The 67886-nt window shown below is 40.5% G+C and overlaps 12 protein-coding genes across 12 annotated transcripts; 5 read left to right on the top strand and 7 right to left on the bottom strand.

Moving 5' to 3' along the window:
- The first annotated feature begins 2221 nt into the window (after positions 1-2221).
- LOC121763243 (expansin-A4-like) lies at positions 2222-4090 on the top strand. Its single transcript, XM_042159198.1, has 3 exons — positions 2222-2483; positions 2683-2998; positions 3367-4090. The coding sequence occupies exons 1-3, from the start codon at positions 2333-2335 to the stop codon at positions 3668-3670; spliced, it is 771 nt and encodes a 256-aa protein (XP_042015132.1). The 5' UTR covers positions 2222-2332; the 3' UTR covers positions 3671-4090.
- An 817-nt stretch (positions 4091-4907) lies between these two features.
- LOC121766157 (macro domain-containing protein VPA0103-like) lies at positions 4908-7799 on the top strand. Its single transcript, XM_042162508.1, has 7 exons — positions 4908-5289; positions 5681-5729; positions 5838-5940; positions 6025-6120; positions 6220-6294; positions 7055-7124; positions 7538-7799. The coding sequence occupies exons 1-7, from the start codon at positions 4954-4956 to the stop codon at positions 7610-7612; spliced, it is 804 nt and encodes a 267-aa protein (XP_042018442.1). The 5' UTR covers positions 4908-4953; the 3' UTR covers positions 7613-7799.
- Positions 7800-8840: 1041 nt separating this feature from the next.
- Positions 8841-11588, top strand: LOC121765740 (superoxide dismutase [Mn], mitochondrial-like). The gene is made up of 6 exons (XM_042161951.1): positions 8841-9186; positions 9726-9772; positions 9852-9977; positions 10099-10155; positions 10668-10745; positions 11313-11588. Exons 1-6 carry the CDS (start codon positions 8907-8909, stop codon positions 11403-11405), a joined length of 681 nt encoding a protein of 226 aa, XP_042017885.1. The 5' UTR covers positions 8841-8906; the 3' UTR covers positions 11406-11588.
- Positions 11589-11631: 43 nt separating this feature from the next.
- On the bottom strand, positions 11632-14041 carry LOC121765739 (tRNA (guanine(26)-N(2))-dimethyltransferase). Its single transcript, XM_042161950.1, has 6 exons — positions 13470-14041; positions 12934-13134; positions 12761-12854; positions 12488-12688; positions 12314-12376; positions 11632-12109 (listed from the first exon to the last, which is right to left on the bottom strand). Exons 1-6 carry the CDS (start codon positions 14036-14038, stop codon positions 11972-11974), a joined length of 1266 nt encoding a protein of 421 aa, XP_042017884.1. The 5' UTR covers positions 14039-14041; the 3' UTR covers positions 11632-11971.
- A 1991-nt stretch (positions 14042-16032) lies between these two features.
- On the top strand, positions 16033-18768 carry LOC121764847 (NPL4-like protein 1). The gene is made up of 2 exons (XM_042160873.1): positions 16033-17254; positions 18394-18768. Exons 1-2 carry the CDS (start codon positions 16274-16276, stop codon positions 18646-18648), a joined length of 1236 nt encoding a protein of 411 aa, XP_042016807.1. The 5' UTR covers positions 16033-16273; the 3' UTR covers positions 18649-18768.
- Positions 18769-18871: 103 nt separating this feature from the next.
- On the bottom strand, positions 18872-23024 carry LOC121764846 (alpha-galactosidase 3-like). Its single transcript, XM_042160872.1, has 15 exons — positions 22695-23024; positions 22274-22332; positions 21584-21640; positions 21465-21499; positions 21258-21361; positions 21068-21140; positions 20868-20926; positions 20731-20796; positions 20563-20646; positions 20290-20354; positions 20115-20197; positions 19839-19929; positions 19693-19751; positions 19426-19566; positions 18872-19281 (listed from the first exon to the last, which is right to left on the bottom strand). Exons 1-15 carry the CDS (start codon positions 22904-22906, stop codon positions 19174-19176), a joined length of 1296 nt encoding a protein of 431 aa, XP_042016806.1. The 5' UTR covers positions 22907-23024; the 3' UTR covers positions 18872-19173.
- A 3422-nt stretch (positions 23025-26446) lies between these two features.
- Positions 26447-28469, bottom strand: LOC121763725 (phosphoglucan phosphatase LSF2, chloroplastic-like). The gene is made up of 4 exons (XM_042159790.1): positions 28183-28469; positions 27230-27435; positions 26964-27134; positions 26447-26876 (listed from the first exon to the last, which is right to left on the bottom strand). The coding sequence occupies exons 1-4, from the start codon at positions 28226-28228 to the stop codon at positions 26673-26675; spliced, it is 627 nt and encodes a 208-aa protein (XP_042015724.1). The 5' UTR covers positions 28229-28469; the 3' UTR covers positions 26447-26672.
- Positions 28470-31034: 2565 nt separating this feature from the next.
- LOC121764982 (adenine/guanine permease AZG1-like) lies at positions 31035-33261 on the top strand. The gene has a single exon (XM_042161012.1). It carries the CDS (start codon positions 31076-31078, stop codon positions 32684-32686), a length of 1611 nt encoding a protein of 536 aa, XP_042016946.1. The 5' UTR covers positions 31035-31075; the 3' UTR covers positions 32687-33261.
- A 119-nt stretch (positions 33262-33380) lies between these two features.
- On the bottom strand, positions 33381-36001 carry LOC121764981 (pentatricopeptide repeat-containing protein At1g10270-like). The gene has a single exon (XM_042161011.1). The coding sequence runs from the start codon at positions 35905-35907 to the stop codon at positions 33622-33624; it is 2286 nt and encodes a 761-aa protein (XP_042016945.1). The 5' UTR covers positions 35908-36001; the 3' UTR covers positions 33381-33621.
- A 38-nt stretch (positions 36002-36039) lies between these two features.
- On the bottom strand, positions 36040-38178 carry LOC121764983 (CBL-interacting protein kinase 18-like). The gene is made up of 2 exons (XM_042161013.1): positions 38008-38178; positions 36040-37697 (listed from the first exon to the last, which is right to left on the bottom strand). Exon 2 carries the CDS (start codon positions 37500-37502, stop codon positions 36213-36215), a length of 1290 nt encoding a protein of 429 aa, XP_042016947.1. The 5' UTR covers positions 37503-37697; positions 38008-38178; the 3' UTR covers positions 36040-36212.
- A 492-nt stretch (positions 38179-38670) lies between these two features.
- LOC121765747 (5-amino-6-(5-phospho-D-ribitylamino)uracil phosphatase, chloroplastic-like) lies at positions 38671-43026 on the bottom strand. The gene is made up of 11 exons (XM_042161958.1): positions 42883-43026; positions 42656-42793; positions 42264-42332; positions 42038-42139; positions 41857-41911; positions 40964-41037; positions 40268-40351; positions 40049-40189; positions 39462-39527; positions 39218-39327; positions 38671-39089 (listed from the first exon to the last, which is right to left on the bottom strand). Exons 1-11 carry the CDS (start codon positions 42976-42978, stop codon positions 38921-38923), a joined length of 1104 nt encoding a protein of 367 aa, XP_042017892.1. The 5' UTR covers positions 42979-43026; the 3' UTR covers positions 38671-38920.
- A 221-nt stretch (positions 43027-43247) lies between these two features.
- LOC121765927 (WEB family protein At3g51720-like) lies at positions 43248-45803 on the bottom strand. The gene is made up of 3 exons (XM_042162223.1): positions 45518-45803; positions 44569-45023; positions 43248-44021 (listed from the first exon to the last, which is right to left on the bottom strand). Exons 1-3 carry the CDS (start codon positions 45665-45667, stop codon positions 43484-43486), a joined length of 1143 nt encoding a protein of 380 aa, XP_042018157.1. The 5' UTR covers positions 45668-45803; the 3' UTR covers positions 43248-43483.
- Positions 45804-67886: the final 22083 nt, after the last annotated feature.

The raw sequence follows: 67886 nt of genomic DNA on the forward strand, positions 1-67886 counted from the left end.
GGGTTTAAAATTTCTAGCCCGATAAAATTACAACCCGATTAGCCCGCACCCGATTAACCCGCAACCCGTTAGGGTCAGACCCGAAAACCCGATGGGCTGACCCGAAAACCCGATAAAATTTCTATTGTTCTATTTGTTTGACTCCTAATTGGACAATTTCATTGATTATTTTTATAATATAGATAACTAAAAAAATAACATTCAATTTTATATTAAACATATAAATTTTATATTAAATTTTTATTAATATAATAATAAATAAATAAATTAGAAACTTCTAATTCATTAATTAATATTTAAATTTGTAAAACATGTTTTAAAACATGCTTTAAAATATTTAAATTTATGTTTTATTTTACACAAATCTCAAATATTAGTATTTGATCATGTTTGTGTTTGAGTTTAAGTACATATCTCAAATTTATCAAAATTAAATATTTATATTTTATAAATATAATTAATTTTCGTCATTATTTATTGGATTGATAATTTTATCGGTAGCAACCCGATTAACCCGCTGGGCCAGCCCGAAACCCGAGCGTTTAGGGTTAGGGTTGAACTTTTATAACCCGAAAAAATCTCAACCCGATTAGCCCGCACCCGATTGACCCGCAACCCGAGTAGGGTTGGCCCTAAACCCGGTGGGCCGGCCCGATTGACATCCCTACATATAATAGTATTTTCTGACGTTCGAATTAGGTAGCACATCAAATTACAGATATTAAATTCTCCAATCAAGTAATGTTTAATTTACTTTAGTTAAAAAGATTTCTTAATTAAGCGATTAAGATGGTACACAGTTGGGCACAACAGTATTATAGATGTCATCGATTCATATAATTAAAAGGGGTTTAACTGAAACAAGTTTTCGTAAAATAGAAAAACCCTAAAAGGTACAAATGCAATAAACTAAAACTTGGATAATATAAAAAATAATATGAAGGGACAAAAAATGCATATTCTAAAAGGGTCATTTATCAAAAGAGTGACTGAAGCGAGAGTTTACCAAGAGATTTTATAATATAGAGAAATAAAATACTTATAGTATTCGTCCTTTAAAATTATGATAATTAGGTAATTAATTACGAAATTAAATTACATGTAATAGTTGAATATCAAAGTTTACAAATGATGCACCCATAAAATAGAAAAAAATACTTATAGTATTCTTCCTATAATATTATGATAATTAGGTGATTAATTATGAAATTAAATTACATGTAATAGTTGAATAACAAAGTTTACAAATGATGCACCCCCACAAATTATGGTCCTAAAATCTCATATGCTCATCGTTTTCCACATTTTATTCCACTGCCTTCTAGGATTGACTTTAAAACAACATTTGACCTTCTTTAAATAATTGATTACTGGTACTTTTTATTCTAGTAATTTTCATAATTAATTACACACACATACCCAATCCAACATAATATCTTCCCTAATACTATCAACAATATTTGGGGACTCACAATGTAAATTGACAATTAAAATTGCATGTGGGGCTGCCATTAGTCGCAACATCTAAGTAAATTACAAATTAACAGAATCAATTAACGGTATAAATGTAGAAGTAATACTAGACCTATTATGAGAGTATTTATATAATAAATCATGTAGTATTAATTTAATTGGTGTGACTATAGAAAAATGTACAGCACTAATCAAGTTTGACTTCTGCTAGATATATACACAATTTCTTCAACTCTCCAAATTTTAAATAAAAGTCTACCTAATTAATTGAAAATTATCTGAAAAGGTAATGGACTGATTATACAACTATTTATCGGTCACTGGTTATCTTAAATAAAATAATATAGCTAATTAACACCCATAAATCAATGAAGGAAAATTGACATTTGCAATCTCAATATTTATGAAGACAAATAATACTGCCTATATACTCACTCACAGGCCGATGAGGCGTAATTTCTGGCCAATTTAAGCAAACTGAATTAAATGCGACAACAAATTTTCTAGTGTCACCCCCCAAAAAATAATGAAATAAAAATTGAATGAATTGATATAAAAGGAAAAATAAAAACAGTTAGAACTGCATGTGGTTGTAGGGTCAATGAGATTAGCAGTTGGTAGTTCAAGTTGGAACAAATGCATGTGCAATATTTCTCCCAAAATATACATAGATTGGATTTGATTGTGGCTCTCAAATTTCATTGTCATTTTCTACATTATAATATAGGAGTACTCACCATTTCTTATCTGCATTTTCCTCTGTATAAATAAGCGCCTCTCTCACTCCTTATTTTGTATCAATCTCTCCATCTTCTCTTCCTCTTTCCCTCTAAAGAAAGTTACAATCGGTTTCTTCTCGATGGAATCCCAACGCCCAATTGCCTCTCTCCCTCTCCTAGTCCTCTCGTTCGCCGCCTTTTGCTTACGTGGCGCTTTCTCCGACTATGGCGGCGGTTGGGACAGCGCCCACGCCACTTTCTACGGTGGCGGTGATGCTTCCGGCACCATGGGTGAGTTTAATTTTTTTTAACTCACTATAAACACACTGTTTCTTTTGTTACTATGCATGAGCATTGCCCTACATTTTGGACCACGTTAATATGTCATATGACATGTTCAAATCAAGGTCCTACTTTTTTATTTAATTAATTATTCATGAAGCGAAATTATTTGGAGAAGTTGAGTTTTTTAATAATTTGTTTATTGTAGGGGGTGCTTGTGGTTATGGTAACTTGTATAGTCAAGGATATGGAACAAACACAGCTGCGTTGAGTACTGCTCTTTTCAATAACGGGCTGACATGTGGGGCCTGCTACGAGCTGACATGCGCCAGCGGCGACCGCAAATATTGCCTGCCCGGCACCCTCACCGTCACCGCCACTAACTTCTGCCCGCCCAACCCGTCGCTACCCAACGACAACGGCGGGTGGTGCAATCCTCCTCGCCAGCATTTCGACCTGGCGGAGCCCGCTTACCTGCAAATCGCCCAGTACAGAGCCGGAATCGTCCCCGTCTCTTTCCGAAGGTACCTTACCATTTCTTAAAATAAAATAAAATACGAAATTAGACCATGATATATACTCCCTCCGTCCCACATAATTTGGGACACTTTGAGCGGGCACGAGTTTTAAGAAATATAATGAAAAATGAGTTGAAAAAGTTAGTGGAATGTGGGTCCCACTTTTATATATTAGTTTTATAATTAAATGTGAATAGGAATGAGTTAGTGGAATGTGTGGTCCACTACTAAAAATGGTAAAAGTGAAATGTGTCAAATTATGTGGGACGACCCAAAATGGAAAACTGGGTCAAATTATGTGGGACGGAGAGAGTATATATATAAGAAGGAATAATTAAGTTACTAATATCGATATGTGTAATGGTATGTGACAGGGTGCCCTGCCAAAAGAAGGGAGGGATAAGGTTCACAATCAACGGGCACTCGTTCTTCAACCTAGTCCTGGTCACGAACGTGGGCGGGGCTGGGGACGTCCACTCCGTCTCAATTAAAGGATCCAGGACGGGGTGGCAAGCGATGTCGAGGAATTGGGGCCAGAACTGGCAAAGCAACGCCAACCTCAATGGCCAAGCCCTCTCCTTCCAAGTCACCACTAGCGACGGAAGGACCCTTGTTAGCAACAACGCTGCGCCGGCCGGTTGGCAATTCGGACAAACATTTTCGGGGGAACAGTTTTAATTACATAAACTCAAATTACAGCAAGTATTTCAAAATGTCATTTCTTTGTCTTATAAAAAAAATTAAACTATTAGATTAGAAAAAAAAGAACTGAAAGTGAAATTGAGATAAATTATTAGTGTATATTGGCATAAAGGGGGTGAGATATCTGGGAGAGGCTCAAGTGCTGTGGTGGTAGGTTTGCACCCGCTTAGGCCGATATGTGTGCACTAAATATCAAATAGGTGCATACTTTATTTTATTTTATTTTTCAATTTGGTTTGAAAATGATATTTAGATGGTGACTGTAGTTTGATGCTGCCATTGAGGGTATCTAATATGCATAAGTTTCTAGATTTAATCCTTGATTCAGTGAAAATACTGAAAGAGATTGATGAGATGAGATGAGATTTATAATACTATCATATTTATGTTTCATTACTTTTTATTGGTCTTTTGCTTTTATAGCATTGAAGAATGAGTTGGTATTTCATTGGAGTTGTGAATTGAATAACAATTTTGAAATATGTTAATCTAAAAAGAACTCTAACAAACTAATAAAAATGAACAAACTATACTAATTTGTGACAGAAAACTAGAGTTGTAACTAATTAAAAGTTTCACAATTTTGAAACTTGTTTCTGTTTATTCCGAAAATAACTATAAATATAAAAAAAAATTAAAGTAGTAGTATAAGAAAAACTAAGTTTTGGAGTGAGAAAAGAAATAAATGGAAGTCTTATACTAAGTTTTGGAGTATAAAAAAAATAAATGCAAGCTTCAATGCATATGAAAGAAAATGGTAAAAAAATATGGAAGAAAATCATTTTTCAAAAAATAAGAAAATGGTAAAAATTATTTTTTTAAAAAACATAAGAGCCAGTTTTCGATTTGGGACCTGTGGGTTATGGGCTCACTACGCTTCCGGTGCACCACTCTGATTTGTTGATTAAATTATTACTCCTCCCGTCCCACATAATTTGACCCAGTTTTCCATTTTGGGTCGTCCCACATAATTTGACCCATTTCACTTTTACCATTTTTGGTAGTGGACCCCACATTCTACTAACTCATTCTTACTCACATTTAATTATAAAACTAATATATAAAAATGGGACCTACATTCCACTAACTTTTTCAACTCACTTTTCATTACATTTCTTAAAACTCGTGTCCGGTCAAAGTGTCCCAAATTATGTGGGACGGAGGGAGTAATATTTTAAAATATATTGATAATAACAATAAGGTTTATCTCGAAACTCACCAAAAAGGAATTCAATTATTAAATAATTATTTTCAAGCAAATGACGCAGGCAGCTGCTTCTTCACTCTACTCCAGAATCATCCGCTTTTTCTCTGCTCCAAATTCTCCCAAAACCCTACGCAATCCGTTCCGCCCTTTCCGCAAGAGCGATTCTCACCGGATTCTCACCGTCCGCCCCCTGCTGCGGCGCCCCTCCGTCGTTGCGACCCCTCGCCACTCGCTAAGCGGCGGAACCACCGTCACAGTTGCATTTTCGAGGATGTCGAGCTCCGCCGCCGCCGATTCTGTGGCGTTTCAGCTGTCTCCATCGAGTGTTCTGAAGATTCAGATGGGCGACATTACTCGGTGGTCTGTCGACGGCTCCTCCGATGCTATTGTAAGGCTTCCCCCTCTCATTCGTATTGTGTGTGTGAATGTGTGAATTTATGTACAGATGAATGAGTTTTTATAGGAAATGTAGAAGATCGGTGAATTTGTGTTGGCAATTTTGGGGCTTGCTGTTGATTTTGTTGATCACATTGCTTGTATTAATATGTTACAGAAATGTCTATGCTTTTTTAAGTTTCATGTTTATGTAATTTTTGTTTCTAGTCATTCTAAATTAATTATTGTTTTAGGATTATATTTGTTTTTTTAGTACTGTTATGGCAAGATTGCAAATGATCATTTCCATGTTCTTTTTTGCTTAATTTAGCCTTTAAGATTGTTTACTAGTATAACCTTTGGACTTAACATTCTCCAACATTGAAATTAGTCTCTCCTTACAGGTCAATCCAGCAAATGAACGGATGCTTGGTGGTGGTGGTGCTGATGGAGGTGAGATTCTATTACTTATTTACTTTGTTTATGACTTTTTTTTCTAGTGAACTACATGATATTTGGCTATCTTTATCTTATCTTTTGTCTGAATCCATATATTTCAAGCCATACATCGAGCTGCTGGTCCAGAACTACGGGAAGCATGCTATGAGGTCCCAGAAGTGAGGCCAGGAGTTCGTTGCCCCACAGGAGAAGCAAGGATTACCCCGTATGTGTTGCCGAAAACAATATTCTTCTCTCTTTCGTTTCATTGGTAATGCGATGGATTAAGCTAATGTTTTCAAATGAATAGGGGCTTTCGGTTGCCTGCTTCTCATGTTATTCATACAGTTGGACCAATTTATCATTCAGATAAGAACCCTGAAGCTGCTTTGAGAAATGCATACAGGTACTTAGTTGAGCTCTGTCAATATCCACTTATTATGATTTACAAGTTGAATTTCTGAAATGCTGAATTTGTATTTGTTTTGTGTAAAACTTGTTACAGAAACAGTCTACGTGTGGCGAAAGAGCACAACATTCAATACATTGCATTTACAGCTATATCTTGCGGGGTCTATGGGTATGTTGTCATTGACTCAGGCTATGAGTATTAACATCTCAATAAAACTTTAAATTCTTGTATTACATCTAGATCACCTTTTATTATTATCTATTTAAACATAATTTTTTTGCTAAGTTTGCCACCTATACTTACCAGCTATCATGAACTAGGTCATTTGCTCTGTGATTCTTCATGTCAACCTTTTCCTTACTAATTTTACTAACTTATTGGTTCTTGAAGATATGTTGCACTTGTTATTCTGCCGATAAAAAAATGGGATTTTTTATTTTTAATTTTTTATGTCAGGCATGTTAATGTCAACCTTTCTCTAATTTAAAACTTCTTTTATTTAAAAATGTAACTAGGATATCAAGCTTCAGTTAGATACATATTGTCATCTGAATAGGAGTATCCTACATGCTGGTTTTTTGACGTTTTGGATTCCCTCCATCCACAAATGGTTTAAATAAAGTGGTTGTAGATGTGTTTTTAGTGGATATACCCATATAGGGTATGACTAAGAGTCCCATCATGTAGAAATAAGAGCGGTTTTTGGTACAAAAGGTAGTGTGTATAAGGTTGAAATATGAAGTAGATTGTGGGGCATGTCTAAAAAGAATTGTGGTACTCTTTGTGGGTGCCAAAATACAAATAAAGCAAATGTTGTATACTTTATGGGCGGAGGGAGTATTGTCTACTTCCCCGTGATATATCTTTCTTAAGTTCATGTAGTTGTTAAAGTGGTCTTCTGCTAGTCTCTTATACTCTTCATTTGCAGCTATCCTTTTGATGAGGCTGCCAAAGTGGCCATATCTACAGTGAATGCATCTGCTGGTGACTTTAAGGAGGTACTTTCTTTTTCACCAAGATGCCATAAATTACTTCTTACCCTCTCCTAGTGCTTCTTATCGTCTAAAAGATTGTGTGCCTATATGCAATTAGTTTGATAAAGTAGGAGCCTTATATTGATTAAATTAGCTTATTTTCTTGTCCAGCTTCTTGTGAATTAACTCTTTACTCTTGCAGCAATCTTGAAGTACAAGATTTTCACGTAATTGTGACTATAGGCTACCCTCATTTTTCTCCCATTTGAAACATGCTTAAGAATACACATAGAAACTAGTGGGTGAATTAGTGTCAACATGATTTATTTTGTGCTTTCTCCGTTTTCTGAATTTAATAACTGATCTGTTCGATAATCATCTTCCTTTAGTAGAAGTTTTATTGAAGTGATTATATTGCCATTTCATATGCTTTTCAGGTGCATTTCGTTCTCTTCTCAGACGAGATATGCAATGTTTGGGTGAAAACTGCCAATCAATTGCTTAAAAATTGATGAATCCGGCACCGTGGCTATCCCGAATGGAGATATTAGACAGGCATGAGCTGCTTGTTCATGAAGTTGCTAAACTTGTGATGAAAAAATACTTTCAGATCTATAAGACATATCCTTTGATACATGGTAATTTAGTGAGATTGTATTTTGTGCTGCTATTTATAGGCTAATAAATCTTTTTTTTTAAGTATGGGTGATATTCGAACTATTTTTAAAAGGAAAGTATCTGTTTTTAACATAGATAGTTTGCTAGTACTTAGACACTTGGTATAATCATCTCATTCCTAATCGAAACCTTTTCATATTGACATGTCTTTGTGGTATGAAAAATTGACAAAAGAAAATAAAGCCACATAAGCACAACATTCTCTCTTGCTCATGCCGGCTTCTTTTCTTAGACTGCCGAACTGCCACTGTAGGACCTGCCGTCGTTTCCATCGCCTCTCTTCCACCCTCTTCGCTCTTCTTCTCATTCCTCACTCGCGTCCCCCTTGAACAACTGCTGTGGCCTCGCCTTCGTCCAGGTTGTTGAAGACGTCAGGGTCACCTTCGGTTGGAAAAGCAACTTGTACAATCACTTGGTGAAGCTCAGAAAAGAAAAAATAACAATATTCTCATACATCTCTTCATCTCTCTTAGCTAAATCACACATTCTTTTATTTGATTACTTTTAGGAGCATATTGGAAAAACCTACTTATGCAAATTCAAGATGATAACCATTTAGTGAAGGATAAAAAGATGATCACATATTTATAAATCTAGTGAGGTCATCAAGGTAGTTATTGATGTCTCTTCTAACAAGTAATGATCATCTTGATTTCTCTTCCAACAAGTGATTATCATTCTATATTCGTCGCTTACCAAATGGTTATACAAGTTGACTTTTTCAACAAATGATGCTCCGAGGCCTTCTCCGACCATATACCGTCTTCTCCGACTCGGCCCTTCTCCGCCCCACCTCCAACCTCGCCGCCAATCTCCGAGCCAATCGCAAACATAGTAAACCGAATGCACTTTTTGTTACAGTAATTTTTGGAAATTCAGTAAAATTGTTAGGTTGAATCATTTTTGGAAAATCCTAAAAAAACGAGCAGAAACAGATATTTAACTCTTACAAAATAGCTCTCTCAAAATGAAGTAAAAACGGTTACAGTAATTTTTGGAAATTCAGTAAACCGAATACACCTTTTTAACCTATTCAAGACTCAAGCTTTGGAGTGTAAGGTTGAAAAGTGAAATCAAATATATATCTCTCTCTCTACATTTCTCCAGAAGAGCGAGTGAGATACTCTAATGGCGCTCCGAACCCTAATCGCTAGAAATCCCCTGAGGGCGGCGGCTCCCGTCGCCTCTCGCGGCATCCAGACATTCTCGCTGCCCGATCTGCCCTACGATTACGGCGAGCTGGAGCCCGCCATCAGCGCCGAGATCATGCAGCTCCACCACCAGAAGCACCACCAAACTTACATCACCAATTACAACAAGGCTCTTGAGCAGCTCGACGCCGCTGCAGCCAAGGGCGACGCCTCCACCGTCGTCAAGCTTCAGAGCGCTATCAAATTCAACGGAGGAGGTGTGTTTATCTCATTTCCAATTCCTCCCATTTCTCAATTTTCAATATTGATGTTCGGTTGCTTGAGTTGAGTTGAACCTTTTGCTTAGGGTTTCGCATTTATGTGTTTTGATGCTTACATTTCTTTGGTGCCAGTTCATTTTAATCTGTTCTTTTCAATCCGTGAGTCATATTTTTAGGGATATCATTCAAAATCCAAAAGAAAAATTCAAGAGAAGTCACAAATTTGCTGATTGTTAGCCTAAGCAAAATTCTTAATTTCAGGAGTTATGGTAGTTACCAGTAATTTGAGCAACTAATTATGTACTAATACTATATGTTCTTTCTTTTTGCACGGATTGGATACAAATTTTAATTATTTCAATTCTCAGTTCCATTCTCTAACACCTAGACACATGTATACCTCGTTTTTGTTTAGTTTGGCACGGAACGTAATGCCTTCTTTATCTACTTATGCTAGATATGTGGTTGTGGCCAAGCTAATCTTCTTGATGCATGTTTTTCCTAGCTCTAAAACTTTTTTTCTATTTTTTTGATAGGTCATGTTAATCACTCAATTTTCTGGAAGAATCTCGCTCCTATTCGTGTAAGTACACCATCTAATGTTTGATGGTTGCATATCTATTCTATTTTTGATTTTTTTTACTAGGTAATCTCTCTTTCAGGCTGGTGGTGGTGAGCCTCCTCATGGTTCTTTGCATAAGGCCATCGACAGCAACTTTGGATCTTTTGAAGCTCTAATTCAGAAGATGAATGCAGAAGGTGCTGCTGTACAGGGTTCTGGATGGGTGGTATGAATTTCTCTTTTCTATAGCCATCATGTTTCAACTAAATTGATTTCTGAGATGCTTCTGAATGGTGTATTCTCCTGCTAATTTTATTTTCCTTGAACTACTTAATTGGTATTTCTAGTGGCTTGGTTTGGACAAAGAATTCAAGCGCCTGGTAGTTGAGACCACTGGAAATCAGGCAAGTGGTTTTTGATTTTATACTAAATTCCTTAAGTTTCCTTAAGTTGTCAAGATTATTGAGTTGTTGATAAACGTTACCTAGAACTTGAAATTAACATGCTTCCCTGTCAGAACTTTGTTGGTTTGAAATATAAGTCTGGTGATTTATTCTTTACATTCATAGTTTGTGAGCGGATGACTTTAGGCCCTTGGTTACTTGGTTTTAGAACTATTATGAATTTGTGTTATGGGAATATTGCTATTTCTAGTTATTTTCCCTCAGTTGATATTGAATAATGCTACGATTTTGAGATTCCTAGTCTTAAGTTGCCATCTTTTCATGTAGTGAAGGTGTGATACAGAATCATATGATCTCTTAAGGTTTTCTGACAAACTCTTAAATTAGATTTTGAAAGATGTCCCGGTGACAATTTACTAGTAAAAGCTAGAAATCATGAATAAATTACTAAGTTATGACTTCTGACATGACAAAACTTGCTGTACTGCCTTGCCTACCTTCTTCTGTTGCAGGATCCACTGGTTACGAAAGGAGCTAGTTTGGTCCCTCTGCTTGGAATTGACGTTTGGGAACATGCATATTATTTGCAGGTGCTTACTCATCTGAATCGCTATTTGTAATCTCACATGCTGACTAGCAGAATCTTAATGTGCAAAACTCCACTGCTTATCCAGAGCTTCTAATCGAAAATTATCACACAGTATCAAGGCTTCTCTTTTCTGATCTTCCATTATTATTCTTTTTACTAGTACTCCCTCCATCCCTGAAAATTTGCCATATATTTCCATTTCCGTCTGTATGACAAAATTTGTCATATTTCACATTCCACTATTACTCATTCTCACTCACATTTTATTAGAACACTAATATTTAAAAATAGGACCAACATTCGACTAGCTTTTCCAACCCACTTTTCAATACATTTCTTAAAACCCGTGCCTCGTCAAAATGTAACAAAATTTAAGGGACGGAGTAAGTAATTCTTAGTTAATTCTTGTGCTCAACATGTTCCTCTCCTATGGGCTTGGAGGCATACACCCTTATGCATTCATCCCTTGCCATGCACATCTTTCTTGGTTTCTAGTCTAGGTCTCTTATGTCACAGGCTATGCATATCGTAGCACTGATCTCGGTCCCCATTGCTTTGCGTTTTGCAGTACAAGAACGTGAGGCCCGACTACTTGAAGAATATATGGAAAGTTATCAACTGGAAATATGCTTCAGAAGTTTTCGATAAAGAGAGTGCATGAGTAATGATGTTGTTGCACTGTTGAGTTTGAGAGGAATAAATTTAGTCTTGCTGCTGAGGTGATACTTTTTTTCGATAGTATGATGTTCACTTGTTCCAGCATACTTTGCGACTGTATATTTAAGTTTCAGCAATAATGTCTATACTCTCACTTTCTGTTACTAAGTATCACGGTTTGTTTTCACTTTTCTGTCAATTAAGTCTCGTTTTGAATGACAACAGATAACTAGCAGGAAAAATGGATCAATATGCAATTCATGGCAGTATTTGTACATATAGGAAACTTGCATCAAAATTCAATTTTACAATTCACCTCCCTGCCACCCCAAAAAATTAATGGAACATAACAAGATTATATGTGCTCTGCTGCTCCCTTCAAGATCACCACTCCAACTAATACCATCTCTGAGGCCATATAATGCTCAGGCAATAGAGTCGAGGGTGTCGATGCCAGATTGGTGCGTGGTTGAATGCTACATTCTTGAGCCATCTTTAGCTAAGCCAACATGTGGTTTTTTCATAACCATGGGATCCAGAAAAATACCTTTCCCAGGAGGGTTACTGTTCCTACGCTTCAATGCAACTATGCATCATTTCATCAGCAGCCTCTCTAAGTCCCTTAGCAAGCCTTACACAATCAACCATAGAGCAGTTTGTCTTAATCGCGTTGGTGGCTATATGAGACTTACTAGCGGCATAACCTTCCTATAGCACTCAAAATCAAAGGTGTCAGTTGTGAAAGTTGGTAGGGGAAGATAAAAACTAATATCCATGTTGATTGACTACAGTGACAAAATATTCTTGTTCTCATATTTGAATTTCTATGATATGGTTCTCCCTAAGAAAAACAAATATATCTGGAGGAACTAGAACAGTGATGAAAGTAGCATATCAGGAGTCTAGTACTACCTTGTGCAATGCATTCAAAATAGTGTCCAATCGAGAGGAGTTCATCTTTGCTCGTCTTGATACCTGTTGCAGTTACAGTCAACAGAATGTTATCTAAGAGACATACAAGTCGCATAGCATATACTCTTGAGAGGCAAAGATCCACAACAACTAGTTAGAAATTTCATGAAATACCTCATCTAGTTTGATGTACCCAAATGGCAATAAGGGGTCACTTTCATCAATCATAACCTTTAGCAAAGTTTCCATACGTTTTCCTGTTCCATTGCCTATCCAGCCCCACTTTTCAGCCAAGTTTACCATTTCAGTAAGAAAAGAAGTTTTGTGAAGAGGCCCAGTCCAAAGGGGCCCTGAAACAACAAGTGAGCCAGGAATCTGAAAAAAACGAAGCAAGGCTGAAATTCAAGGCTTACAAAACCAAACTAGAGGAAATTTATAACTGCATACATCATCGCAGGTGCATCTCATTTGACCGAGTTTATCCCATGAGATAGACTGAGAATTCCCACATTGAGTACAGTAGCTGATGAAACCATAATGCCTGCAAAAGTAGCTGGAGATAACATATCACATTGAAAGAAAAGAACTAACTAATAAACAAGATTGACAAAACTCAAGACCTCTTAAAGGGAAACTTGCCACGCCTAAGTTGGAGCATTGCTCGAAACACAGGGCCATGGTATGAGTAGCAGGAGAAAAGTGGAACCACATGATAGCCCAACACAGAAGCTTCACGCAAAGCACCACCTATAAGCATTCTCAATCCAATCTCATTTGCATATGGCATTGGCTTCACATAAGCTCCATAAGCAGCCAAGGTACTGTATGATAAAAGATTATCTTTGTAAGTTGAGATTTCATGATCCAGCAGAAATACAATGCCACTTGCATAATTCATAAGCATTTATCATAAACAAACACAATGCGCACAAGACGGGAGACCAATTATCACTATTCCAGTACAGAAAGATACAGCATTGCCATGTAAATCGACCCTTCACCCCAAAAATAACCCGAAACACCCTAAACTTATTTTCCTTGATCAGCCATCAATTATACAACCTATACAACTTCACCTACAAAACTCTAAACCATTCAACCAACAACCAGCCATTGGATTAACAATATAAAGAAACAATTGAAACACCAAACTTACTGCTGAGGACGGTGCCCACCAGAGGAGTATCCATCCGTGCAAGTGAGATACAAAAGCCCATCCAGCTTGACAGAACACATGGCAGACCTCAAGAAAGAGGAGTCGCTTCCAAAAGAATCCACGTCAATCAAGTCAAAATAATCCCTTTCCAAATAACGTTCCGTCAGAAGCCGATTCGCGTCCAGGTGCTTCACCTCCCACCTCTCATTTCCGACGCCGGCCTTCCCCAAATTGGCCGAAATAAGCTCTCCGTAGTCCGGATTCGCGTCGTTGGCCAGCACGAAGTCGGCGTCAGCTTCCGCCAGGTAGCGCAGGGAGCGGATTCCGCAGCCGCACATTGCGTCGAGCACCCGGAGGGCATTGTGGTCCTTCTTGTAAACGGCGGCGGCAAGCACGCCGAGGTCGCGGCCGGTGGCGCTCTCGTGGCGGAAGAAGGTGCCGCCGGTGTCGAAAGTGTGGCCCCTCTCGGTTTGGACTTCGGATTTGCAGCATTTGATTTTTGGAGGGTTTAGGGTTTTGAAATTGAGAGGGATGAAAATAATTGGGGATTTTAGCTGAAGAGATAACATGGCGAGATAATTGGGAAAAATTGGAATTGCATATTATTTCAAGCATTATTTTAGGATTTTATTTTTATTTTTCCATCAAAAAAGCATTTTTTTTTTGTATTTTAGAGCATCTCCTATAGAGATAGACAGCCATAACTCAACCATAGCCTAGCCACAAACTCCACCTGCCACATCATCAACACTAAAAATTCCTCTTGTCATATCATCAGGACAAACAACTGGACAAGCAATAGACCAGTCAGAGCCTAGCCACAATAAAAGAAATTATAAAAAATAAATAATTAACCATCACACAAAATACAGAATTAAATTTACGACACATATACGGGAAAATTCAATAATAATATTAAAATTTTAAAAAGTACATTAATTAAAAAAATTATATTAATTTAAAAAAAAAAACTCCTCCTCCACACACGAGCCCCCCGCCTCCGCCTCAATTCGCCGTCGTCGCCGCTATCCGGGACCCCCAAATCTGCGGCATCTGAGCCCGCGTCTAAGCCCCCCCCCCCAACTGTGCCGCGGCGGCATTCAAATCGGCCCGCATACTCACGAGCATTGAGTGAAGAAAACTCTTCTCCTCGGGGTCAGTTGCCGCTTTCCAGTCAGCTAAGATCATGTACATTTGAGCCCGCGTTTGTTGACGCGCGAAGAAGGCGAGCTCGGCTGTCGACCTGCCAACAGGGGGGATGCCGACTGGACCTCCTGGGACCCCTGGTGAGCCCGTTGCGCCCGCCTTTGACCAACCGGGCGAGTGCGGCGAGTAAACGCGAGAGGGGACGGGAACTCCTGAACATCCTCGGGGTGGTCGTGGGAACCGCCGCTGCTGCCGCTGCTGTAATCACCGGTATAGTTCAGTCGCTGCTTCTTCGGCCAGCCAGCATCGACACCTGCCCGAAACTTCTCGGAGTCCATCAGCACCTCATAGCAGTTCCAGTAGATGAACTCCTTATAAAGCCTGGGCACGGGGAAGGCTTTCTCCGCTATCCTCCTGCAGTCCTCGTCAGTTTGACCACTGGTCTGCATGCGGAGGGTGTTGGTGTACAAGCCCGAAATCGGGAGACCGCAGCCCTGATTCGGTCCCATCCCTTCCGGCACTCCTCCCTGCTACGTGGCCTCCCCTCCGGGCAAAATGCCTTGTAGGCTGCTGCTATTTTAGCCCACAAGTTGACGATCCTCTGATTGTTCGACGCAAGGGGATCATCGCAAACACTCACCAACGCCTTGAACAGCGCGACGTTCTCTGCATCCGTCCACCTCCTCCGTGGCCGGCTCTCGTCATCAGCCGGCTGCGACGACTCCCTCTTGCCCTTGCCCTTCTTCTTATTTGGCGCGCCCCGACCCCGCCCTACTCCCCCGTTTGAACGGAAGTGCCCGCATCCCCGAGATTTATCCCCAACTCCTCTAAGGAGAAAGTATCACACCTAGTGAACTGCATCTCCGATGGGGTCGGTGTGTGCGAAGAAGCAGTTAAAAAATTAAAATTGGGGCGATAGACGTTGTCCCCCTGGCGTCCCCTGCATCCCCGGCTGCCACCCCGGCATCATCTGCATCCCGGGTACCTCCTGCCCGCCCGGCATCGCCGGTCCGCCCTGCATCCCCTGTCATCCCAGCATACTACCCCCGGATGCCATCCCGGGCATCATCTGCTGCCAAGAGTACATGTTGTAGTACCCGGCCATCGGACCCCATCCACTTCCCACGGGTACCGTGGGAGTTTGAGACCCTCTCGTCACTGGAGTAGACTCGTTGTGTTCCATTTCGCGTTGTTACTTTTGTACAAAAATTAAGATAAAGAGAAAACTCGTTAAAACAAGTAGTGCGAATGAAAATGACGTGCAAATCGCGTATATATAGTGTTTCGAAAATTTAAAAAAATAAAAAATCGGCTGACCGATAGGGAGCCTGCAATGGCGGCCAACCGATCGACGAGTGCATCGGTCAGCTCCGGGAATCGGCTAGCCAATTTATAAAAATATAAACATAAAATCATAGAAAATTCGAGAAGGAAAAGGAAAAAGAAGAAATCTTTCCTAAATCTCGTCTCCTTCTTCTTCCCTACTCCAAACTCTTTCCTTCCTCTCCAATTATTCAATTCCCCAAATTCACTGCTTGGTATCCTATATAAACATATACTTCTTGCCGAAGAGGATACTAATTTATTGCACCAGCGCAACGCACACCAACTGTCTGTGAAAATTCCCAAACCGCTTCTCCCCAAACAGGTCAGCAAAGATGATGATCAGAATCCGGAGCCGCGACGGTCTTGAGCGGGTCTCAATCGACAACCCTCGCGCCACCGTCGCCGCGCTCAAGTCCGGGATCGAATCCCAGCTCCGGGTTCCCTTGCAAGCCCAGATTCTCTCCACCAATCAAAATTTGCTTCTTGCGAAATCCCAAACCGATCTGACCCGGTTCACCGACATGATCGACCCGAACACCGCGCTGGCCGCTCTCAACATCGGCCACGGCTCCATCGTGTATCTCGCCTACGAGGGCGAGCGGACGGTGGCCGGGCCGGCCTTCCACCCTTCGGGGTCGTTCGGGAAGAAGATGACGATGGACGATTTAATTGCCAAGCAGATGAGGATCACGCACCAGGAGAACCCCCATTGCGAGCTCGTCTCGTTCGATCGCGATGCCGCGAATGCTTTCCAGCAATACGTGAACGAAAGCCTGGCTTTTGCGGTGAAGCGCGGTGGTTTTATGTATGGGACGGTGTCGGAGGAGGGGAAGGTGGAGGTGAATTTCATCTACGAGCCGCCGCAGCAGGGGACGGAGGAGAATTTGATCCTTTTGAGGGACCCTGATGAGGAGAAGCTGGTTGAGGCCATAGCTTTGGGGCTGGGGATGAGGAAGGTGGGGTTTATATTCACGCAGACGGTTAGTCAAGATAAGAAGGACTACACGATGTCGAATTCGGAGGTTTTGCAGGCGGTGGAGCTGCAGGCGGAGGGGGATTTGAAGGAGTGGGTGACTGCTGTGGTGAAGCTGGAGGTGAGTGAGGATGGGTCAGCAGCTGTGCATTTTGAGGCTTTTCAGATGAGTGATATGTGCGTGAGGTTGTTTAAAGAGGGTTGGTTTGAGCGGGACCTCAAAGAGGAGATTGATCCCAAGTTGTCGAGGATGACGAAGGACGTTGTTGTTGGAGGGAAGGACACCAAGGATGTGGATAATGACTTCTTCATGGTGGTTGTCAAGATTGCTGATCACCAGGTTAGCCTCTTCTTTATTCATTTATTGATATTACATTGCGCCAGTTTCTCGATATTAAACTTTGTTTTAGCTAAAGATTGGTTTGCTGATGTGAATTGTATGTTAATGGTCTTGGGGTTTCATACACGTGAGTTTCTCGTGTAGCTTAAACAATGTGACTGACTGTCAGTTAAGATAGCTAGCTTATTTGATCGAATACTTGAGTATGTTTACTTATTTGGTTTGAACTAGATAGGTGGACTAAATCCTATGGATGAGTCTTCTTACTGATCCTTAGAGATCATATTTTTAGAATATTTTCCAAAAGAAAGAATACTGTTTTTAGTGAAATTCAGCCCTACAATAACATGATAAATAACCCTTAAACATGAATCTGTTTTTGTTTTTCGTCTCACTTGTGCTTCAAGCCTTCAACCAAAATGTATGTTATTTTCTTTCTTGCGCCAATACGCTTTTCAATCTAGTGAATTTTTTTACATTACAATTGGAAGATTGGTGTTGTGGTTTATTCTCTTTGACCAAAAGGATTTTCTTTCACTGGAGCACAATTTTCCACTCTGACACATTATCATTCTTGCAATACTTACAAATCATCACTACAAGTTTTTTTTATTCACCCACTAGCTATGTGAAAATAATGTTGACATGCTGCCCACTAACTACTTAGCAAATTATGCTAAGTAGCTTGTTGTTTCTAGCTCTTTTTGGCTGTTGGTTTGTAATTTTGTTTCACAGAATGCTGTTGTGTTATCTTGTCAGCTGCTTTTGCATACTTGCTACACATATTAGCTTGTTACTTTGTGCAAGGATTCTGGTATAGGGTATTTGAGACATTGTTTTATTTCTTTAACTTACAAGTTTGGTATATCAAATCTTGATATGACATATTCTCACCTTGGTTGCTGCTAACTGCATATTTCTGGATAATGCTCTTTACATTTTATATCTTCTGATGCATGTGAAATTAGCAATAGATCCAAATTTAGGGTCTAACAATTGAAAACTATGAACAGAAATGAATCATGATAATTCAGTTGTATATTGTGACACTGTAGGGAAAATCTTTGTGAAAATACTCTAGTATTTATGACATATATTCTTGATTTATGATCACTGATGAAAACTCGTGTTAATCTCAGGGCCCACTTTCTTCGACATTTCCTATCGAGAACAGGATCATCTCAGTGACAATGAGGGCGTTAAAGAACCATCTAGATCGGGCAAAGAATCTCCCCTTTGTGAAACGGATTTCGGACTTTCATCTGCTGCTGTTGCTCGCGAGGTTTCTAGATGTTAACTCTGACGTCCCAGCATTGGCAGGGTGTGTGCAGACACAGTCCATAGTGCCAGAAGGATACCAGATATTGATCGAGTCGCTGGCCGCTGCTTCTTAGTCCGTCTCTGAATCGAGCTGTGCATCGTCGAATTCAACTCTTATGTTTATAGTACTTTCTTTCCTTTGGTGGTCTGGATGTTATTTATGAATATAGTTCATCGTTGATATTTCTCTTTTATTCTATCTGGTGAAAATTGGGATCATTTGTTTTATTGCAATAAATTCAGCTGTTCCATCACTATAAAACTACATTCGAATTGGAATTAAGAGATGAAACACCATTTGTACAGAATCTTGGCTCAAGTGTGGCATTATAAATGGAAATGCAGAATCTTGTACATAAACAGACCACAAAGATACACAATATCTTGCAATAATACACACTACATGGGGAAGAAAACTGCAAACCCATCTTCTAACCCTTACCTGCTTATATTCATGGAATAACAACAAATTCACACAAACAAGTATCTCTTGCAACAACCGATATCCACAGCATCCGGCACAAAACCGACAACCAAACAGTACCTTATTCTTCCATACAGTAGAATTGATGTACCACAATTCTCAAAGCAGCAAGCGATTAACTAGACGAATAGGTCGCTGATGGGGTGAAAATGTACATCTCAGAAGAGTGAGCATCGACTCGAGCACTGAAAGAGGCCCTGCTGTTCTCTGATACATACTCTTTCTGCAACAAATATGGTAATAAGAGCTCCAGTATGTTTATGAGAAAACTCATCACCTCTAAAAAATGAAGAACTAATTCAATTATATATCGAAGACAACTAACTGGCAACGGTGAAATGTCCAAACTAAGATTATATCTACCCACCTTCCATAAGTCTCGAACAGAAACACTGATAGAAGACTCGAGTCCAAGTACATCCCATTTAACTGTGATAGACGAAGCTTTTGAACCTCTATTCCATAGAACGACAGCTAAACGCTGACCAGAGAGTGGGCCTGCCCACACCTGAAACCAAACTAGCTTGTTAATGCCAGGCGTTCTTGAATATCCGTGGTTGCAAGGCATATCGAGACGCTAGATCAAAAACTTTTTCTGCTTAGTGGAAGGAAAGAATGATTAACAATCGGATACCTGATAAGAACTATCGGGTCCATATGCATATATTTTCCTTCCTTGAACTCCTAGTGAATCTGCACGCAGAGATAGAATAAAAAATTTACTATTAATACAACGCGCACACACAATAGGGGCTGCACAGAAGCAAAGAAACTTTGTACCTTGGTTTACAGCAATAACCTCCTCGTTACTAAGAATTTGTAATGTCTCTGAAGTGATATTTCTAACATCACATCCTATAAAAAGCGGAGCCTGAGAAAATTAAATTTTTAAATGTAAGATAAATGAGTAGTAATTATTTTGTGCAGAAGGCTGCACGTTGTGAGATGATTTTTCGTAAAAAGATGGCACATTTAGTAGGCTAAGGACTAGAAAAAATAAGGCTTCATTTTGACCTAAAATGGCTCAAAATTTATTGTTAGAGAAAAACAAAGCACCTTCATCAGAGCCCAGATGCTGAAATGTGCTCGATACTCCTCGTAGGTCATGCCACCGTTTCCAACTTCCAACATATCGGGGTCTGCCAACATGAGTAGAAATGTACAAAGAATTACTATGCTTATTTCATTGTCGAATCTTGGCTCCAATGTACATAACAAGATCACAGTTTACCATTCCATCCGCCAGGTCCCGCATAAGCTGCCCACTTATCGTTGATATCAGCGATCGTTGTCATGCTAAGCCAAACGGACAAACATTAGCGCATCATCTTGTTTTAACATGTGAATGTGAAGTAAGTGAACAATACTTTTAACATGGAAATAAATACACAGTCGGTCTCAAATGAGAATAATCATGTAACACTGAGAACTCTTTACGTATATGCAGAAAGAATAGTTGGTTTTCAACACATGAGGTGCTAAGAGAGAAGGAAGAGTTCAAAACCTTGCCCACGAATCATTGATGTCGTCAGTTGTCCGCCAACTGTTTCCGACTGTGCCAGCCCATAAGGCTGGGTCATCCACACCCCTTTGTTTTTTCGCCAAAGCCAAATTTTATATCAGTATGCAAATCAAGGTTAATAACGTGAGTGTTAAAGGTTATACACATTACCATTCGCAAAGTGAGTAGAATATCGAGCGTCCAGTTGCATTCAGGGCATCACGCATTGGTGGATACCTGAATTCGTGGATATACAATTACTCTGAACATAATGATGCAAGCATATAAAATTATATTTAGAGACTCACCTTTCTTTTGGAGGAATGCCCAGATTGAAACAATTGTCATACTTCAAGTAATCGACTCCCTAGATGGAAAACAAATATGAAGCATACGTCAAGTTATCAACATTATACGCGACAAACCAGATAAAAGCATCCAAAAGTCATGAAGCAGCAGCAGCAACGAGACAGAAGGATGTTACTGAAGACTTGAAACCTAAACTCACCCAAGAAGCAAAGAGTTTAGCATCATCCGATTCATGAAAAATGGATCCAGGTCGAACTTGACAAGTGAAAGCCCTGTGGAATATTCATTTTTTTAAGACAATGAGAACAAAGGAGAGCACAGTGGCATCTTATTGTATGCAAGAAATACATTCAATAAAAAAAAGCCATGTGATAGAGAAATAGACCCACCCTGCATCCGAGTAGATACCTAGCTTCAGGCCCTTTGAGTGCACATAATCTGCAAGAGCTTTTATGCCAGATGGAAAAGTTTTTTTATCGGCAACTAGCTGACCCTGCACATTTCCGGGCTTTCATATAAGTGTGAACTCAAGGCGATTAATACGCCTGAAATATAAAACCATTATAATGAACATAGTTGCCGAGATGTTTTTTTACCTTAGAGTCCCGTGCCATTTCAGACCAACAATCATCTGCATTTCATTATCGTAAATTCTCAAGAAAGGGTAGCTGAGCAAACAGCTGTAAGATTAAAATAAATCAGGGAAATAACTGACCGATGTTTACGTAATCATAACCTAACTTCACCAATCCAGTTGTAACAAGTGCATCAGCTGTCAAAACATTCAAGGCCACATTAGTATTTTCATCGGAAACTTCATGACCATTAGATTCGAAGAGAAAATTGAAATATATTTTTTTTAAAAGAAAGAATAAGCAACTCGGGAAAGCTAGATAACATTTCATGATACAATAGGGCAGAGTGGAAGGTGAATTGCGTACAAATTTTTCAAGTTTCTCAGGGAATATTTTGCCAGCCTATATAGTGAATCATCATTCATGCAAGCAAATTCTAAAATGAAAAGATGATTGACTTCGATTTGGAAGGGGAATTCAAGGATTATCCGAGACATGATCACAGATATCAAGTCGAAAAACAGTTACACATGCCCCCAAAAGTACACGCAAGTCGAAACTATCTTTTTCAGACAAATGTAAACAATCAACCAAGCAGTTTGAGCATATAGATACCAAACGATATCCAAATGAGATCAGAACTCACGGTATGCAAAAACCTAACCTATGCTCCCTCGAACAAAGGATATCTTCGCTATTGAATTACGTATAAAACAAGCAGCCACATTTTGAAACTTATTCATCTCACAGAAACTAGCTTCTATCATTGAACAACATCAAAACATTTTAAACATTGATAGCATCACAACTGCAGCAAGAGAAAGCAGTACCTGTTTCCTTGATAACCTTTTCATTGATATCACAAGCAAAAAAGTTCCAGCTATTCCATCTGTTCCAACAAACAAAAAACTAAATAAAACAGATATATATGGCCTCAACTCCACCATTATTAAGATGAAAACTTATGCATCAAATCAGTCCATAATTTCGATTTTAAACAACCTCAAAAGGAGTAGTAATTAGGGATCAAGATCCAAACTTGCAACAAGAAAAATCCAAACTTTTCCCAACTACCCAAATAAACTCGCACACAGAAAAATAAAAACTTTTCAATAACCAAATACAGCAGCCAGAAGACTTCCCCCCAGCCTCAAATTCCCAACCACCCCATTGAACTAGAGCATCATAAAACAAAAAGAAATTAACAGCAAACCATTGATAATAACAATAAAAAAGCCAAAATCATGTTACCCCATCTGTGGAGTTGTGCCCAAACCATTGTTCAGCTGAAGAATCCCATAGTTTGATGTGTCATAAATGTTACTAATTGGCTTGTCTTGAGCCTTCAAGTAAGGGTGCAGAGGCAGCACCCTTACACTAAGTGCCACTGAAATCAAATTTGCACAAACAACTACAGCAAGAATCCCCACAGCCATGGAATAATAATTGGCAAGCTTTGCCATTCAATCAAGCAAGAATCTTTATCTGATTTTCTCTCTCCCCCCTCGATTCCTCTATCTAGAAATGAGAAGAAACTGTCTCTTAGAGAGGGAAAGCGTCGGAAAATGAAGATGTGTGTAATACTTATATGCATGCTAATATAAGTAGAACTGTATAATTGTTGGACCCCATTTCTTACTCAAAGCTTGTTACAATTAGAAATTTCATTGTTACTTTGGATAAAGTGGTTGATTTTAGAGTCCATGTGTATGCTAATTTGTTTTTATATTTTCATTTTTTTAAATTTGGGATAGTGGTCTCCAGATAATCCGTTTTTGAACACGATTTTTTATTTTATTTTAATGCTAGCTGTTTCTATACTAAAAAAGCTTGGTTTTTTATTCAATACTGTATTTAATTGTTGCTAATTTTCTTTTCAATCTAAAATTAATTTTTTTTAGTTAGCATCATCAATTGTACACAAGGGTTCTAAACAAGTACGAGTATGTGCTGTATTTGAATTATTCTGTTTTTTTTGTGATTCGAATTGGTGAAACTCCAAAGAGGTAAGGTTAAGTGGAAATTAAGTGAATTATAATATCATGTTTAATCGAAAGAGTTTCCTGCGTGGACGAAATAATACATAGGTAAGGTTAAGTGGAAATTAAGTGAATTATAATCAGTGGCGGATCCAAAGGGGCAGGAGGGGGCGGTCGCCCCTACCCGATCGTTCTGAGAGCCTAAATTTTTCATTGAATCAAGCCGAAAATAGCATACCCCGCCCCTCCGTAGAGTCTAGAAATATTTTTGTTTTCAATAAATGTCGTATAAAATATAGTAGTCCAATGGTTTGGTTGTTGGATTTTTAACTAAGATGTCTAGGGTTCAATCCTCAACAAAAACATATTTATTTTCATTTTTTATTTTTTATTTTATCAATTCATATTTCTTCTTATTATCAAAATAATACCTTTAAAACTACTAAGTTGCATATATTATGTTGTTATATTTATTCTTCAGTTAAAATCATTTTTAATCTTGTGTTAAAGTCTTTTTTTATCCTAAAGTACTTATAATTTGATCCATGCATCTTAATTATTCTTTATGTAACAAAATAAACATTTTAAATATTTTTGAAATATAAATATTTAGTGCTCTACTTATATCACTTTTGTATATAATATTTACAGTGATTTTAAATGTACATATATTTACAATAATTTATATTTTAAAATGAATAATACATATTTGCAAGCTAAAGCATGTTTATATTTATATAATTTTTTATTTTAAAATGAATAATACATATTTGCAAGCTGAAGCATGTTTATATTTTATTAATAAAGCTAGTGCAGTAGTGCTACTTAAATATTAATATAATATTTATTTATTTTATTATTAAAAATAATATTAAATTAAATATTTACTATTTAAATATAAGTTCCGTCCCGCCATTTTCGGGTCCTGGATCCGCCACTGATTATAATTACATGTTTAATCGAAAGAGTTTCTTGCGTAGACGAAATAATACATAGGTAAGGTTAGGTGGAAATTAAGTGAATTATAATTACATGTTTAATCGAAAGAGTTTCTTGCGTAGACGAAATAATACATGTGACCATTCAAGGCTTCTAGATCATTCTTATACAAGTGACACGTACAGTGCAAATTAGTACAACAGATTAATTAAAAAAAATCGAGGGATAAACTTTATGTTTAATTATGTCGTATGAGAGGAAAACGAAAAAATAAAATTGCCTTTCTACACAAGAATGACTATTCGTTATTGTAGAAAATAATGACATTTGGATTGGATTAATCGTTCCAAAAAGGATTTGTATCACTGATTAACTGTAGAAAATGATGACATTGGGTTGGATATGTTAGAATTAGATGTTGTGTAGAAAATGATAACATTGGATTGGATATGTTAGAATTAGAAGATGTGTAGAAAATGATGACATTGGATTGGATATGTTAGAATTAGATGATGTATAGTATAGGTATATCGTCAGAAATATCACACAGTTTACAACAATAAAAAAAATATTTGTATATCACAAGTTTGATAATTTTACAATGGTCTTATAGCTAAAAAAATCAGTGTTCCATATCTTTATTATTATATATATAATTTTCTATCTGAATAGTAAAATAGACTTGAGGCACGAAAAAATTGCTTAAGAGATGGAACATTAAAAATTGAAGACGCCCGAGATGCCAAAAAAATTTATTATACAGCAATAATGTAAGAAAATTATCAATGTTATGTTAAATCATTTATTTAGGAAAGTAGCATAATTAACTAGATTTTGAACAAAGTTAGCATATTTTTAAAGCAAATTACCCTGATATTTATATAGTACCGATAGTGATAAAATGCAAACTCATAAATTGTACAAACTCCAAACTTTTTAACACAGTGTCAACACAGTGTAAAATTTCAAGATTTTGATGTCAATACAATGTCAACACGGTATCAATCGTTGATAATGTGCTGATATTTTCTGTTGCTATTATTTTGTAATCGGTTGACACTTTTTAATAATCCAGATTATAGATTAGACGTTGTACAATATATTATCTTGTGAAAGCTAAATAATAAGCATATTTCTACTATGAGTATTTCTTAGCGAAGAAATCGCGCCCACAATCATCGATATTATTGAGATCAAACTCATCACATTTATCTTCAGAAATACCCATTTCATGATTAGACCATTTAAAAAATAATTCCCAACTTTTGTTATTTTTTATAGAAAATAATGACATTTGGATTGGATATGTAAATTAACGTGTCCAATAATAATATGAGAATGTTTATATGCTTTATCATTGAATTATTTAATGGATATACTCTAGCTACACACCTATAATCAATATTATATTCTCCACTAATAACAAAAGCATAGTTATTGGCCAATACTTGACCATTTCTGTGATTAGAAACCAATCAAATATTTTACATATTTGTACTTGCATATAAAATGTTTGGGGTCACAGAAAGCATTTTACGAGCAAAACTAACTTATACTACCATTTAAATAATCTTTCACTCAATAATAGAGGACAAGGTGACAAAATGATGAGAACAAATTGATTTATAACACTATGGGGTGTTCGGTTGGCAAGATTAAATCTCATTATTAAATATGTATCATGTTTGTTCATAAGATTGAATCCTTCAACTTAATCCTAGATTGATAGTCTCATGATATTTAGTTATAGCTTTCCCCATCCAACTAAAATAATCCCACAACTTAATCCTAGATGGATAGTCTCATGATGTTAGTCATGACAACCGAACGCCATCGGTAGGGATGAAATGGTGGACCCAAATTATTCGTGTGAACCGTGATATATCATATACTAGAATCAACTTTAATATTGTACTCGAACTTTACATTTTAGTAGTATATCATAATTTAACATTCGCCAAATTAAAATCAATTTATTTTGTTAATGATTTAGTAAATATTAAATTCATCTAAAAATCTTAATTTCTCTTATACTGTGGAAATTGAGCTTTAAACTGTAAAATGTAAAGTTCGAGTAAAATAGTATTATTTGCATTTATGAAAATTGTATTTATAAACTGTGAAAGATAAAGACAAAACATGGGTTCGAACTCAACATCCTTAAATCTGCAGAATTACTGTAAAACAAGATTTTAAATCTGCAGAAAGAGCAAATGTGTATATCATTTTCACATGGCATGTCTATAGTATACTAGTGTTATGTCTCGGTGCTATGTCTCGGTGCAATCTTCCGCTGGATGCCCGGCACCTCTCAAGTTCCACGAAGTGCACGAACACGATCCTGGATCAGTTGTCTTTCCCAGTCTGCAATGTCCTCAAAAGCATATTCAGGTAAACTATCGAGAGGCTCCTTCCAAGGGTCGTTCTTGGCAAGATCATATGTTGCTCCACGAATAGCCCGTCTGTTAGGTCCACACGGCCTCTTTGAAGTCAGCGCCTTGTATGCTGTGTCTAGCTGCTCCATAGCAATGCGAACGAATCAATCAGAAACTACTCCAACAAACATACAAGAAAAGGCGTAGATTTCGTCTGCCTAACTTACATCCATATTGCAGAACCAGAACATGTAAGCAATTGCAACGGCCGGTGCCCTCCCCAAACCAGCAGTGCAGTGAACATACACTCTTCCTTTACCCTCTGAAATCGCCCATTCCAACGAGGACACAGCTTTTGGTAATCCATTCCTTAAAGAATCTGGATCGAAATCTTTTGCCTGAAATTACGCAATACAATACATTATTCATCTTATCATAAACGAACAGGATAGGGTGCCTTGAAGAAGACGAGCACAAAGACAGATTAGCTTACAGGCCTTCTCATGTGCCGGATTCCAACTTGTTCGCATCTTTTTATAATAGATCGAAGGTCTATTCCCCAGTATGCAACATCACTATCCTGCTGCAAGTTGAGAATATAAGCCACATTCTCTTCCTCCCTCAGATGATCGATGTCTTCAACCTTTTGAGGTTGGGATCCAACAATAAGATCCTCAGTTATCAGAGTATAGTTCATGCCTAAAGCCACAACACTCAAATCAAGCTCCATACATCTCAACATTATAAACAAAATCGAAATACGTTTTACAAGACACCAAGATACAGCAGTGCCATCACACAAACAGTATGTATCCAACCTCAAACCTCATTCTTGAATCAAACACATAATAGTATTCAATGTCACACAGTTTTGCACACAGCAAAACAATAAACAAAGAAATCCCCTTAGAAAAGTGCAAAATAGTACTCCCTCTGTCCCCAAAACATAGTCCCCCTTGCCACTTTTGTCCGTCTAACAAAATTAGTCTACTTATACTAACGACGTGGGTCCCACTATCCACTATCGCTACTTCAATTACTATGCCATCCCAAAAGTCTCTATTTTTAAGGGACATAATAGAGTATAACAGCAAGTTGACATCATTTAGATCCACTTTTCTAGCATCAAGTCATGTGACTTAAGTCAATTAAGCCCAGAAAACTATGAGTAAAAGCTACTTTATGTTCTATCACAACAAAATAGTTTAAAAAGAGTAAAACTTTCCAACACATAATAAAAACCACTTTGCCCCACCAGATTCTCATATGTTTCTTGTTTTTGAATAGGAGATAGTTCAACTAAAAGAAAACCCCTAAACTGCAATCCAATTGGAACAAAACAGCTAAAAACGGAAGCAAAATAGCAAAATCACACAAATATGTTCAAAATTCCTCTTTTTTTCAAGATATAAAACGTATTGCGCTTCGAGAATTAATGTGACTGACCGAATTCGTGATGATACTCGTAAGGGTTCATCATCAGCTTCTTCATGGCGATGTTGTACTCGTCTGTTTTAGTCGAAAACCCTTGCGTCGCTCCAGCCTCATTCTCGGGAAGCTTGCAAAAAATCTTGGGAGATTTGAAGGAATTCTTAGCGATTTGCTTTGGAGAAGAAGACGGCAGTTTTCTGCAATTGGGAAGGAGGTGAGGGCAGTGGTGAAGAGAAGGTGAATGGGGTGCCGCCAACAGTTTCCATTTTTCTTCTCTCTAAAGATTGCTGTCAATTTTTAGTTTTTTTGTAGTCAGATTTTTTTTCGGTATTTATAGCTTTCTTCAACCATTTTTTCTCCAGTTGTGTAGGAATTTATTTTTTATTTTTATTTGTCACAAGTAACGTGAAAAACGTGAAATTTGTATTTATGAGTATATACAAATGTATATTCTTTTGTTGTATTCCATTCTAATAAAATATATTCATAAAAATCATCTCATTGCATTGATAGGTTTAAGCTATTCTTAATATTTTGGCTATTCTTTCTTGCCTCTCTAACTCTCTATTTCGCTTTCACATGATTCCCAAAAAAATTCAATTCAAAAAAGCAAGAAAATTGCTGTGAATCCATGGTGGCTGACTCTCGATCTCGATTTCACGTGATTCCTAAAAAAATCGATTCAAAAAATCAAGAAAATTAGCAAATCTCTTTCTTGTATCCATTGGCGGACACACAGCCAAGGGAAGAAGGGCTTAAGCCCTCCCCCAATTAATTTTTTTAATATTTTATACTTTAAAACTTTTGAAATTTTTGAAAAATGTCTTCGGCCCTCACTAAATTACTGTATGTGAAGTCTAAAATGCGAAAAACTAAATAAGGAGGGGCTGAAATTTGAAATTGCAGAAGAAAGTTTAGAAAAAAATGGCTGTCGTTGCTATTTAAGGAAGAAGATGAGATAACAATAAATAATTAAATTAATATAGTAATAATTAAATTGGCGAATGTCAAGTCCTCTGCCTATAGGCTACGCCTATATCACGTGTTCTACTTCTGTTAGTAATTTTAGTATATTAAACATAGTTTAATTATTTTACTTCAATTTAAGTTCAAATGTTTATAGCTTTATGATGCTCTTATTAATTCAGCTTTATTAGTAGTATTTACTTCTTGGTATATTTTAAAAGAGTTGATCACAAAATTATAGTAATATTATTATTGGGTAGAGATTTTTCTATAAAGTAGTACTCCTTTAGTCCACAATTAATTGGCGTAAATTTTATTTTTCATTCCTCCAGTCTCCACAATTAATTAGCGTAAATTTTCTTTTTCACACTTCCACAATTAATTGTCTCATTTACTCCGCTCGTCCCATAAAAATATACATTACTTTTCTTTTTTGTCCATAACACAAGAATATGCACTTTCTAATTTTGGAAACTTTTTCTCTCTAATGAGGTGTGACCCATTCTCTTATAACAATACTTTAATTAATTTTCTTTATCTCTCTCTCTCTTATTTTACCAATTGTACATTAAAACTCGTGCCCAACTAAAAATACATATTTTTGTGGGACGAAAGAAGTACTTTTTATTACTGTTGATAATGATTTTCATGTTCCACTAGCTCATTCCATTAAAATTTGATTATAATAGGACTTACATTTCACTAACTGTATCCACCTATTTTTTACTATATTTCTTAAAATTTGAGTAGAGTAAAACATGCCAATTAGTCGTGTACGGAGGGAGTTCTATACTTAAATTTTACATGTCACGCTATACCAATTTCACTTTAAAACTCGTGCCGCTGCAGAAATCTCTATTTTATAAGACGAAGGGGGTATATGTTAACTACAAAAAATTTACTGTACAGCCCCTACCACGAAATATTCATGCGTCCGCCACTGCTTGTATCCATAGTAACTCGAATCTCCAACCTATTGATTGGAGGAGAAACGTCTTACCAACTAAGTTGTGTTTCATTGTCAACCGTGCTATAAGATTCGTCACAATGTGCAAGCCGTTTATTACACAATGTGCGATATAAAAGAAACTACCTTACTAAAATTCAATTTATCATACAAAATAATCATAAGATGATTATATTATGAGATTTGAAGCATTAAATTAGTGATATTGTTAGTGGTCAATATACTAGGATTGACTATTTATCTTTAAAACATAAAGTAACTAAATTCGACTATGTACGGGTTGACTATTTATTGAAAGGTTAATTGTAGAAAAATATCCTAATTGACTTATAATTGGTGTACTTTTTGGCTATTATTCTTTTTTATCAGCAAAGTAGGAGTATTTCAATTTGTGCACATATGGAATCTCAACTATATATCCCTTTCACACTCGTATCTAAAATTTCAACTTTCTAAAATGTTGACTTTGGTGCCTTTAATATTAGTATACCGCATTAATGATTTACTCATTATTTGAAAGAGGCAAATAATTACTAAAAGAAGAAAATAAAATTTAATGATGAATCAAATAACAGTCTTAGGAGAAAAGAGGAATTCAAATAACAGTCATAGGAGAAAAGAAATGAGTCATAGAGTTAAAGAGGGGATGAATTTGGTTTGGACGGTATTAATAATTCATATTTTATACAAAAAATAAATAAAACATGTTTTTTATTTTTTATACAAAAATATTCAACTATATATTTTGTATTTTAATATACTCAGAAGTTCTACAAAAACATTCATATACATTTAAGAATATAATCATCTTGAATTAATCAAAGAATAAAATATTGTAATTAACTTTCTTTTCATTTTTTCTCGATTACTTCATTCACAACAAATTTTCATTAGAATACAGTCGGTTACAACAAGCTACTAAAAAAATGCAACATTAAAGGGAATCAAGATCCTCCCAAAAACCCACACTCAACAATGGAAGTCGAATCCGGCCCACCACCGCCGCCGCCTCCCTCCGCTGCACATTCCCGCATCGCCCGCCTCAACGCCTACGTCGCCAAATCCCGCGTGGGCAAGCGTTTCAAGCTCACCGAGCGCCACACCTCTTTCACCACCGAGCTCCGCGCCGGCACCGCCACATTCATCACCATGGCCTACATCCTCGCCGTCAACGCCGCCATCCTCTCCGACTCCGGCGGCACCTGCTCCGTCTCCGACTGCACCTCCCTCGGCCCCATTCCCCCCGACGCCGCCTGCAAATTTGACCCAATCAACCCGGGCTACGCCGCCTGCCTCGACAAAACCCGCAAAGACCTCATCGTCGCCACCGACGCCTCCTCCCTCATCGGCTCCGCCATCATGGGCCTCTTCGCCAACCTCCCCCTCGCCTTGGCCCCCGGCATGGGCGCCAACGCCTACTTCTCCTACACCGTCGTCGGCTTCCACGGCTCCGGCTCCCTCACCTACCAATCCGCCTTAGCCGCCGTCTTTATCGAAGGCCTCATCTTCCTCCTCCTCTCCGCCCTTGGCCTCCGCTCTAAACTCGCTAAACTCATCCCCAAACCCGTCCGAATCTCCTCCTCCGCCGGCATCGGCCTATTACTCGCCTTCATCGGACTGCAGAGCAACCCCGGCATCGGCCTCGCCGCGTTCAGCCCCTCTACATTGGTCACCCTGGGCGGCTGCGCCGCCGCCGACAAGGCGGCGGTCGCCCCCGTCGAAACCCTACCTAACGGCACCGTCGCTTTAATCCCTGGCGGCCCCGTCTCCGGCGACATCCTCTGCCTCCACGGCCGCATGCAGAGCGCCACCCTCTGGCTCGCCGTCGCCGGATTCTTCATCATCGCCTATTGCATGAAGAAAAACATCAAAGGAGCTATGATCTACGGAATTATTTTTGTCACCGCGGTTTCCTGGCTCAAAAACACTAGTGTCACTGTGTTTCCAAGCACGGAAACCGGGGACAGTAGCTTTGACTACTTCAAAAAAGTAGTTGACATTCATGGAATTCAAAGCACTGCAGGTGCTCTGAATTTCAAAAGCGCCGCCAGCGTGCGTTTCTGGGAGGCCCTGGCGACGTTCCTCTACGTCGACATCCTCTCCACCAGCGGGTTTGAGGGGGAGTACATGGCGTTCGTGTCGGACGCGGCGGCGACGGTGCTGGGGTCGGTGCTGGGAACGTCGCCGGTGACGGCGTTCGTGGAGTCGTCAGCGGGGATAAGGGAGGGGGGGAGGACGGGGCTGACGGCGCTGACGGTGGCGGGGTACTTCATGGTGGCGTTCTTCTTCACGCCGGTGCTGGCGTCGATACCGGCGTGGGCGGTGGGGCCGCCGCTGATAGTGGTGGGGGCGATGATGATGAGGGCGGCGGCGGAGGTGGAGTGGGGGGATATGGGGCAGGCCATTCCTGCGTTCGTGACGTTGATGTTGATGCCGTTGACGTATTCGATTCCATATGGTTTGATCGGAGGGATTGGGACTTATATTGTGTTGCATTTGGGGGATTGGATTTGGGAATTCTTGCAAAGATTTGGGGGCGGAAAGGCAAATACTGATAATGTCGGGGTTAAAGAAGAGGTGGTTTGATAAATGTTGTTCAGTTGAATAGATAAAGCGATATTTAAGATTATTCTTGCTCTCCTTTTGACAAAAACAATCTGTTTTGTCAACCTCAATTTATGGTAGATGAGCACAAATTTATCACCATTGGAAAATATCTGAAAGAGGCAAATGGTTATATTACATGAAACAAACATATTTAATTTAAAAATCCATAAAGTATCACTTGATCTCTACGTGAAACTGAAAAGGTTCTTTCTTTGCTCTTTTCCCATTTCTGAATTGTGATTATGTATTTCAAATAAATCATCTTAGCATTTTAACAATTTGGTCAACTTAAGCATTACAGGCTCCATTAAAGGTCCCTAGCTGCCAAAAAGGAAAATCCTCAAAAAACTCTCTAGCAGAAATAAAAAAATGAGATTGAGTAACAAAAAAGTGCAACTGTAACAGACTTGGGTTCTCATAGTAATTACAAAATGAAATGAGGTACTATAATAACAAGCCTCAAATATTTACCAAACTAAACAATATAAAAATCATAGAGTGAAGGGTTGCTTTAAATGAAATTAACACATAACTTGAAACTTGCAATCTCATCTTTCATTTTATTATGCTTCTTATCTCATCAACCTTGAAGTTCCAGATTGTTTTATGGAATTTCAAGCAGCAAGATTATGTAGTAATTTTTCACATTGAAAAGAATAAAGTAGAACAAACATGACTAGAATACACAATATATTGATAAAATTATTATCATCAGTCACAAACCCTTAATCATTATACTCAAGAACATGGAGCTATAATCAGCTACAGAAAAGTGACTAAAAAAATTTCTCAAGATCATGCTCTTGTCAATTTGCAGTCTCCATGGAACCAAAATAGCCTGCTCAAACAGGAAAGTAATAAATACCTTTAAATACTTGAAAACAATCGAATTGAATCCAACCATCCAGTTTGAGTTAAACTCCATTTCTCCCTGCCACATAGCGGTACTCAACTTCCTGCTCTGGCATTGGATGTGAATGCGTCATCTCCTGCGTCGTTTGAGGCTGATTTCCATGTCGTGCAAACTGATTCGCATAACCTTGTTGTGTATGCTGATTTGGATAACCTTGTTGTGTATGCTGATTTGGATAACCTTGTTGTGTATTCTGATTTGCATATCCTTGATGTGTATGCTGATGTGCATATCCTTGTTGTGCATTCTGATTTGCATAACCCTGTTCTGTATGCTGATTCCCGTAAATCTGTTGAGCATACTGATTCCCAGAAGTCTGTTGTGTATTCTGATTCCCAGAAGTCTGTTGTGTATACTGATTTGCAGAAGTCTGTTGAGCATTCTGATTTGCATTAGACATCTGCAGAGGATTAGCTGCTTGCCAAGGCAATGCCGGTGGTCTTCCTCCCTGTTCCGCCATTGCAGGGGGCCTTTCTGCACTTGATGGAGCTCGTGGTCCTTGATAAGGACTCTGTTGTGTAAACTTCAAAATATTCTCAATTTCCACCCGCCGACCTAGTCCATCAAAAACACCCAAGATGAATTCCTTCAGCAAAGGCGTAGTTCCAATTCCCTGAGCCATCATCTCTCTCAGCAGATTGGGAGTGGCATCAAAATTACCCTCCTGAACAAGGCCCCTTATCACAATATCATAGGTCATGACATCCGGCTTTGGTTCTCTCTCAGACATTTTTGACAGAATTGGTAAACAATCAGATGCTTTTCCCTTCTCAATTATGAAGGCAAACCACTTATTCGCATAAGGAGGGATAATCCTTAAACCCGACTCAGCCATCTCTGTGTACTTCTGAATCACCTTCTCAACCATGTCTACCTTGATGTACGCATCAATCAACGTCTTAAATGTATTAACATCAGGGACTAATGACTTCTCCAACAGCTGCTTATAGTACTGCTCTGCTTCATCCATCATCTCAAGCTCACAGAACCTCGTAATCATATTGTTATAACCAGCCACATCCATATAAAAAGGCTTTGACTTGGCTCCCTTACCCGTCCTCTTGAAAACATCTTTCGCCTTTTCAACATCCCCTTCCTTGAAGCACTCATTAACCATCATACTGATAGTGTCCGAATTCACTGCTTGGAAAGTAGGTGGCGTGTGATCATCCAACATGCCATGAAACAACTCCCAAGCTTCATCCTTTTTCCCGTGCTTCAATAGCGTCTCCAGCAACACATTCCGCGTAGCAGGAACCATCTTATATTCCCTCGCCATTAAATCCCGATAAGACTCCATCGCCTCCTTCGCCCTTCCCTGGTTGAAGAACCAATCCATGAACGTCGCATTCACCACCCCATCATAAACCGTACACCGCTCCTTCAACTCATCAAAAATCTCATTAGCCTTCTCTAAATTCCCCAAATTCAAGAAACCTAGAATCACATTGTTGTAAACCAGAGAGTCCGCGCCATGGCCCTTGTGCAACATCTCGCGAAGCGATGACACAGCGTCATCCATCCGCCCGGAGTTGACCAGCCCCTTCGTCAGGTGGCGATAGGTAACAGCGGAGGGGGAATAAGGAGCGCTTTCTAGAATCTCTTTATAGACTTCCAGCGCCAAATCGACCTCTTTCGATTCACAGTGAGACGCAATTAGGTAATTATAGGAAATAATGTTGGGTACAATACTCGCCTGGTGGAAGAAGTAGTGGAAAAGGGCTTTGGCGTCGTCGTAGCGCTTGGCGCGGCACATCGCGGCGACAATGGCGTTGCAGGTGAAGACGGTAGGGCGGACGCGCTGGAAAACGGCTTGGCGGGCGACGTAGGAGGCGGTGTCGAGATCGGCGGCGCGGATGAGAGACTGGACGCGGTTGTGGAGGTTGAGGCGGGGGCCGACGAGAGCTGAGGTCGAATCGGGGAGGCGGGCTCTGTCGGCGGCGTCGGCGGCGGAGGGGGGAGGGGATTGAGGGTTGGGACGGAGGGCGTAGAGAGGCGGCTCGATCCGGAGCCTGCGCTTGCGGCGGCGGCGCTCGGCGGCGGCTTCCTCTGCGGAGGAGAATCCGTAGGAGCGCTGCGAGATGAAGGGGGAATTTTCCGGGGATTGGGGTTGGGATTGTTGAGCGGCGGCGGAGAACTGATTAGGGGTGAAATTGGTGGTAGGATACGGCGGAGGAGGGGGGTTGGGGAGAGGGCTATCACTATTGGGAAAGGGGGAATGGAAGGGGTTAGGATTGGAGGAATACCGGCGGAGAGAGCGGCTGAGGAAGAGGCGGAGGAGGCTCATGGCGGAAGAGAATGTGTGTTGTGTATAAACCCTAATCGGAGGGGAAATGGGGGAGGGTTTTAGAGGGTGTAGTTTAATTCAACATATTTTAAAGAACAATTTTAAACAATAGAACATACATGATATACCAAATGCGATTGAATATTTTTCTCTTATATTTTTAAATTCTCCATTTAATAGACTTCAAAAATTTACATTATTATTCATTGATAAGCTAATTATTTGATGATATTAATTACACTCCTTAAAAAATTTCAAAACAACAATCTTGAATTCAATATTGTGTTGGAAGGTATAGATATGAACTAGTGATGTTGTTGCTCTCCTAGCCAAGAACAAACTATTTCCCCAAATGAAGTTTGTCTTAGCAAATGTCGGTATTCCATCAAATCACCACTAGATTTCTTCATCTCCACCAAATGGTATGAAGGGCCAATCCCATATATCTCCACATCAATGGACAAGCCATCTTTCTTGGTACCTTCACTACACCCCTCGAGCTTGAACGACCCGCGCTCCTTCTTCATCAGTTTGAACCCCGACTCCCGTGCCACATCCTCAAGCTTCGACACGATGCAAGAGGCCGACCTTGTTGATGTGAACCGGACATCATCCTTCTGGTCGCGGCTCACAAACAAACCGGACAGGTCAAATCCACTCGAGAGAGATATGATGTCGAACGCATTCAGATTATCCGGTCTTGCAAGCTCTGTGGCATCATCAAGCCCTAAAGGCCTTGCAACGACGCCCGTTTCTATATTAGTAGCCGGCTTTTCCACGCCCGCCCCTGCCTTGAACCACGGATGCTCCATGATTTCTGCAGCTGAGATCCTCGTGTCGGGGTTGGGATCAAGAATCTTAGACAAGAGCCTCCTTACTTGAGGAGAGAACCAATGAGGGCATTTGTAACTACCCTTGGCTATCTTCCTATACATATCCATGAGATTCGTGCAGTAGAACGGAAGATGGCCAGCGAGCATCACGAACAGTATCACCCCGCATGACCAGATGTCGGATTTGGCCCCATCGTACCCTTTCCTCGTTATAACCTCAGGAGCAACATAGGCAGGAGTCCCACACGTTGTGTGAAGCAAGCCATCTTGTCGTTTGGACTCTGCGACCGCGCTTAGACCAAAATCCGACACCTTCAAGTTCCCATCGTCGTCCAGGAGCAGATTCTCTGGCTTCAAATCACGGTGATAGACGCCTCTGCTGTGGCAAAACACAACAGCACCCATCAACTGCTGGAAGTATTTTTTCGCGGTTTCTTCCTTGAGTCTTCTGCATTTGGCTATCTTCTTGAAAAGCTCGCCCCCTTTGGCATACTCCATCACGAAGTATATCTTGGTCTTGGTGGCCAGCACTTCCTCGAGGTGCATTATGTTCGGGTGTCTGACCAAGTTCATGACAGATATCTCGCGTTTGATATGATTCATAAGCCCGATTTTCATTACTTTTTGTTTATCGATGACCTTAATCGCCACACCCACTCCTGTTTCAAGATTCCTGCCGTAGTAAACTTTTGCGAAAGAGCCTTGACCTAACATCCTCCCCACTTCATATTTCTTCATCAATATGTTCTGCTTCTTATCCATTTTCGACAAAGACGAAACTGCAACACAGCAGTTTCGTATGCCCTCTTGTTCAAATCATCAACACAGACAACTCAATGTTCTTGCAGTTTCATACCCAACCATTTGAGGGAAAATAAAGCTGTAATCCTCAGCAAGAACATTCATCTTTCAGCATTCCCAGAGGGTTTGGATATCTTTGAAGACTAAGGAGAACATCTACATCAATCAAAGGCCATTATTTTGTGACATCCAAAATTATTCATTATTCATGATATAAATCCCCAAACCGATATACATAATCTGTAGGGTAAAATTATAAAAAAAAAAAGATCTTTTGTTGACCCATTGAACAGAATTCCTATTTTCTTACAATACATTTGCAAAAACATATCTTCACAATCAAATTAGACATAATTGATCACAAGGGGCACACCCTATTGAAATCATCTAAAGCAATATCCAAAAAGTTTGCAGTTAAAGGAAGAAAACATAAATGGGATATTGGGGAATGCAAAAAAAATGATACCTTGATGAAGATTGAAGCAGGGAGCGCTTCGGGTCTGTAGGATCCAAAGCCACAGGAGGGAAAAGATAGTATTGTTGAGGTGAGCACATTTTTTTGCGGTTGTTGGTATAAATATGGACGATTAAAAGTAACTATTTAAGGAATGTATCTGTGTTTGTTCATAGTTTGTTGTCATAAACAAAATGAGGTCTGATTTCACGCAAAGTTAGGTCATTATAAACTCTGTTTCTTTGTATTCTTTTTCGAGGTGTCTTTAGCTAAATAAAAGTTTCATTTTATAATTTAAAATGGATTGTAAAATCACGAATCTTATTGTTTTTGCTCAATTTTCTGATGTGTGTCCTCAATTAACAACATATTATAAATAAAAAGTCACTATATTTCATTATGGAATATACTATAGTTTTTACTATTCATTTTTAAATTTGTGGATCGACAATAATTTAACAAAATATCATGATTTTTTTAGAAAATTTACACTAAATGAATCCTTTCTTCATTTGACAAACAATCTTTTAATTTGATATCTTAACTTTTACTATATTTTATTATCTCTTCTGTTTTATTTCCTCTCCACAATCTTTTAGGTTCCATCATCTTCATATAATTTTTTGCATACTCAAAACAGAAAACGAGAGAAAGAGAGAGGGAGAGAGGTATATATACATATAGTAGCACTGTATATAAAAGCAACAACTAGAGGTGAAAAATCGGCCATAAACTATACATCTGAGACTGATGAAATGAGTATACACTTTGTACACAATGCAGAATATTTTTCCCTTTGCATCCAAAAAATATGAGACATTCAACGACTGAAACACATGACATAGAGGAAGGAGAAGGATATGCAATGCTGAGCCCTTAACTACAACACATGTACAAGGGATGTCGACTAGAGGTGCCGTGTCAGTCAGTATATGGTGTCGATAGTCAGCTTCCTCTTCGGAGGTGTTTTCTCCACAACCTGTTTCTGCAAGTCCATGAAGGTAGAACCTTTGTGGGCAAACAATCTCCGCAAATTTATCACAGAGAGCTCGTTAAAGCTACCAACGGCTAGGTCAGCTTGCCCCAGATGATACCTGGATTAAACTGAACATCATCAGCATGTCGAACAGAAAATGGACTCTCGAGTTGCACAAAGTTATTAACATGATGCAAATCACTGGCGTATCTAAATAGCATAGAGACAAATTTGTGGGTCACGTACGCTGGATGGGTGCCGATTAAAGCTACAGCCATCATGGTGCAGTTATGAGCAGCTGTTATTCCCCGGGGGTCATCCTCGAATACAACACACTTGGCAGGTTTTCTGTCCAACTGCAACAATTTAAAGGTAAATATGAGGGTTAGAGAGCTGCGTCGCACCAGCTTAAATTTCCTGTATGGAATATGTGAAGTATTTTTGTTCTCTTATTCAGCAGAATTCCTAGCCAAAAATTGCAGCTGAGTACCTTAACAGATGCTGAAAGGAATCTATGGGCTAGGGAATCCATGCCGTCTTCCTCTGACACTACTGCCTGCAACTCCAAAAGGGTTACTTTTAGCTTTGAAAACCAAGTAATGATCACGCATTTTAACCTAATGCATATCAGTTCAAGAGGTCATAGAAATTTGGAGTGAGGTGTCATTTTGTCGATTTCCAGGTACAATATATGGCCTTAAGGAAAGCATCTACATGTGAGACTAAATCCACACTTGTCCAGATAAAAACGATACTATGATTTGAATCAGATCAAGCTCCGATGTACATGAAAGATCATACACAATGTTAATCAACATTGGACAGTGGCCAAGAGAAGAATATACTGACTGCACTGTTGTAGGGGTCAAGAAAAGGAGAGCCGAAATGTCAAGTTTATAATATCCCAATATCAATTATACATGTGATTAACACTTGCAAAGTACACTGTTAACATACATCCGTCCATAATTCAAATTTGTAAGTAAAAGCATACTGTTAGCATCTGTTCCTGCACTCAAGCATACACACCAACACATACACACACAGTCAGAGAGAGAGAGAGAGAGAGAGAGAGACCTGGAAATAATTTTTCAGGCCCATCCTTTCTAAAGTGTCAACCATGTTCTTACGGTCAAGACCTGAAACAACTGCACAAGGGATGCGAGATGTAGACAGAGCATCTAACCATTCCTTTAAACCTTCCACAGGTTCTGAAAACTAAAGAGAGGATACAAGAATTAATCGAAGTATATAAGAAAAGCAAAGCACACAAATAAAAGTTATTGATCATCCTACTTTGATAAGGTTGTCATAATATAACTGAGAGAGCCTGGACTTCAGTCTATCTACATCATCTTCAGCCTGTTCCCAGAGCAATACCTAAATTTTGTCGAAGAAAGATGTCAGGACTTTGGTGGAGGAATAGAAACTTCAACAAAGTACTATATTAACTTTTTTGCATACACAAGCTTATGAAAACCTCCTTATGATGCTTCCAATAGACAATAGAATAACCTAAAGTAGCAAGCAAAGGATTATTATACAGCATAATTTAATTTTCAATCTGTAATAACTATTCATGCTTTGTAAGAATACCAAACAAGAACCCCCCCCCCCCCCCCCCAAAAAAAAAAACCAAGATTAAAATGCAAGACTAGCTGGATAGTTCAGTTTTTGACCATTTGCAGCTTTTTATTAACTTAATCTTCCAAAAGAATGTTATAGAAACCTATCCAAACACCCACACCATCCCCACCATTCTCTCCTCGCATAAACAAGGGAAATGCTGACAATGAGAAAATGAATGTCTGAAATGTGTATAAACGCCGATGCATGGATTCACTGCCCTAGTCAGTATAGAGAGCATATAAAGTATAGATGCAATGATTCTTCAACACCCAGCCAAATTAGAATATTATACATACATTACATCTTATTAAAAGCTGTAAATGACGAGAAAGAGCACATTAAAAATCATCTTTAGACTCAGACCTTGCTCAGAACATGATCAGCACAAGTATAAAGCAAAAATCTTTGTATATTGTCATCTTTAGGAATCTCCTTTCCTGCAAAAAAGTTTTTTTCTCAAATATATAGGAATGCACAAAAACCTAGTAGAGCTACGCAAAGTCATCATTTTCCTAATAAGGGGCATCAATCAAAGCACATATTTTCACCAACTGGATATGCTAAATAGTTAAAACCATGAAATAAAAATGTCCTCAGTCATAACTAACCCTTGACCATCTTAGAAGCTTGGAACATTGTTTATTTGTATGCATAATTAGCAGTGAACTTACAATACCTCAGACTTAATGGAGCTCTTCTTCCCTTCTATCCATACATTGTAGAATAAATCAATAGTAACCGAAAAATAATTTTCTGCCAGCATACATCCACTGGGCTACTTTAAAAGAAACATATTTCTCGTAACATCAAATAAGCAGCTCTTTTAGCAACTAAAATATGGTCCATTGAAGCCAATGCAATAGTAGCGCCAGAACTAGATATTGGTTAACCCTCACGGCAAAGCTCAGTGAAAAAGTTAATTTCCTAGTCGATACAACTAAGAAATCATTGCTACATCCAGAATTAAAGCATTATTGAATTTCATTGTGGTTATTAACACAAAGCTCATGTTGGATATTCCTATGTGCTAATATATCTAGTTGTTCATGCACTTATCATGCATGCGTCCTAGGGATTGCTTCCAACTGTAAGTCAAGCACTAAAGTTTTTACACTTTAGAATCTGACACTAACGACAAAATAACTAAATAAGCAACTGTTATCGCAACTACAGACCCATTCTATAAGCAACTATCTTTGGTAAACCTAAATCCGCAACAATGAGAAATTAACCCAATCCAAGTGAAATGCCCTCACCTTCTTCAGATGCAAGTTGTTCCCAAGCACGCAATTTTAAGGCTTGAGTATCTGCCTGTAAAGAACCGTGTACATACTCAGTAGAGATGCATCCAATCTACATTGTTAAAACTATACTATGTACAATATAATGGAATTCAAATTAGAGGCCAAATACTCATGATTATAACCAAAAGTTTACCACAACATCCCAAGTGAATATGAGGCCATAGGCTTCATCAGGCTTCATGGCATAGCGAATTCGTTGGAGGAAACCTTCTTGCATTCTATCATTTAAAAAGTCCTAGTATGACACCAACAATACAAACCCATCAATTTTCAGTAACTGAACATCTGCTTGCTGATTTCAAGAAAAGTGAATTGTTGATAATAAGATGTGATGACAAAATATACACATAAAAACTCACCACATCAACTTTAAGGGGACCTTCAGGTCTAAATGTCTCAAAACCTTCACCATATTCTGCTCCAATTACCTGAAGAATTCAGCAAAATTAGTCACAAAGAAATCGAAACTTCATAATCAATCTATTTCGTCAGAATAAAACCCATGTATCAGTTAAAACTCTCCAAATTCTCAGAAATAAAGAAACTACATAATACAAAGTCGACAATAATTATAAAATCAACAAAAAACTCAATTAAGTAGCTCAAAAACCTATAATTACTAAAAAAACTCCCCCAATTCTTCAATTCATGAAGTAATAAACTGCAAAGTCGATGGAACCACGCGAACCGAAAACTAAAAAGTATAAACACTAAAGGAATTAAGGGGAAATGGAAAAAGAGCAGAATTCACCTCCTCCATGAAAATCCTGTTAGGTAAATTGGGGAACCCGTCGAGGTGCCCATTTTCATCCGACCCGAAAGCGTTCGTAACCACTAGAGATTTACACCGGCGCTGCTGCTCTTCCGCTGTGCCCGAGCGATTTAATCTCTGGCAACGGCAGATTAAAAGAGGCGAATGATTACGAAGAAACAAGTTAGAATCATAAATAGGAATTAGGGGGGAGAAGAAGAGAGTACCGAGAATGTGAGTTTGGATGAGGGGAATGGAGAGAGAGGGGAGGCGGGAGTGACAGGTAGCAGAGAACGAGTGGTGAAGCTCATCGCATTCTCCATTTTTGGAAGGTAATCGAGCTCTGGAAGAGTCCTTAAAATACAGGTGATTAATTTATTATTTTGGTACTATTTGATTTTTGGGCTTTTTTATTCTTTGTTTTTGATATAAATTTTGAACTTTATGAATATTCCATTTACTCGAAAACAAAGTATGAAGTATTATTTTTTAATTTTAAATTTTTTATGAAATATTTGGGTTGATTATTATGAAATTAGGTTAATGCAATCCGTTTTTAGGTCAAGTAGTCAGTGCTTTAAGAAATGAAATATTAAATCATAAAATTTCAATTTTTTTTTCTGAATTATCCATACATGTACAAAACATAGTAGGAGTACTACAATAGTTGGAATTAGCACAATAGGAGCATCATATCCAAAACAAATCTGGAAATAACAGAGGTAAGACTATACCAGATTATACAGCCAATTATGTGACACAATTAATACTTCGAAAAATCCCAAGAAACACTCAACATAGTAAAAAAAAGAAGTAGAAACATTATTACTATGTTTTACTCTTTTTCTTGGATTGCTTTGTAGGGATAGGCACTTGAATAAACCCAAATTTCTTCCTCTGCATGAAGTATTGTTTTTGCACATTCCCTTCTCCTCCACCACCACTAGCCGTGCTCTGCTCCCTCAGCATCTGGCTCAGCGACACGTGCTGCCTTGTCATCACCTCGTCTTCCACCACCACCTTCCTACTGCTCACCAAGAAATCCGAGGACCTGCTCTGGTCCTCGAATTTCTCAGGAACAGGTGGAGGCGGCCGCTGAAGGCCGCCCCCAGTGTCGATGAACTTGAGCTGATCCGCCTGCTTCGCCTTCTGAGACAAGGACTTGAATTCCTCGAAGGAGAGCGTGATCCCATCGCAGATGTTTGATGACGGATGGTGGTTGGTGGTGTTGGCTCGGGCTAGGGCGATGGCCTCCACTGCCTTGGCCGCGTCCTCCATCTTCTTGGCGGCGTGGAGCCTCATCTCGGCCATCCGGATGCAGTTCTTGGTGCGGTCTATCTCGGCCATGGCCTCCATGACCTCGTGCCTGTTGTGTTTGCATGTTCAACGCACAATATTAACTATTCTCTCCGGCTGTGATAAATTGTCTTACTTTTATTCGTTTAGGTTTAAGAAATATAAAAAATAGTAAGTGAAAAAAGTTCGTAGAGTTTGAACGCGAACTCCATTTATTAAAGAAGTAAATGAGACAGTTCTTAGCAGTCGAACATGAAGAGTGAGTATAAAGCTAGATTTTATTATGAGAGAATTACAAATTTAGTCCTTTAACTATTCAAATATCAAACGCGATCCTCAATTTTAAAAAATATTCGCAAACTAGTTTAACATTTGATGTAATGTCGCTAAAAGTCATTTTACACTATTTCGTAACTTTTTTGCCCTTTTGGAAATAGTGGAAAAGGATTTCTAGCGATATTACATCAAAGGTTCGATTAAATCCGTTTGGCGATATTTTTAAAGAATGACGACATTCGTGCATAGTTCAGAAACTAAATTTCTAGCTCTTTCTTTTATTATTATCTGTATTTTTTTACTATATGTTATTAGATGATGACAAGAACTCCTAACAGTACCTCGAGGCCTCAGTCATCTTCTTAAACTGCTCGGCCTCGAATGTGGTCGCCTCCTGCTTGTTGTTCGACACGGTTAGAGAGACTTCACGGTGGTGGTGGTGGTTGTAATTCTCTTGCATTTGAATCTTGGTTGCCTTGTGAAGCATGATTTGATCTTTTCTTAGATTCTTGTTGAGGGATTCAACAGAGGCTTGGATTGCGGCCAGATCAACCGACGTTCGGCTCAGGTTGAGCTTTGCCTGGTTCAGCTGCTCGCGGAGCATGAGGCCGGGGGATGGCCACGCCGGGCTCTGGTCGTGGCAGAGGTCCGGGTTTAGGTCGGGGCTGTCGGGGATGAGATTCAGTTTGATGCCTTCCACGAACCTCTTTGCGGACTCGAGCTCTTTCAAGACGGTGAGTGTTTGCTGCTCTTTCATTATAAGATCCCTCTCCAGTTGCATTGCATGCTCTTCAATCTTCTCCACATCAAAAACCTCAATCTTGTTAGTCACAAACTCACCAGGATCTTATATCGATATAACTACAGAACTGAAATCACTATATAAGTCTATAACTAACATGGTATTAGAGTGGATCAGCGATTGTAGCATTTCTAAATTCCACTAAGGTTTGCCGTCTACTTTTCTTTACATTTCTCTAAACCCTAGCAGAGTCAAAATGAGACGGATATTCACGAACAGGTTGAGTATATTCTTGGTTTTCTCTAAGTTTCTATGATGGAGATGTAGCAATTAATTCATTCTTGGGGTCAAAAATACTAATGGAAACTTCAATGTGAGCTAAACTATTTCTCAAGAATGATTATAGTTTCTCTTTTTCAATCATCCAAGATTATAGAAAATCATGTCACATTTTAGTCCACCTATATAAATACATAACTCTATTTCCTACACACACTCCAAACCCTCACATTTCAAGTATTAAAAGAAGAAAGAAAAGAAGCAATTACATTGGGCGGAGCAGCCAAGTGAGGAGGAATCCAATGGCCGCTGCCGCCGAAGTGGTCGACGGCCTCCTTAACGGACTCGAACGGTGGCGAAGTGTCGATTTCCACCCGGGCGGGGTCGATGATCTTTTTGGTCTCGGCGGATTCCGCCATATATATGGGATGGTTTTGAGAGCGAGGAACTTGGAATTCAGAGAAATAGAATGTTCGTAGATATATGGAGAAAGTTGTGATTATTGGTATTGGAATAAATGAAAGTGAGCATAATTGCAATCATGGTGTCTTGGGGTAAAACAAGGGACCATGTTTAAAGGGAAGATAAATTTTAAGTCTCTCACTTTCCATATTGTACAAGGGTTGGATAAAGTGAAAATCAATGAAAAAGAGAACTCTGGACCATTTGCTTTAAGAAAGATTTTAAATTTACTAATATACAGAGAGTATATATATTGTGGTCTATACATATTGTCACGTGGTGTATCCAATCAATCACAATACAACGTAGAAATAAAGAAAAATAAGAAGAAAAATTATTTATGCTACTGTGATTGACTAAACACATCGTGTGAAAATATATTCAGATTATTAAATTTTTACTCGATGTATTGAGCATAAAATCTTAGTGAATGAGACCATGTCTTATCCCTGTAAAATCTTTAAATTGTGTGACCACTTCCCTTGAATATCTCAACAAACAAGTTCGTAAAGGGTCATTTTTCCTTAGTCCAATAATAAGAGTCTCACTCTTTTATTGTAGGAGTTTTAAGAAATGTTAGTGAAATGAGAATCATATTATATATTTTTTATAACAAAATGAGTAACATACTTGCCATTTATTTATTATAAAATTGAAAAGAAACTTCTATTAGTGGACATATCAAAATAGAAAAATGAGCCTTGTAATTAGCATCACTAAGTATATGATTAACCAATCAATTATGTTGATAATTTTAGGGGAAAAAAACATGGTGGTGTGGTTTAACCTTATTATCTTTCTTAGGAATATAAACTAATTCTCAGATTCGATAGACAAGAATTCGAATTGACCTTTTACAAACCCTACTCACACAACTAAAAAAGCTATCTATATAGGAAATTCAAATATTCAGTTCAATTCAATTCAATCCAACAATTTCCTAAGTAGATTTCTAAGCCAACAACTTTAGTTATCTTTCAAGATTTTAAATTTAAAGAATGGGGGTTTGAGGGATCACATATTGTACTATGGTTGGTGTCATGCTGAAAAAGGCATAATGAACTTGCTTAACCACCTAGTTGATTTTGACTAAAGTTATAAAAGCACACAATAAAAGTAAACATACCACATTCCACTTTGTAATTACATTATTTGCAACACAATCAATGGAATATATAACCTTTTCCGTGATTGCAGGAATTTTTATTTAGTTTTATTGAAATGTTACCACTTGTATATGGTGTGTAATTCGTATCTATATAGACTTGAAAGAAATGATTCCAATCATAGTATAATAAGGATTATGTGATAATAATGATAAAATATATTTCATTTTCAATAGAAATCGAATTGTTATTACTACTGTCATTATTCAATAATATAATTATTATACAATTATAGTATTATTGTTCTACTCATTCATATATATACTGTTCATTTTTGCCATAAGAATATATCTATTTTATTTCATTCTCCATACACACTCGTGTAGTCCAGCTCGAAATTTTCTTTAAATGAAAAGAATAATTACTTTTCTTACAAAAGGGTAAAGACATTTATTTGTTTTGAGATAAAAATTTAAAAGAATTACCAAATGTTTACTTTTGATTTTTCCTGTTCTTACACCTTTGTCTCTTTGCTTTTTTGTTGTGTGTGCTTTCATCATTTCATCCTTTCTTTAACTTTTTTCTCTCTTCTCCTATCATAGAAGTTTGTGAGTGTCGGCATTTGGAATTTTTAATTAACTGTTTATTAATTTCATATAACAATTTTGTATCGTGAAACAGTTCAGCAAAAGAAACCTGTCATAGTCTCATTGTTATAATTTACATAAAGAAAATTTACTTATAATCTTGCAGTTAAATTTTTTCATCCAGTCGAAACGAGTCAGATTTCGAGCAAATTAGTACTCTAGTCTTTTTTCTTTATTTGATGGAGACAGACTTGGAGCTTTCAATTTTTTCATGAAAAAAAAATTAGAGATTGTTAATCGGGTCAATCCGCTTGGGTTCGGACCAATACTATTAGTGGTTGGACTATTCAGTTACGGATCATTCGGGTTAGTCAATCCTAATTCTAAATCTTCGGGTTTCAGTCTGACCCGTCGAGCCAATCGGGACTCAACTTTTCCTATAATATTTTAACTAATAGTTCTACCCATTGAGCCCTATCTTCGGGTGATTGGGCTTACATTAGGACTCAATTAAAATCTCTTATTTTGTCGGGCCATTCTACCCACAATTCCCAAATTTGTTATTATAGCTTCTTATAGCTTTCATATAAATACAAAACAATAGCAAAGTAAGAGCTCAATTGAGACAAAATAAATTGGTGTGCGAATTTGTGATAAAATTTAGTTTGAAATTGTTCTTGATGGCTCAAAAAAAAATCTTGATGAGTTTTCTTGGGTTGAAATAAGAGGGGGTGGTCATGAAGTTCAAACCATTTAAAATAAAATAGTGATAAACGAAATTATGAATTAAGAATTTGACTTTAGAATCCATTGCACAAACATATCTCATGATGTTTGGCCTTTTTATCTAAGTGTGATGCATATAATTATATCACTGCATAATTTTATTTTAAATGGTAAAATACATCAAATTTTCTTTACACAAAAGAAGTGCACGCTCAAAACAGAAAATGGCGATCAGTAACCAACAACAAAAAGCAAAGTAGCATTAAATAATCCTTTCGATGTATTTTTAAGGCTAATGACTACGAAACAAACAGACATTAATTTGGTAGCTAGGAAACTAGGTAGGAATGAATTAATTTCAAAATTGGGAGATGTATTTTTGAGGCCTTAATTTAATGTCAAAGTGTTTGGTTTAAAAATTGATTGGAGGCAAAATTCGTATCAACAATATTATACTACTATTTGTAAAGAAATCAAATCTAGTTCATTTAGGATAGTGAAGTAAGAGCATATGTCTGTTTGATGATTGGACGAAGATTCGAGAAGTTGCTATCTATACATGGGTGAAATTATTCAAATCCAATGATTGTTTGACTAAATATTTGAATCATTTCCTTTTAGTTTACAAATATAGTATAGTGATTTTAATGAATATACAAATTAAAAATGGTGAAGTGAAAAGGTGAAATTATGCCTGAATCGTTGATATTATGTCTCGAATTTGAAATAGTGATCCATTAATTTCCATTGCTTAAATTACGCTATGTACTTCACCTACATATTCATTGTATTTATATCTATCACATCATCATTATTCAATCATTGCAAAAATATATACCGATATCAAATAAACATTACTTTGCACGTTTCAAAGTTGAAAGAATGGTATGTTGAGGTTAATTTTAATTTTTATGTGTTCTTTTTTCTAGTTTTCGTATATAAGTACTGTTCCATTTCAACATTTGAGACTTGAGAGTATAATTATAATAATTTCTCATTTTGTACTACTTTGGTACTTTTCGTAATTGCTAATTGAAATATGCGTGCTTAGATTATGGTAAATAAACAATGTCATACAGAAAATATTATTGTTATACCGAGCTTCATAATTAATGATCTTAAGGAAATAAATTAAATGGTAGAATAAATGAAATTATTCGTACACGTGTCCTGGTATCTATTTGTAAACATCATAGTACATTGGAAATTAATTGTGAAAGAGAATTATAAAATGATATTAATATCGACCTGTAAAGCTTGTGTAATAATTTGTGTCAGCGGCACTGTTATTACATCCAATTAACAAAACATTACTACTCTGCCATTTATTCTATGAATACATGACATGTGATGAAGTACAATCTTGTTTACACATACATTAATGGATGAAAGGGTAGTTTGGGGATTTACATCTTAATTGGATTCAATAATGAGTACTCCATTAATTTACACATGACTGTACAATTTAATTTTAGGTCTTTGTAAACATACAAATTGATATGATATGATACAAATTTAATTATAGTATGAAAGATATTTAAAAGCCCTAATTAGTTACTATAAAATTAAAAAGAGTTTACATACCATATATATAGATGCATGCAACAAACAATACATATTTGACACATTGTGGTCAAATATGCCCTACCTATTTAATGCACTGTTACGAACTCACCAGAACAACAGGTATCGGAGGCTGCCATAACAGGAGATGTCGCTGCGTCGGCCCCAACGCAGAACTCGACGCCAGAAAGTGTGGAAGAGGCGTCGCCCATTGAAGAGCTGGAGAGACCATCAGAAGAGGCCAGCGAGGTAAGCACGGTGAGGAGGTTGAGGCCGAGAAAGGATATCAAGCAGCCGGAACGCTACCACGACTACGTCTCCAAATAGCAGTCCAGCTGCTCGACGGAATGGCGGAGAGAAGAATGACGTCTTTGACTTTTGCATTAAGTCTTATAGTTTAAGTTATTTCCTTTGTTATTTTTATGATTTCTTTTATTGTTTATTATTTCTTTTTGGAACACTTATTGGGTCGAGCGTTTTATAAGCTCCGTCGGGTTTTCTTTGTTGGTTATTTCCCGACGTATAGGATTAGGTCGAACCAACCCTAGGGTTTAGATTATTATAAATAGGGCCCTTCATTATTCATTCCAATTAATCAATGAATGAAGAATTAGTTTGCCCACATTACTTGTGCAATACGCCTAAAACCTATTTTGCTGCCGACGGAGGAGATCCTCTGCGCCAGTGTGTGTTGAAGCCGCCGACCCCGTAGCTTGGGGCGCCGGATTTGGTTGTGTTGTGTACGTGATTGACGGATTGTTCTTCGTTAAGAGATTGTGCTCTTAACAACTGGTGCTTTCACCTTGAACTCATGGATATAGTCGAGGAATTGCAGCGCTCCCCACCGGTATTGACGGGAGGAAACGCACAGGAGGTGGTTCTCGGTCCGACGCGCCGGCCGCTTTTGGGACATCGTCGTGACGGAGGAGGCCCACCCCGACCACCACCCAGGGGGGATCCTTCTGCTTCGGGCCGCCAATGGAACGATCCGGGTGGAGTTGACCCGATCACGCAGGGTTTTGATCGAATCATGGCCAGGTTTGATCAATTGGAATTTATATTGGATGCGAGGGATAGAAGGGTTGATAGGTTGGAAGCCAGACGCCTTCCCGAACCGGATCTGCCCTATTTTTCGGACTACGCTGACTTGGACGGATATCGCTTCCAGCGTGATGTATGGACTGCCAACGAGGATGTCCCTCGGAATTTCAACCACGGCCGGCGTGACCGTGGTGGGGATATTCGGCGTCGACGAGGCACCGTTCGCGTGACACACCGGCCAGAGGGCCGCCCTCCACGACACAGTACAGCAGCAGCCCCCTACCGCGCTTGCCGTGATTCGTGGCATGGCTCGAGCTGGGAGAGGCCGGCAGATCGCTACCCTCAAGGACCTGATAGGGGCTTTAGGAGTTATCAGCAACCCACGTCTTGGGGCTCCCCTATCAACCGTCCGAATCACGGATCCGTGAGAACCGATAGGCCAATGGATCTCACCATGAAAGCGCCCCGCTTTGAGACGTTGAGGAAGTTCATTAACACCTGCCTAGACCAGCGACAACCCGAACGCACAACACAGTACTCTCTTGTGAATCAGGAGCCCGATGACCAGCGACTTCATAGAATCGAGGAAGTCAAACAGACAGTTATTGTTGTTACGGATCACAATGTAGATGGCGATCATAGTGACCAAACTTGTAGTGAGTTGCTTATGGCTAGTGAAATCATCATCGACGATGATATCAAGGGCGTCGGGTATGACATGGAGCAAGGTGCGCAAGTTCAGGCTCTTACTGTAACCATTCTGCCAAGGGAAGGCCCAATGGATCAGGTGGATAAAGATGTAGTGAACACGAGAGTTTCACCAGATTTAGGTGGTCCAGGTAGTATACCCACTATAATGTCTAATTTCGATATTGCAAATTCACTCTGTGATAAAGACGAGGAGGAAGTACTGGCTACATGGGATCTTGACGGGTCTACTCTCATTACGAGGTCGACAACTGATGAATCTGATAGGGACGGACATGACCCCTTGCACTGTTTGAGCCGTGGCAAAAACATGTTATATGTGGAGGGGACTAGCATAACACCGATGGTTGATCATGAGCATCACCACTCTAGGGATAATATCTGCGGCTACGGTGTTGTCTCCAACGATGATAAGGTTGTCCCCGATGCTGAGTTGTCTAGAGATGCCATCACCGATGCTGGTGTGTTTCTTTTGCTGAAATCCTCACAGCTTCGAAGAGTTCCTGTAGTTTTGGAGTCTTTGTCCGAACTTGGCACCATTATCATAAATGTGGACCGAGATGGATGTAGACGAGGCAGTGATGACAACATGCTTGGTTTAATGATGAATGATTGGGGGAGGCCTAGTCAGGAACATGAGTTTAGCATTGGAGGCTCTGCACTTGGCGGGAATTTTCACTTTGATGCAGCATTGTTGGAAGCTCAGGGGAGGGGAAGCAACTATGCGTATAATACTAATCTGAAGCATATCCGACGTCTTGAAGTTGGACTCAGCCACAAATTAAATATGTCGATTGGGTGGAAAGTAGTTCTAGGGATGACTTTAGTAGTACATGAGTCGACAAGAATGCTTTATCCAGCTACGCTGACTCTTGATCTGGATGATCTAATATATCAGTTCGCAGTTTGGATGACGCCACACCAGTGAGAAGATGTGAAGCAACTCTGGTTTTCGCACACACCCGAGCTGGTTAACAAATGTGAAATCAATTGGACAAGAAGAGGCCACAGGCTGACCGAATTGCAATATTATGCAGGCAGGCCTAATGGAGTTGGATTTATTGGGTTGTTTTGTGTGGAGGTTTCGGATTTCTCCGACCAGTTAGCTTCTAGGCAGGGTAAGGAGTTCCAGAAAAAGTGTTTGGGGATCTACTATTACATAGCGTATGCTTATGATATTATTAGCCTCTGTTGTATGTTATGGAATGGTGTTTTGATTGACGGTCAGCAGGCGCAGCAGTTTCCCGGTGTTGGTATTGATAACTACATCACTCTCTCGTATTTTGACTTCGATAAGGACAAGATGGAGTACATCATAATTCTGGTGGTGGTTGAATTAGTACATACCCACGTTGTAAGTGGGGAGTTTTACCAATTTGTATTCCTACAATTACTACCTTTAGGCATAAAACACAAGGGGGGCAGTGGGTTTCTTCACATATTGCAAAAAAAACCCACTTGGAGGGGATTGGAGATGTAGTCATCGTTGGAGATGGTTCCAATCTTGATGAAGGGCTAACTGGGGATGTTATTGTCTCAAGAGAGTTTGAATGCGTTGTTCTTAACATAGATGGAACTGCGGGCCGAGAGGCGTGCTACATGGCGCACGTGATTCACGCTCCAGCTACAAAGAGGGCAGAGCTTCTCATCGAGCTGCGCAGAAACCTGTCCCGCGCGCAGCAACGGATTACCGCGTCGGCCAATCGGCATCGACGCCATATCGAATTTGAAGTTGGAAGTTTTGCGTGGCTGAAATTACAGCCATATCGCTAGCATTCTGTAGCGAGGCCCATCTCGGCAAAGCTCTCCAAGCGTTTTTACGGTCCCTTCGAGGTGGAGGAGAGGATTGGACCAGTGGCATACAGACTGCGTTTGCCAGAAGGAAGTCGTATTCACGATGTATTCCATGTAAGTCTTCTGCGAGCTTTTGTGAAGGATGATCCAATCGTGCCCCTCCCAGAGCAGTTTGTCGGGAATCGACCTGTAGTCCATCCAGTGTTGGACTCAAAAATCCTATGGCACAAAGGGGCAGCGGTGGAGCATGTGTTAGTTCGATGGTCGGATGGGACGGACTCGCCGTCGTGGTAGCCGTTGGGTGAACTGATGAAGCGGTATCCTACCCTCTCCCTTGAGGACAAGGAAGCTCCTAAGGACGGGGGAGTTGTTACGAACTCACCAGAACAACAGGTATCGGAGGCTGCTATAACAGGAGATGTCGCTGCGTCGGCCCCAACGCAGAACTCGACGCCAGAAAGTGAGGAAGAGGCGTCGCCCATTGAAGAGCTGGAGAGACCATCAGAAGAGGCCAGCGAGGTAAGCACGGCGAGGAGGTTGAGGCCGAGAAAGGATATCAAGCAGCCGGAACGCTACCACGACTACGTCTCCAAATAGCAGTCCAGCTGCTCGACGGAATGGCGGAGAGAAGAAGGACGTCTTTGACTTTTGCATTAAGTCTTATAGTTTAAGTTATTTCCTTTGTTATTTTTATGATTTCTTTTATTGTTTATTATTTCTTTTTGGAACACTTATTGGGTCGAGCGTTTTATAAGCTCCGTCGGGTTTTCTTTGTTGGTTCTTTCCCGACGTATAGGATTAGGTCGAACCAACCCTAGGGTTTAGATTATTATAAATAGGGCCCTTCATTATTCATTCCAATTAATCAATGAATGAAGAATTAGTTTGCCCACATTACTTGTGCAATACGCCTAAAACCTATTTTGCTGCCGACGGAGGAGATCCTCTGCGCCAGCGTGTGTTGAAGCCGCCGACCCCGTAGCTTGGGGCGCCGGATTTGGTTGTGTTGTGTACGTGATTGACGGATTGTTCTTCGTTAAGAGATTGTGCTCTTAACATGCACCTATTCCTTATAATACAATTATACAATCCCCTCATAAATATCAACATGGGATCTATAAATGTTCATATTCCAACAACATATTCATACACTTCTTGAAACCATTACTTCAAAACCAGATTCAAAAATTCAGGAGAAATGATGAATAGTGTTCAAGAATTCCTATCAACTCTTCCCAAAAGGTACAACTCCTCCAAGCAGGCGGGGGCAGCGAGGCACCAATCACGGTGCTGTACTACGGCGGAGCAGCCGGCTCCGTGCCGTTCCTGTGGGAGTCTCAGCCCGGGACGCCGAAGCACAAGCTCAGCGACGGCCCTCTCCCGCCGCTGACCCCGCCACCCCAGTATCGGTCGAGAAATCTAGCTAGCAGCCCTAGCTTGAAGAAGAAGCATTATTCCAAGACTTCGCTTGAAGAAGTAGCCACGGTGTTTGTTAAGAGGAGTTCCCCCCCAACAAGTAAGGATCACCGACGAGGAGTCGACGTTGAGCACGATAGCGGCGGACGTCTCAAGCGTTCCTTGAGATCAGTTCCGGATTAGGGTTGCAGAAACTTAAAGAACAAGAAAATAGGGAAAATATTATGTATTTCGTTATGGCAAATCCTCACATAACTCCCTTTTATATCTAAGGACCCTAGATGATTCGACTCTCTTTTGCGATCCGGGAAAGAATCACCAAGAAAACCCGGAAAGGGGCTTATTGGGCCCGACCCAATTAATAATGCAAAATACGTCCAAACTAAAATAACAATATCCAAAACTATGACTAATACTAAGGAAATAAGATAAAGGAATAAAAATAACTAACTAAGGCACCCTCGTCCCCTACTTCTTTATCGCGAGACGAAGTCCCCGTACCGAGTTATCGGCTTCGGCTGTCTTCGGGGTCGCTGGTTCAGCATTGGCACCTCCCTCGCTACTTCCTCGAATGCCGTCGTCGCGAACTCCTCCGCAAGCTCTTCCGTCCTCAGCTCCTCCGCTGGTTGCTGAGCTTCGGTCTCCCCCGTCGGCTTGTCACCTCTGGGGACCGGGATGACCTCCGTATCAACTCCCCCGTCGTTGGGAACCTTCTTGTCCTCAAGGAGATAGGGAAAATGCTTCTCAATCACCGGCATCGGCTCCCAAGTGGGCGCCGATCCTCCATCGTCGCTCCACTGCAGTAACCCCTCTGCTTGGACAGCCCCACCGCTAAGAACCTGCCTCCTCTCCAACAACTTCGTCGGGCGCGCGATGGGGTGCCCCCTCACGAACACCACCGGGAATTCCGGCGACTCTGTTCCAGCTCCAGCCACAAAAGGTCGCAACAGGCTAACGTGGAACACATTGTGGATCCGACTCCCATCCGGTAACTTTAGTCGATACGCCACTTGTCCAATACGTTCAAGGACGTCAAACGGCCCATAAAAACGTCGAGCTAGCTTTGCCGAGACCGGGCGAGCCACCGAATGTTGGCGGTATTGCTGCAATCTCAATAGCACCCTGTCTCCCACGGCAAACTCCACGTGCCGGCGATGCTTGTTCGCGGCGGACTGCATTCTCTGCTGAGCTCGCTTCAAACTCCGACGCAACTCCACGATTAACTCCCCCCGCTGCCGTATATCGCGCGCTACAGCCGGAAGGGTCGCGGCCGACGGCGGGGCGGCAATTAACGCCGGTGGCTCACGCCCGTACAATGCGTGGAACGGCGATGTCCCCAAGCCTTCATGGTAGAAGCAGTTTAATGCTAACTCTGCCCATGGCAAGAAATTAGCCCACTTCGCCGGCCGGTCAGCTACAAACGACCTCAAGTACTGCTCCAGGCCTCGATTCCTCACCTCCGTCTGGCCGTCCGATTGGGGGTGGTAGGCGGTAGTGAAATGCTGCTTGGTTCCACTCAATCGCAACATGTGCCCCCACACCTCACTCAAAAATATTGGATCTCTGTCGGACACGAGCGTCTTTGGGAAGCCATGGTGTTTGACGACCGTGTCGATAAAGAGATTGGCGACCCGCCAAGCGTCAAACTTAGCCGGTAGCGGGGCAAAGTGTGCATACTTCGAGAGCCGGTCCACGGCCACCAAAATCGTGGTATAGCCCCGGGATTGCGGTAAACACGTGATAAAATCCATTGAAACGTCTTCCCATATTTGCGTCGGTACGGGTAAAGGCTGCAAAAGACCCGCCGGTTTCTGGGTCGAATACTTGGTCGTCTGGCACACGAAACACGCCTCCACGTAGCGCTTAACTTCCTTGCGCATCTGCCGCCAAAAGAAGGACGCGACTAGGCGTCGAAAGGTGCGGTCGACTCCCGGATGACCGGCTAACGGGGTACTATGGTGCTCATACAGCAGTGCCTCCTTTGCCGCGGAACCCGTCGCTACCACCACGCGTCTATCGAAGTAAAACAAGCCATCCACCACCGAGAAATGTGGGCTGGCCGTCCCATTCTCCACGGCAGTATGCAACTCCAACAACTCCCCCAATGTTTTATTTTCCTCCTGCAAAATTTCCATAATCTCCGGGATCGGATGGCTCACTGCGGCCATCAGCCGGGCATCCCCCTCATCGACCTCCATATCTCTGCGTGACAACGCATCTGCCGCCTTATTTGATGCTCCGGTTTTGTACTCGATCCGGAACTTGTACCCCATTAACTTACGGACATACAGTTGCTGATCCGGTGTCTGTATCACTTGCTGCAATAATTCCTTCAAGCTTTTCTGGTCGCTCCGGATGACAAACTCTCGACCCAACAAGTACTGCCTCCACTTCTGCACTGCCTCGACGATCGCATAGAGTTCCTTATGATAGGTTGACGTCACCCGCCGTCGCGGACCCAGCTTCTTGCTGAAGAACGCTATAGGGTGCCCATCCTGGAGCAAAACCGCCCCCACCCCAAATTCAGATGCGTCGGTCTCCAAGTAGAATGTCCTGGAAAAATCCGGTAATCGGAGGACCGGCGCTGATGTCATGGCGGCCTTCAACGCGACAAAACTCTCATCCGCTTGGGTGGACCACTCAAACCCGTCCTTCTTCAATAACTCCGTTAACGGAGCCGCAACGGCCGCATACCCCGCGATAAAACGTCTATAGTACCCTGTTAGTCCCAAAAATCCCCGCAACTGCTTTAATGTACTGGGAGTCGGCCAAGCCTCCATTGCCCTGATCTTTTCTGGGTCCGCCCGTAGGGTCCCGTCTCCCAATATATGTCCCAAGTAATCCACTGTAGAGCAACAAAAAGAACACTTCGACAGTTTAACAAAGAAGCAATGCGAAGCAAGGATGGATAAAACCTCCTGTAAATGAGTAGCGTGGCTCTCCAAGGATGGACTGTAAATCAGAATGTCATCGAAGAACACAATGACCGAGTGGCGGAGCAGGGGCCGGAAAATGTCGTTCATAGCAGCCTGGAATGTTGATGGCGCATTGGTCAACCCGAATGGCATCACCAGAAATTCAAAGTGGCCATCGTGAGTGTGAAAAGCCGTCTTGAACACGTCCTCCGAATGCATACGAATCTGGTGGTACCCGGCTCTAAGGTTCAATTTAGTAAACACCCGAGCGGCCCCCAACTCGTCAAATAGCTCGTCCGTCGTCGGGATAGGGAAGTGATCGGGCACCGTGGCCGCGTTCAGAGCTCTGTAATCAATACAGAAACGAAATGATCCATCTTTTTTTCGGATTAGCAACACTGGCGACGAAAACGGACTGTGACTCTGCCTGATAATTCCCGCGTCTAGCATCTCCCTGACTTGGCGCTCGATTTCCAATTTCTGAAAATAGGGATATCGATAGGGCCGCACATTCACCGGTTTAGCGTTGGGCAACAGATGTATCCTGTGATCAAATGGCCGCGCCGGCAGCATGCCCGTCGGTACGCGGAAGACCGAATGGTTTGCCTCCAAAACCGCCAGAACCGGTTGCGGCAAGGCGGCCGGAAATGTTGCCTCATCATCCGCCCCCATGGTCCCCGGCGACACCTGAATCAGCTCGTAAGCCCGGGCATCGGCTCCCCGCAACAAAATGATAGATGCTGCTCGAAACGACACCTCCCGTGGATCAGCGGGTGTCACCTTGAGGCACACCGGCACACCTTCTCGCAGGAATTCGATCGTACCGTCCACAAAATCATTCGTCACCCGGCGCAAAGATCGCAGCCACTCCATGCCTAACACCACATCAAGACCATGAATCGGTAAAATGTGCAGAGTCACCACAAAGGACTCCTGCTGAATCGAGAGCTGCGTCGCTATGCTCGCGAAGGAGCAGATCAATGAAGCTCCATTGCCGACGTAAACCCGAAACGGTCAGAGGAAGCTTCAGCTTCTCGGCTACCCTCGGATGTAGGAAATCATGAGAGCTGCCCGTATCCACCAACACCTGTACGACCTCTGTCTCAATCCGGCCCTCAAGCAACAAGGAATTCGGGCTCGGATGTCCTCCCAGGGCATAGATGTGCGACAAATCAGTGCACAGTAACTCCTCATGCGGCTGGTCGCCCTCCATCTCCTCTGACTCGTCGACCACCACGCCCATATACGCCAAGAAGGTCTTATTACATACATGCCCGGGGACCCACTTCTCGGGACAATACCAACAAAGCCCCTTTTTTGTCCGGTCGGCCTTCTCCGCTGCGTTCAATCGGATGACCGGGACGCCGGCGTAGTCGCTGCCCCGCTGAGGACCCGTGCGGACAGGCGGTGCTGCCGGCGCTTGAGTCTGCTGTTGGTTATTGGGCCCCAATTGGAGCTGCTGGGGTTGCTGTCCCCCACGAGGCTGCCACGGCCTCCGTTGGGAGGTCGGCTGGGCCGGTGGCCTTTCGATCGCTGCATCGAATTCAACTGCCAACGCCATGGCTGCTGCCACCGAGGGCGGGTACTGAAATTTGACTTGGTTGCGAACTGGCTGCGTTAACCCCTCGACATACAATGTCACCAACCGACGCTCAGGGACCCCCCGAACCCGGTTCAGCACCCCATCAAACTCGGAGTTATAGTCAGCCACCGAGCCTGTTTGGAAAAGCTTGGCCAACACTCCAAAGTGATCAACAAAACACTTGGGATCGAAACGACGACGGACATCCTCCAAAAAATCCCCCCACCGTGCCGTCGGGTTCCCTTCCCTATAATTAAAAACCCACTCCGCCACGGGGGGCTCGAACAGCATCACCGCATAGTGTAAGCGCTGATCTTCCGGAAGAGAGCAATGGTCGAAATAGAATTGAATCCTCGCGATCCAACTGGCCACGTTCGATCCATCGAACCGCGGCGGCTTCATAGACACCCCGGGAGGCCTCTCCGCGGACTGCGGTCTATTCCCCGAAGACTCCCACTGCGGGCGGCTGCTGGGGGCCTGGAAATCTTGGAACCGGTTCCCCCAAGGGTCCCATGGTGGGGGAGCCCGCGTTGTAAGCGGTAAGTCCCACGCCGTCGGATGCTGTGGCCGGTGCGGTCCCTGGGCCTCCCACGACGACTGTTGGAACCAAGAGGTGGGCGGTAGGTCCCATGTGGATCTCTGCGGCTGGCCATAGTCATGACGCATCGCCCCCGATGCAGAACTAGGGTTCGGCCGAAACCCTTCAAAACGGGCCGAAGACCCAGCCGCCGCCGGTAGGGTTGATGTCGACATCACTATCGCGGATGACGGAGGATTAAACGGTAGGGACACCCCCACTGACCGAACAAACGGTCGACTGTAGGGCGGCTCCGGCTCCGGACGTTGCGTGCGGCGCGCCGACGGAAGACGATCATACTCGTCCATCCGTGATTCCAACCTTGCCATCCCTGCCAACATGTGCTCGAACATAACCTTAATCGGATCAAGGCCTGTCGCCTCGTCGACCGGGGTCAATACTGGATCGGTAACCACGGGCATAGAACACAAGGGCTCCGAGCGCCCTTCGAACGAACTTGAATCAGACATGAGAACAACAATGGAAGCACCAATTGTTAAGAGGAGTTCCCCCCCAACAAGTAAGGATCACCGACGAGGAGTCGACGTTGAGCACGATAGCGGCGGACGTCTCAAGCGTTCCTTGAGATCAGTTCCGGATTAGGGTTGCAGAAACTTAAAGAACAAGAAAATAGGGAAAATATTATGTATTTCGTTATGGCAAATCCTCACATAACTCCCTTTTATATCTAAGGACCCTAGATGATTCGACTCTCTTTTGCGATCCGGGAAAGAATCACCAAGAAAACCCGGAAAGGGGCTTATTGGGCTCGACCCAATTAATAATGCAAAATACGTCCAAACTAAAATAACAATATCCAAAACTATGACTAATACTAAGGAAATAAGATAAAGGAATAAAAATAACTAACTAAGGCACCCTCGTCCCCTGCTTCTTTATCGCGAGACGAAGTCCCCGTACCGAGTTATCGGCTTCGGCTGTCTTCGGGGTCGCTGGTTCAGCATTGGCACCTCCCTCGCTACTTCCTCGAATGCCGTCGTCGCGAACTCCTCCGCAAGCTCTTCCGTCCTCAGCTCCTCCGCTGGTTGCTGAGCTTCGGTCTCCCCCGTCGGCTTGTCACCTCTGGGGACCGGGATGACCTCCGTATCAGTGTTTCAGCCCTATTCCCTTTAGTTAGCTCGTTTGTGAACCACTTATACTCGGGGGCGGACGCACGTGGACACAAGGTAGGGCTTAAGCCCTTACCCAATATATTTTTTTTAATTTTCTACTTTCAAATTTTTCTATTTTTTGAAAAATCATGTTAAGCCCTTACCAGACAATGCTACTGAAGAACAAATTATCTTGTGATGAATAATTGTGTGGGGCTGAAATTAAAGAAGGAGAAGTAAAAATCTGCAGAAAAAAAAAATGTAAAAATGGCGTTTGACAGTGTAAGGAAGAAGATGAGTAATTTTAGAAGTGAATTAATTAATTATAAAAGTAAAAGTCAAACTTACCCCACTTACCCCACATTATATGTTGAACTCGTTTTTAACTTTTAAAAATAGAGAATGCATTATTTAATTTTATAAAAGTGCTATCACTTTTAAAAAGGGGCACACATTTTTATTAAAATTTGAGAAGAAGGGAGTTTAAAATTTTAAGTGGGTACACGGTTTTGAGACTTTAAAAAATCAAAGGAATACATGCAGAAGTGTTTAGAGTTTTAGAGCAGAGCGGCTGCGGCAAGAGGGTTTGAGTCTTTACAGAAATTAATATTCAAATTCTACATAAATTGTGAGGTAAGGAGTTTATTAAAGTTGTTAATTTTATATTCTATCTCTTGTCTTTTTAAGATTTTGATAGAATAGTTGCAAGTTAAAAAAGTTATAACAGTGGTTAGTTGCAAGCTAATATTTGTGAATTGTGATTGTCTAGTATACATAATACAATTATGTTATGTGGATGTGGGTGTTGATAGTATTTTACTGATATAAACTAATGAGAGGTGAATGGATGAATGACAGTTTAATTGTGTATATTGTGAAGGACCTGTTTTGAACTATTGATAACGGACGAATCTTATAACGTTTTCAATCAATGAGAACACGTATGATTCAGTTGCCACAGCTTTAGATGTAAAACCACAGCTCTGACATGTTTTTTTTATTAGATATATTTTAGACTAGTTCGTATTAAATATATGCATTTTTACCGTTGTTGTGATTGCGGTTTTTATATTGTATAATATTTATATATATATATATATATTATATTTGATTATGAAAAAATATATAATGAAGCTCAGCCCCTACACCCAATTTTTTCTGCGTCCGCCCCTGCTTATACTGAGGGGTATATATCGCTGCAAAATAAAAATAAAAGTTAGGTGCACAAGATGGTGGTGGAAGATACTAAAGCATGGAGTTGATTTGAGATGCTGAAATCCATACCATAAGCTGAATACGAAGATAGGACAATGATGTAGGCAGAAGCTCTCTTGATTGAGTACCAAAGAGGAGACGTGCTATTAGGAGAAAGGCTTACCTCCAAATCATTGATTGTGCAATGATGAATGTAACCAGAGGTATAATTGTAATACTTGTATCTAACAACATAGCCATTTACAGTTTTCTTATGCTGGCTATTTTCAGCCCAGTAGAGCACCGAAGTGAAACCAGCTTCATCTGGTGTAATCCACAAGATAATGACCCCTCTGCCTTCATGATCTCCTTGTGTGATGTGAACCTTCAAAAGCGGAACAAGCATAAGTTTGAAGCACAGAGATGCAAAATTGCATCATAGTTATAGAATTTCTTTAACTGCTAGACATTCCACAAAAGTAATTTGTTCTACAAAATTTTGCTAGCATCAAATCCATCTTCTGATATATCTCTAAAATAACACTTCTGATATATGATACTAGTGGATAAAATGTTTGGAAATGTCAAAATAAACAAATACTCCGTATATCCAATGTATGCATATCAATTATTTAATTCTAAATAAATAAATTATACCTTAATTCGGAATAAATGAAATATTATACACAAAAATAAAATATTACTATACTACATTTAATGGTCTAAGAAAATCCAAATTTCCATTTTTTCGTTATAAATAACTATTCGTTAAAATGGAAATAAAGTTGAATGGATAAGGTGGCAAGTGACAAATATGGGATATATATGAATTAAGCATTATTTATAAAATGGTGAGTAAGAGTCTAAAGACATGTCGACATCAAATAAAAATTAATATGTTCACATACGCGTGACTACATTAGCGTCATTTTTAAATTTTATCTCGAATTATCGAATTAATACTCAAACTAGAAAATACTCCCTCCGTCCCGAGCTACTCGCTCATTTCCTTTTCGGCACGGAGATTAAGGAATGAGTGTATATGAAAGTCAAAAATGACGGCTGTAGGTGAAAATTTTTACTAAAAATGGAAAGAGTGCAAGTAACTTGGGACGCCCAAAAAGGAAATACGTGCGAGTAGTGCGGGACGGAGGGAGTATATACTCTTATGACTATATCCTCTCATAAAATAACATTGCCTCGATTTTAATCCTTATCAATTTGAACCAAAATATCATTCTGATGATGATTGATTAATTAATTTATTTAATAAATTTAGCATATAGGACTATTACTTAGGCCCAGATCAGGCTTAATCAAGATTGAAAAAAAGGTCAGCCCAAATCGAACTTAACATGATCGTTGGCCCACACCTTGAGCCTATGGATAAAAGTCGGTTTATCTATTTTTAATAATAATGTTTTAATGCTTTTATGATGTCAATTTATAAGGAATTCGGAGTGTTTGAAATTTTATATTGTGAAATATTTGCTTGAATCTGCAAATTTTTGTAATACAATTACTAGGCAACTTAATATCAATGAAAGTGTAATCTGATGCAAATTCATATGTGAAAATGGATCCAAATTACGAGTCCTTACCAAGTATAGGAATGAAAATTTATAACATGACAAACTCACAATCCGATTAGCCATTAGTTTGAATAGAGTTGACCCAAAATCTGTTTGAGTACTGATATGATTGACTTTCCCATTTTTTCACTGGACTTTTATCTAATTTGTTTATTTTATTGGCAATTAATTTTTTATCCAGATTCCAAATTAAAAAAATATCCAAAAATCAATTTTTTTTCCTACTTAAATCCCCAATAGTATAAAAGAAATCCACATATATTATTTCAAGAAACAGCTAAGACTTGGACTTCCAAGACTGCTGAAACCCTGGGAATTCAATTTAGGGTTTCCATATGAAAAGAAAAACTAAATAATTGAAAGATAATTTATATTACCTCCTTTCATAAAAAAAATAAGCAAAGTTGAAAATGACATCAGTTTTAAAGCGCAATTGGTAAAGTAAGAGAGAGAGAGAAAATGTGGTGGAAGTAGTGTTAATGGATTGTGGGTTCCACATTTAAAATAATGTGTGGGGTTAGTATTTGTTTAAAATATTTTTATATTTAGAATTAGTCTAATTTTGGGGTATACTCCGAATAAAATTAATCTATTTTTTATGGATGAATGTTGTACTATTTATTCATCATGATTCAATTTTATTGGGAAGAATTCCTTCAAATACGGGTCAAACGAGAACCCATGGTGTCAATTCCTTAAAGTTTAAGCAAAAATTCATGAATTTTATATCTACTCTATACATACATACACTTATAATATTTCCCCTACATTATTACCAACCACCTTGAAAACACATTCCACAAATTCACACCCAAGCAAAATATGCTTTCAACCAATCACTTCCCTTTCTATTACATTTAGTATTTAGTATTAAATGTATATTAACCTGGATACTTGTATTTAGGTTAATTAGTTTATGTTTTCTACAAATTCCCTCTTACCTCCACATTTTTCTTTACTAATAGATAGGTAAGTAAGGTTGATTTTGATCCTTAATTCGGATGTGTCACGTTTGATGTGCACCGGTAAACTCATGTTAACCACATTTGATAATTTTGGTGCAATTCGAAACTAAGACATTTAATTTGGCTTTAGGAATACTACTTCATTACTGATGGGGTGCGTACTAAACAAGCCCAATAGCAATAACGGCCCATCAGCCCAAAGCCCAAGGAAGAGTATGAGTTCGGCATTACCAAAGAGTTCGGCCTCAGCCTACAGCTCGGTAAAAGCCAACCTATCAAGCTCTGCTCTCAGATCGGCAACCAAAGCAGGAGTATGAGTTCGGCATTACCAAAGAGTTCGGCCTCAGCCTACAGCTCGGTAAAAGCCAACCTATCAAGCTCTGCTCTCAGATCGGCAACCAAAGCAGGAGTATGAGTTCGGCATTACCAAAGAGTTCGGCCTCAGCCTACAGCTCGGTAAAAGCCATCCAATCAAGCTCTGCTCTCAGGTCGGCATCAAGCTCTACTCTCAGATCGGCAACCAAAGCAGTTCGGTCTCAGTATTCGACCGAACAAGGAGTTAGTGGACCCATACAGGATGTCCAACACACCCACTACCACGTGGTGTCAACTCAGGCCACGATCGTAGGCCATGACCTACGCTACATCCACGATCTTAGGCCATGACCTACACGACATCCACGACTTAGGGTGGTGATGCAAGCCACGATCTTAGTTCAAGATATAAATAGAACTTAGATCAGATAGAAGAAGGTTAAGCTCTCTAGAGATAAAACACCATATAGCAAATAGCAAGTTGGTATTTGTAAGCTGTAGAAAACAGATCAAGCAATACAATCTTGCCCTCCCTTCTTCCCGTGGACGTAGATTTACTTCAGTAAATCGAACCACGTAAATTCTTTGTGTCATAATCTTCATTCTCTACCAGCATTTACTAACGTCAGAAATTCGCGGATCCATCACTGGCGCCGTCTGTGGGAACCGAAGAACAAAATTTGTGATAAAGCGAATTTTTGATCCATTTTTTCCACCCAAAAAATGCATACCAGATCGCAGAGTACCCGCATTCCTGCCCGTGAGAACCAGGAGGAAGCCAATCCATCCCATAGGTCTGGAAAACAGCCTAGGGATAAATCCACCACCAGTTCTCATGGCGAAGGAACAGGCCGCTCCAAAAATCGTCCCACTGAGTCTTCCCAGCAGCCTGATTTGAATGAGGCTGTCAAGCTGTTCTTGGCTGAGAAGCAGGATGAGTTCTTAGCCTTCCTGCAAAAGAGCCAAGAGCCGAAGACGAAAACGGAGGATTCTCCTTCCTCATCCAGACATGAAAGTCACTACCGCAGTAGTGCCGTGTCTTCCAGGAAGAAGAATCCTCAACCCCGACATATTCCTGTTCTTCCTCGGTACCGGAATCACAGGAGAACTCAATCTCCTCCATACCGACGAGATATCGGATTCGCCGTGTACGGAGCACTGAAGACTCCGTTCTCGGACGACATCACCCGAACTCCCCTACCACAGAACTACCGAACTCCGTCGATGACTTACGACGGGCTCGTGGACCCTCACGATTTCTTGGGGCGCTATCAATATAACATGGCGAACCAGGGTCTCAACGAGGTCCACACGTGCAAGCTGTTTCCCGAGCTGCTCATCGGGAACGCGAGAAGATGGTTCGATAGCCTCCCCCAGGGCAGCATCAGATCTTACCGAGATCTAATGGATGCCTTCCACAGGAGGTTCTTTCAGAAAGCGGAAGCCCGAATCACTTCGGCTCAGCTGCTTTCCATTCGTCAAGGTCGCGACGAAAAAATCAGCGACTTTATGACAAGATTCCACAAGGAATGCCTGCAAGTAGACGGTCTCAACGATCTGCTTGTCATCTCGGCATTCCAAAATGGAATCCTGCCCGGAGCTCTCTACAGGAAGCTCGTTGAGTGCGGTCCGCAGACAGCTCAGGAAATGTGGGACATTGCGGACCAGTACTCCCGGGCCGATGAGGCAGACCGTCGCAAACGGTCGTTAGACAGCTCATCGTCCCGAGGAGACAGGAGGAAGCCCGATCAAAGCGATCAGGGACATCCTCGCCGAACTCCTTTTGGCGATCAGGGACATCCTCGCCGAACTCCTTTTGAAAGGATTCAAAGGACTCCGGTGCAAGACAGATTGGGACCCCGTCTCAATCCCGAGAAGCCGTCCGCTCAGTTCGTACCGCTGAACAAGCCGAGAGCGGAAATTTTCGAACTGCACTCTGACCTGTTCGAAAAGCCAAAGCGGATGACGAAATCAGCCGCGCGCCGACCCCAGGATAACTACTGCTCCTACCATCAAGACCACGGTCACGATACCGAGGAGTGCAGAAACTTGGCTGCAGGTATCGATGTTCTTGTGAGGGCAGGGACATTGAAAAAATACCAAAGCAAGCAGTCAAAGAAGAATAAGAAGCAGAGAGGTGCGAACTGCGCTCCTCAGGATCCGAAAAGGCAGCCGGATCCCGAAGACGATGACGAGCCGCAATATGATGGAGTAATCCTGACTATTGACGCTCTCCCTGCCGGGAAGACCAAGTCGTCCCTGAAGTCAGAGCGCAGAGGCTCCAATCGAGAAGAGCCAACGCATAAAAGGCTGAAGCAGGACGAAGTGATTACGTTCTCGGATGCTGATCCCGTCCCGGCCATCTCTCCTCACCAAGACGCCATTGTCATCCAAGCCGGAGTGGCAAACAAACTGATCCACAGGGTGTTTGTGGATACAGGAGCGTCAGTCAGCATTCTTTTTAAAGAGTGCTTCGACAAACTAGAAGTGGACCCAGCTCGGCTCAGCCCGGCTCCGCTTCCCCTGAAGAGCTTCGCCCAGGAGGACACCCGCCCTGAAGGTATTATCAGCCTTCCGATCACGGTGGGGAAAGCGCCTACTAGCTCCAGTACGATGATTGAGTTTTTCGTGGTGAAAGCTCGGTCCCCGTACAACGTCATCCTGGGAAGAGACTGGCTCAACACAGTTCGGGCCATTTGCTCCACTTATCACCTCACCATCAAGATCCCTACTAAAGGAGGGATAGCGGTCATCCGAGGTGACCAAAAGAGAGCAAAGGAATGTCTGCAAATTGCGCTTAGAAGTGCCGAGCAGTCAGATCGGCACCACCAAGCATAGCAATCACAGCAGCCGGAGTCAGAGGCAGTGACCGAAGTCATACCGGAGCCGAATTCGATGACAGTTCAGCTGTACGAAGACGATCCATCCAGAACGGTTAAGATCGGCTTCGCGGGAACGCCTCTACTTCGGGAAAAAAACCATC

Source organism: Salvia splendens, chromosome 14 (assembly GCF_004379255.2).
Source record: "Salvia splendens isolate huo1 chromosome 14, SspV2, whole genome shotgun sequence".
Lineage (NCBI taxonomy): Eukaryota > Viridiplantae > Streptophyta > Magnoliopsida > Lamiales > Lamiaceae > Salvia > Salvia splendens.

Coding starts and splice junctions, on each gene's coding strand:
- LOC121765739 (XM_042161950.1), bottom strand. CDS start 14,038: ATGTTATCTCTTCAGCTAAAATCCCCAATTATTTTCATCCCTCTCAAT. Junction 13,135..13,469: donor GGTGGGCACCGTCCTCAGCA/GTAAGTTTGGTG, acceptor TTTATCATACAG/TACCTTGGCTGCTTATGGAG. Junction 12,689..12,760: donor TGAGATGCACCTGCGATGAT/GTATGCAGTTAT, acceptor CGTTTTTTTCAG/ATTCCTGGCTCACTTGTTGT.
- LOC121764983 (XM_042161013.1), bottom strand. CDS start 37,502: ATGGATAAGAAGCAGAACATATTGATGAAGAAATATGAAGTGGGGAGG.
- LOC121763243 (XM_042159198.1), top strand. CDS start 2,333: ATGGAATCCCAACGCCCAATTGCCTCTCTCCCTCTCCTAGTCCTCTCG. Junction 2,484..2,682: donor TGATGCTTCCGGCACCATGG/GTGAGTTTAATT, acceptor TGTTTATTGTAG/GGGGTGCTTGTGGTTATGGT. Junction 2,999..3,366: donor GTCCCCGTCTCTTTCCGAAG/GTACCTTACCAT, acceptor GGTATGTGACAG/GGTGCCCTGCCAAAAGAAGG.
- LOC121766157 (XM_042162508.1), top strand. CDS start 4,954: ATGACGCAGGCAGCTGCTTCTTCACTCTACTCCAGAATCATCCGCTTT. Junction 5,730..5,837: donor TGGTGGTGGTGCTGATGGAG/GTGAGATTCTAT, acceptor ATATATTTCAAG/CCATACATCGAGCTGCTGGT. Junction 7,125..7,537: donor CTGCTGGTGACTTTAAGGAG/GTACTTTCTTTT, acceptor TATGCTTTTCAG/GTGCATTTCGTTCTCTTCTC.
- LOC121765747 (XM_042161958.1), bottom strand. CDS start 42,978: ATGGAGAATGCGATGAGCTTCACCACTCGTTCTCTGCTACCTGTCACT. Junction 42,794..42,882: donor CATCCAAACTCACATTCTCG/GTACTCTCTTCT, acceptor TGCCGTTGCCAG/AGATTAAATCGCTCGGGCAC. Junction 41,038..41,856: donor ACAACTTGCATCTGAAGAAG/GTGAGGGCATTT, acceptor ACTTTTTTGCAG/GAAAGGAGATTCCTAAAGAT.
- LOC121764847 (XM_042160873.1), top strand. CDS start 16,274: ATGATGATCAGAATCCGGAGCCGCGACGGTCTTGAGCGGGTCTCAATC. Junction 17,255..18,393: donor TCAAGATTGCTGATCACCAG/GTTAGCCTCTTC, acceptor TGTTAATCTCAG/GGCCCACTTTCTTCGACATT.
- LOC121764982 (XM_042161012.1), top strand. CDS start 31,076: ATGGAAGTCGAATCCGGCCCACCACCGCCGCCGCCTCCCTCCGCTGCA.
- LOC121764846 (XM_042160872.1), bottom strand. CDS start 22,906: ATGGCAAAGCTTGCCAATTATTATTCCATGGCTGTGGGGATTCTTGCT. Junction 21,500..21,583: donor TTATGATTACGTAAACATCG/GTCAGTTATTTC, acceptor AATGAAATGCAG/ATGATTGTTGGTCTGAAATG. Junction 19,282..19,425: donor CTGTTCGAGACTTATGGAAG/GTGGGTAGATAT, acceptor TATTTGTTGCAG/AAAGAGTATGTATCAGAGAA.
- LOC121765740 (XM_042161951.1), top strand. CDS start 8,907: ATGGCGCTCCGAACCCTAATCGCTAGAAATCCCCTGAGGGCGGCGGCT. Junction 9,187..9,725: donor TATCAAATTCAACGGAGGAG/GTGTGTTTATCT, acceptor TTTTTTTGATAG/GTCATGTTAATCACTCAATT. Junction 9,978..10,098: donor TACAGGGTTCTGGATGGGTG/GTATGAATTTCT, acceptor TGGTATTTCTAG/TGGCTTGGTTTGGACAAAGA.
- LOC121764981 (XM_042161011.1), bottom strand. CDS start 35,907: ATGAGCCTCCTCCGCCTCTTCCTCAGCCGCTCTCTCCGCCGGTATTCC.
- LOC121763725 (XM_042159790.1), bottom strand. CDS start 28,228: ATGAAGAAGCTGATGATGAACCCTTACGAGTATCATCACGAATTCG. Junction 27,135..27,229: donor TCCGGCACATGAGAAGGCCT/GTAAGCTAATCT, acceptor GCGTAATTTCAG/GCAAAAGATTTCGATCCAGA. Junction 26,877..26,963: donor TCTGGTTCTGCAATATGGAT/GTAAGTTAGGCA, acceptor GCTATGGAGCAG/CTAGACACAGCATACAAGGC.
- LOC121765927 (XM_042162223.1), bottom strand. CDS start 45,667: ATGGCGGAATCCGCCGAGACCAAAAAGATCATCGACCCCGCCCGGGTG. Junction 45,024..45,517: donor ACTTGGCTGCTCCGCCCAAT/GTAATTGCTTCT, acceptor GATGTGGAGAAG/ATTGAAGAGCATGCAATGCA. Junction 44,022..44,568: donor AAGATGACTGAGGCCTCGAG/GTACTGTTAGGA, acceptor CAAACACAACAG/GCACGAGGTCATGGAGGCCA.